The sequence below is a fragment of the Triticum urartu genome, chromosome 5 (genome assembly GCF_003073215.2).
Source record: "Triticum urartu cultivar G1812 chromosome 5, Tu2.1, whole genome shotgun sequence".
Classification (NCBI taxonomy): Eukaryota; Viridiplantae; Streptophyta; class Magnoliopsida; order Poales; family Poaceae; genus Triticum; species Triticum urartu.
The window spans coordinates 59,684,778-59,756,866 of record NC_053026.1 but is presented as its reverse complement, the minus strand read 5'-3'; the positions used below and the strand labels follow the sequence as shown (position 1 = coordinate 59,756,866).

The window sequence follows — 72,089 nt, the reverse complement described above, 5'->3', positions numbered from 1 at the left end:
AGTTTGTCTTCACATTACAAGTCAGTATCAATCATCTAAACTACCATCACATAGAAGAGAGCTGCGGTCATCACGATGAGCATCATCGCGATCAAACTGGTCTTCATCCGGTTCCTCCAACGCTCCCTCCTCTCTCCCGCTAGATAGCGTGCGTATCTAGATTCGGCCTCCGCCCTAGTGGTGTACCCTTTGTAACTGTTACCGCTGAAACGGTGAACCTGTCTCCGACACTCCTCCCAGTCGTCGTAGACTCCGGGAACCTTACCCTTGTACACGACATACGACGGCATCTCTATGCACAAGCCAAACAACAGACAATACATACATAAGCAATGTATAAGTATGCAACAAAAGGATCGGAAGAGAAAAGCAAGACATTAATAGCACGATTCATGGTCCTACTAATAAATAGCATCGATTACATCTAAGTTGAACGACTGTCCAAACCAAAGAGACATACAATTCATTAAAGTTTAATTACAACATGAGCCAATCAATGTTTCAGAACTACACATCACTACTTTCGACTCGACTCATGGACATGAGCGTGGATGAGGCCGCCGTCTGTCGTGATGGTCATGAAATCACGGGCGTTGTCAGCCTGCATTTGTAGCATTCCGTCTATCTCAATGTTGGACGGTTGATATCTGAGGAAGAACTGCCCCGAGGTATGAAGGACATCTTGATGGATGATGTTCGCAAACTCTGACTGGATGCGAAAGAATTCTTGTCTGATGTCCGCGTCCTGGATTGCCGACAAGCTCGCGGCCCAATCTTTGAGATTATTTGGTAGCAGAAGGTGATGATGGTCCCTTACAATCGCCCGCATGTGATGGAGGGCGTAGTAGGCATCCTTCTGACCGCCAGGCGGCTGCTTGACGCAGCAGAACGTCGTATTGTGGGTGAACACGTGCTTGCCGTACTTATGAACTGCCCTGATGAAGGTGCCTCCAGATTTGGCATAGCCAGGGAGAACATCATCAAGAAATTTCTTGATATTTGTGTAGTCTATCTTGGAGTTACGGTTCGGGTCGAAATACGTGGCCATGGAATATTTTGGGCTTAAGAGGATGAGTGTGCAATGTGTGTCACTGCACAGAACACGGAATGTTAGAAAAAAAAGAACGATCAAAATCTAAGAAATCATATGTTATGGGGCGGTTAAGGGATGACTTACTCGGGAAAGTAAGGCACAAGGAAGTTATCCTTATCTGGGTTTGCCAGAATGACATCTTCGAGGTGTGAACTCGCGACTTGGTGGTCCCCAGCTCTGCTCAAGAGCTTGGCACGCATGTAGAAGGGGTCGACGATCACGATGTCCGGGGCCTTGTCTCTAATGATCCGCATCTCCATACTTAGCGAAAACAGCCGAACGAAGGTGTAGTGCAGCGGATGAAGGTTGAACATAGCAAAGATGTCACCAAACCGCAGGACGATCGTACCCTCGATGGCGCCATCCACAAAGCCCTTGCCCTCTGGCACCTTGGCCACGAAAACCGGGTATGCCACATCATTCTCTCTGAGACGCCGTTTCTCCAAAGAAAGAACACTGTCGTGCAGGCTCCGCATAGCACCGGTTGCAGCACTGAGCATATTTGTCGGTAGCATCGCCCTACCCGCCACATGCACCCTCCTCGAGATATCCTTAGGTGAAGGTGGCCCGTCCTGAGCACGGATCGTACTCGGTGCCGGCTGGCTCGCACCGGCGGCCTTTTTAGCCGGCCGTTTCCGGCCCTTCTTCTTGATCTGCTGTAATGGGACCGAGTTCTGCTCACAGACCGCCTTCTTGAGTGTGTTGGGGCTGATAATATTTGGCACCTCCGCTATCTGAGGCTCGGTGAAGGCGGCAGCTGGAGGCGTCTCCTGAGAACTGAACGCCAGACGACGCCTGTTGCAATTGGGTTTCTCCGCCGTACCAGCTAGATCGCGGTTGTCTTGTTTGGGTTCTTGAGAAGGAGGCCTGCAGAACTCGTCACCGTACCCATGTTTGGCAAAGTACTTATCGACGTTGGTAAATGTACCATCGTCGTTGTCGTCGTCCGGATCCTGTGCCATAGGGATGTCCGACATGTCCGGTAGCGTTGCCGCGTTCTTGCCATGGCTTGGCACCGGTACGACTGGCGGTCTTGTCTGTGGGGTGGTGTCCCCCGCCCCCAAACGAATCTGGCTCTTCGGCCAAAGCAGGGGCCAGCTTACGCATGCACTGAGGGTCATCTCATCTTCTTCGTCGGCCCCAGCGGGTCGAATCGGAGGTAACAGCTCGTTCTCCAAAATGACTGATGTTTCCATAATTATTTCTTAGAGTGAATACATTATGTTCTCCAAAACTCAGCAAACAATATGCAGATCGTTCTTAGTGTCTCTTGCTTTTCTGATAGCCAAATAGCCACTAATAATATGCCATTGGGATCATCATCGCTTCAAATCATTTGTCTGGAAACAAAGGAATGTATATACTGAATTTGCAGAATAATAAAGACAGATATGAGTTGCTAGCTGTTATGAGGCACCAGATATGTCTTTGCTTGTTGCAGTTGTGGTTCTGTGTCATTGATGTCCTAGGAGTTTTCTCAAATTTTACTAGCTCAAATGTGATGCTATTCCTGTTTACCTATGTGTGCCACAATTACTTTGTTACATAATTACCCTTTCATAAACTAAGCAATTAACATGAGCACATAGTTACATACTAGTATGTTTCACACAAAAGCAAACAAATCTCCTGGAATGTGTCATGAAATTGAGTTTTAACCAACTGCCATATATAATTTTGCTATTAAGCACAGATCATTTTTGTTCAGGTTTCTTTTCCAGAAGAAGTATAAATCTACTCCTAAACAAACAAGGCCGGCCCTGTGGCGACTTGGATAACAGCTAGCTACACTGACAGAGAGGAAGACGAAATCAAAGGGGGGGGGGAGGGGAACCGGTGCAGCTCACCGATAGGAAGATGATGGCGAGCTCGTGCGCGGCCGGGGTTGACGAGGTGACACGGATCGACGGTGAGGCCGCGGTGGCCGGAGGTGGAAGAAGACCTCGATCCGCACGATGCAGAGTCGTCGAGCTCGAACGGCTGGCCGTAGATGACGTAGAATAACACTGCAGAGCTCCTGGACTCCTTGGTGGGGTGCGGGGACGATGGTGGTCGCGGGGACGATGCGGTGATGGGGACGACCTAGTCGGGTGAAGCAGTGCGAGGGGAGGGGAAGTGGCGAGGTGCTAGGGTGTGGAGTGGGCGCGGGGGTCGTCGGAACAGGCGCGGGGGAGCCGGAGCGGGTTTGGAGCGGGCGCGGGGTCGTCGGAGCGGGCCGGGGGTCGTCGGAGCGGGTGTGGCGGGGGAGGGAAGGGGGATCTGGCGAGGGAGAGGGAAAGGGGGATCGGGCGAAGGGGTATCCAGCTAGAGGGGGGAATGTTAGTAATGGCGCCCCCTTCTCTCGCGCGCCATTAGTAGTTTTTTTTCTGATAGCAATGGCGCACCCCCCTCTGGTGCGCCAGTAGTAACTTTTTTTTCTGATAGAAATGGCGCACCCTCCTCTGGTGCGCCATTAGTAACTTCTTTTTTTCATTATTTCTTGTTGCATCTAATAATTTGTTTTTTTATCAAATTTGTTATTTTCATGAGGACTAGAACAGAAGATATCATCAAATATCATCAATTTTTTTAAATATCATCAAATTTGTTATTTGAAAATATCATCAAATTTGTTATTTAAAAATATCATCAAAAAGTGGGGGAGGGTGCGGGGTGTCGGCGGCGGCGGTGGAGCGGGCCGGGGGAGTGGTGGGTCGTCGGCGGCGGTGGAGCGGGGGAGGGTGCGGGGGGCCGGGTGCTCGTCGGCGGCGGTGGAGGGGGATCGAGATCGAGTGTCCTCATGAATTCAAAAAGTGCTCGTGAAATTTAGAAATATTCATGATATCAAAAAGTGCCCATGAAATACAATCGAGAAATGAAGACTACGATTTAAATACGATCGATCTTAGCTAGCTATCTGTTCACAATCTTCTTGCCCTTCTTTTTCGCAAATGGACTTCTTCTGTGGAACGGACGTCATTTAGGTAGGGTGGTCCTGCTTCTTCTTGTGGTGTGTGCTGCTACTTCACCATCGTCGTCATGTTCGATCTTCGGGTCGCCGTACTTGTCGAAGTCTTGCTCATTGGCTACTCCATCCATTCCGATGATCTTCCTTTTGCCTCTCCTCACGACAACACGACTGGGCTTTGATGGGTCGGTAATGAAGAAGCATTGGTCCACTTGGGAAGCCAGTACCCATGGCTCATTTTTGGCGGTGACATTTGCGCCCGCGGTCTTGGATTTGGCTTCGGGTATAACCATGGTGGTGAAATACCGGTCTTCTTTTAGGACGCTCTTGGCCCATCTGACACGAAACATCGGGACCTTCTCTCCAGCGTAGCTCAGCTCCCAGATCTCCTCGATCCTTCCGTAGTATCTGTCCTTGTCGTTACCGGTGTAGGATTCCATCGTTACCCCGGAGTTCTGATAACCATCGCTCTTCATGTCCTTGTCCTCGGTGTAGAATGTGTAGCCGTTGATATCGTACACCTCATAGGTCATCAGGTTGTGCTCGGTGCCCTGTGACAAGGCGAATATGAGTTGTTCTTCCGCGGAAGAATCCTCATGTAAAGGGTACGACAGAAGCTTCTGCTTGAACCAACACGTGAAACATGAGTTGTGCTCTTTGATTATATCTCCGTCCGTCCTCTGTTGGCCTCGGTCATTGTACGTCTTCTCAATAAAGTTTTTGTCTATACCACCCAAGGATCGACCACGTCTATGTGTTGTAGCGCGACTAGGTTTGCTCTTTCAAAGTCTGCGAGTCGACCCTCGAAGTCGACATGCATTTCGCGGCGACCCTCATGGTGACCCCATCCAGCGAGCCTGCTGAGGTGCCTGTTGACGGGCAGACCAACGGGGTTCTCGATGCCTAGATAATTCGTGCAGTAGGAGATGCACTCTTCGGTCAGAAAGCCCCTCGCTATACTTCCCTCTGGACGTGACATGTTGCGAACGTATCCTTTGATGACACCATTCATCCTTTCGAACGGCATTATGCTGTGCAGGAACGTCGGCCCGAGTTGGATGATATCCTCCACGATATGGACCAGCAGATGCACCATAACGTCGAAGAATGCGGGCGGGAAGTACATCTCAAGCTCGCATAGTATCACCACAATCTCTTCCTGTAGCCTTCTGAGTTGCCTCACGCCAATCGACTTCCGAGAGATGACGTCGAAAAAGTTGCATAGGCCAAATAGCGTTTCACGGACGTGCGCGTCCATGATCCCACGGATTGCAACTGGAAGTATCTGCGTCATCAGCACGTGACAGTCGTGAGACTTCAACCCGCTGAACTTCTGCTTCACTGGGTCTAGGTATCTGCTTATCTTCCCCGCGTAACCGTAAGGAAGTTTTACTCCTACGAGGCAGGTGAAAAACTGCTCGATCTCCTCCTGACTTAGAGTGAAGCACGCGGGAGGGTAGTCACTTCCTGTCTTCTTGGCCTTTTTGCCTTTGCGACGAGTTTCTGTGTCCTGCTTCGCCTCATCATCATCATCATCATCATCATCATCATCATCATCATCATCATCATCATTAGCGTGAAGCTCCTGCCTGATGCCCATTGATTTCAAGTCTGCCCTTGCTTTCGGCCCATCTTTGGTCCTCTCTGGCATGTTGAGCAGGGTACCAAGCAGACTCTCGCACACGTTCTTCGTGATATGCATGGCATCAAGGCTATGAGGCACACGGTGGATCTTCCAGTACGGCAAGTCCCAGAAAACAGACCTCGTTTTCCATACCTTCAGCAGTGGCTCTGGCGCCTTTCGCTTCTTTCCCGGCTCTGGCGCCTTTTGCTTCTTTCCCGGCAGTGGGAAATCTTTCCAATTTTTCAACAGCTCGTCTATTTCCTCGCCGCTCCTCGTACGCGGGCGTTTTCGGGGTTCGGTTTCACCATCGAACATATCCTTGCGTTTCCTCCACGGGTCATCATCGCGAAGCCACCTTCGATGTCCCATGAACACGGTTTTCGAAGATCCGGGATCTCTATCTAGCTAGCTATACGTTGTGTCATCCATGCACCTTATGCATCCAGAAAATCCGTGGACTACCTGCCCCGCGAGATATCCGTAACCGAGATAGTCGTGCACCGTCGTGAGCAGTGCAGCTCTCATAGGGAAATATTCTTTCTCTGCGGCGTCCCACGTATTGGCTGGCGTTTTCCACAGCGTGTCTAGCTCCTCTTTCAGCAGCCCCAGATACAGATTGATGTCGTTCCCTGGTTGTTTCGGCCCTTCAATTAGCATACTCATGTGAATGTACTTCCTCTTCATGCACAACCAGGGGAAGGTTGTACATCCACATAAACACAGGCCACGTGCTATGTGTGCTTCTCTGGCTGCCAAACGGATTGACTCCATCGGTGCTCGCGCCCAGCACGATGTTCCTTGGATCCTTCCCAAATTCTGGGTATTCGAAGTTCAACGCTTGCCACTGGCTTGCATCCTTAGGGTGACTCAGCATCTTGTCTTTTTTATTTATCTCCGGATCATTTCTGTCATCTTCCTGCTTCTTCTCCTCCCTATCCGTGTGCCAACGCAGGAGCTTTGCTACCTTAGGGTCCGCGAAATACCGCTGCAGACGAGGAGTGATCGGAAAGTACCACACTGATTTTCGAGGAGCTTTCTTCCTCTTCTTGTATCGAGTGACGCCGCACACCGGACATATGGTAGACTCCGCGTGCTCGTCCCGATAAATGATGCAATTGTTCATGCACACATGGTATTTCACGTGCGGTAAATCCAGAGGACACACGATTTTCTTCGCCTCCTCGAAACTGGTCGGGCACTTGTTCCCCTTGGGAAGACGTTCGTGCCAGAATGACATGTTCTCGTCGAAGCATGCGTCGGTCATTTTGTGTTTTACCTTCATCTCCGGAGCCATGAGCGTTACTTTCAGGCAGGTATTCTCGGGCCTGCATCCTTCGTACAATGGAGTAACCGCGTCTATCTCCAGTTGATCCAGCTTGGCTTTCTCTCGGGCGGCAGCTCTTGCGTTATCCGTCTGCTTGAGAAGCAGCTCTTGAATATGAGGGTCCTGCACCCAGCCTCCATCGTCGTCTACTCCGGCATCTTCATCTTCATGATCATGCCCTTCGTATTGATCTTCCTCATCATCATGTACGACATCTTCTACATGATGACTATGTACAACATCACCGTCGTGATCATGTCCTGGAGATTCTTCGTCTTCTCGCCCGCCCTCGCCGCGGTGGTACTTGTCTTGTTGCCCTTCCTCATTTCTTGCCCGCCCCCCATGGACGACTTCATAGTCATCTTCATCACCTTGCCACCGATAGGCCATCCATGAAACCACGCAAGAGCAGGTGGTCCCGCACCTGCCCGGAATCCGGGTCCGCAATAAGGCTCTTCAGCTTGCATCTTCGACACGGACATCTTATCTCCGTCTCGTTCTTTTGAAGCATCTCGGCCTTCGCGGAGCTCAAAAACCTATTCACGATGCCTTCGGTCATCGTGCGGACCATGGTCGCCTGCGGGGTAGAGCAAAACGATATTTTAGAACCAAGAAAAAATTTGGCATGACTTTCCCTAAAAATAGGACCAAAAAGAATGCATAGTGCCAAAATTCTCGCCGAAACGGAAATGAATCAACATTCCGGCAAAATATTGGCAACTATCGCATTTCAAATACCGGTACCTGCAAACACAAACATATATGCAACACCACAAACATACATAGATCTAGCTAGGCCACAAAAAGTGCATGTGCACGTTGTTGGAGCGAGCTAGGGAGAAAAAAAGTAGATCTACAACATGAAGATAGCTTTCCCCTTACTTACCTATCAAAAAAAGGTAATTTCAACACTTAATTTTGATGAATCTATGGTGCAAATGAGGTGAGGAGGAGGAGGCAGCCGACAAGCTTACAGAAGGAGGTGGGGGGAATGAAGGGGCGAAAGTGAGTGTGTAGGTGTGGCTGTCCAAAAATATCTAGCTGGTCCCAGGTTACTAATGGCGCCACCACACAGACATGCGCCATTAGTAACCCAACATACTAATGGCGCACCACACAGGCATGCGCCATTAGTAATTTTGCAAAAAAGTAAAAAAAATAAGTTTTATACTAATGGCGCACCGTGGCACAGTGCGCCATTACTAGTTTAAACTAGTAATGGTGCAGTATGCAACGGTGCGCCATTAGTAGTTTTGCAAAAAAGTAAAAAAAAAAATACAGTAGTGGCGCACTCTATGGCTGGTGCGCCATTAGTAGTTCTAACTACTAATGGCGCACTTTGCCCGGATGCGCCATTAGTATGTTTGAAAAAATGAAAAAAACATTTTGTTACTAGTGGCGCACCGTGTGCCTGGTGCGCCATTAGTGTCTTCCACACTAATGGCGCACCAACAGATGGTGCGCCATTAGTATATAGTAATGGCGCACCACATGTCTGGTGCGCCATTAGTGTCAATTCCATCTATAGCCCTTTTCTAGTAGTGTTGGTGCGAATATAAAAAAATAAACACAAAAATCAAGAAAAAAGCAAAAATAAAAGGAAGGCACAAGAAGGGAAGAGGAAAGGAAAAAAAAAAAGAAATTAGAGGGTCAGAGTGGGATAATCCAAAAAAAAACATCGCCTATCTCAGGCAACGGTATATGCGTAGTATTGATTGGCTAGATTTTTGAAGAAGAGAGAACAGAGAGATAAGAGGGATTTATGGATGACATCATTAGAGAGAGATACTAAGGAGGCCAGCGCAGGCGAAGAGCTAGCAGGGATTCAGGCTCTGAGAGCGTGCGTTTGTCAGTACTCTCCGGAGTTCGCACACTGAGACATGTGGCCAGTAGGAACGGCAATTAGATGGAGGTGCGATGATCAGATGGAGTCCAGATTGGCACTCACTGATGTAGCAGCTGTGTCCGGCGCAGCATAAGACGCCATTCTGTCAGGATACCGCTTTTACCAAGCTGCCTTCCAATTGCCGCGTTGTTGGCGGTCTTCCCGCTCGATATTTGGGAAGAGAGACCAGGGCCTATATAAGTAGAGCTAGCCACCATAGTAGCAGGGGGATCATGATCGACTCACATCATCCATCTAGCTTGATCCACCCGAGAGAGCCTACTCACAAGAACACCTCAACCTCAGGAGGCGTTCTTCCCTTGTACTGTTCATCATCAGCCCTAGAGGCAATCCACCACCACCACACTGGAGTAGGGTATTACACCACAACGGTGGCCCGAACCAGTATAAATCTTGTGTCTTTCTGTGTTGCGAGTTCGTCGAGTTCGTCCGCGAGATCTTAGCGAGCTAGGGCGTAGATTGGTGGAGGAAAGACTTCGCGCGCACCCCAGTGTTCGAACCTTAAGGGTTTGCCGGAACCCCACATCCGCACGTACAGCCACCTGGTAGCTCTCGCCAGTTCATGAACATGTACTCATCCGACTATACAGCCGGCCCATGCGACAGACCTGGACAACGGTGATGAGGAAGGAACCGGCGAAGGACGCGGATCGCATCGAGGCGGAGGCAGGCGCTCATCGCGCCGCTCCAGAAGGACCGCTGCGGCAGCGCAGCCCATCGGCGCCGGTGCCCCCGACAAGGAGACGCAACCAAGAAGAAGCAGTTGTTCACCCAAGACAAGGCAGAAACCAAGCAGGTGCCGGTCGAAGGGGGCTCCTCAGGAGCCACCTTCACCATAGGTGCCGGCCTCAACCCCAGCCAAGAGGAAGCATTGGTGAAGTTCTTGCGCGCGAACAAGGATATATTCGCATGGGAGCCCAATCAGCTGGTGGGGGTCCCGAGAGAGGTGATTCAGCACCACTTAAGGGTATGCCCCAATGTGCGCCCTGTGAAGCAGCGAGCGAGCGGCAGTCCACGAGAAGCAGGCCTTCATCGTCCAAGAGACCCGCAAGTTGGAGGCGGCAGGCCCATTCATGAGGTTAGGTACACCCGAATGGCTGGCGACCGTCGTAGTGCCGAAGAAAGGCGGGAAGGAGCAATGTGCGTCGACAATTTCAAAAAACTTACAAGACAACGCTGCCCGTCAAGATTCGCGGTCACTACCGCTCCTGCTCATGCGATCAATCGACTCCACACGATCCACTGCCTGTATTGATGCGTTCTCACGATATCACCAGACAAGTTTGGGGAACGTAGCAATAAATTCAAAATTTTCCTATGTGTCACCAAGATCTATCTATGGAGAGACTAGCAACGAGGGGAAGGAGAGTGCATCTACATACCCTTGTAGATCGCTATCGGAAGCGTTCAAGTGAACGGGGTTGATGAAGTCGTACTCGTCGTGATTCAAATCACCGATGATCCTAGTGCCGAACGGACGGCACCTCCGCGTTTAACACACGTACAGCCCGGTGACGTCTCCCATGCCTTGATCCAGCAAGGAGAGAGGGAGAGGTTGAGGAAGACTCCATCCAGCAGCAGCACAACGGCGTGGTGGTGGTGGAGGAGCGTGGCAATCCTGCAGGGCTTCGCCAAGCACCACGGGAGAGGAGAAGAACTTGGGAGAGAGGGAGGGGCTGCACCAAAGGCAAAGGTATGTCTTAGAGGCCCTCCTACCCCCACTATATATAGGGATCCCAAGGGGGGGGTGCGCCAGCCCTAGGAGATCCAATCTCCTAGGGCGACGCCAGGGGAGGAGTCCCCTCCCCCCCCAAGGCACCTAGGAGGTGCCTTCCCTTGCAGTGGGACTCTTCCTTTAGGGTTTCCCCAGGCGCATGGGCCTCTTGGGGCTGGTGCCCTTGGCCCATGGGCCAAGGCGCACCCCCTACAGCCCATGTGGCCCCCGGGGCAGGTGGCCCCACCCGGTGGGCCCCCGGGACCCTTCCGGTGGTCCCGGTACAATACCGATGACCCCGAAACTTGTCCCGATGGCCGAAACAGGACTTCCTATATATAAATCTTTACCTCCGGACCATTCCGGAACTCCTCGTGACGTCCGGGATCTCATCCGGGACTCCGAACAACATTCGGTTAACACATACAAACTTCCTTTATAACCCTTAGCGTCATCGAACTTAAGTGTGTAGGACCCTTCGGGTTCGGGAGACATGCAAACATGACCGAGACGTTCTCCGGTCAATAACCAACAGCGGGATCTGGATACCCATGATGGCTCCCACATGTTCCACGATGATCTCATCGGATGAACCACGATGTCAAGGACTTAATCAATCCCGTATACAATTCCCTTTGTCTAGTGGTATGTTACTTGCCCGAGATTCGATCGTCGGTATCCTTATGCCTTGTTCAATCTCGTTACCGGCAAGTCTCTTTACTCGTTCCGTAACACATCATCCCGTGATCAACTCCTTGGTCACATTGCGCATATGATGATGTCCTACCGAGTGGGCCCAGAGATACCTCTCCGTTTACACGGAGTGACAAATCCCAGTCTCGATTCGTGCCAACCCAACAGACACTTTCGGAGATACCTGTAATGCACCTTTATAGTCACCCAGTTACGTTGTGACGTTTGATACACCCAAAGCATTCCTACGGTATCCGGGAGTTGCACAATCTCATGGTCTAAGGAAATGATACTTGACATTAGAAAAGCTTTAGCATACGAACTACACGATCTAGTGCTATGCTTAGGATTGGGTCTTGTCCATCACATCATTCTCCTAATGATGTGATCCCGTTATCAACGACATCCAATGTCCATGGTCAGGAAACCGTAACCATCTATTGATCAACGAGCTAGTCAACTAGAGGCTTACTAGGGACATGGTGTTGTCTATGTATCCACACATGTATCTGAGTTTCCTATCAATACAATTATAGCATGGATAATAAACGATTATCATGAACAAGGAAATATAATAATAATCAATTTATTATTGCCTCTAGGGCATATTTCCAACAGTCTCCCACTTGCACTAGAGTCAATAATCTAGTTCACATCGCCATGTGATTAACATTCACAGGTCACATCGCCATGTGACTAACACCCAAGAGTTTACTAGAGTCAGTAGTCTAGTTCACATCACTATGTGATTAACACTCAATGAGTTCTAGATTTGATCATGTTGCTTGTGAGAGAGGTTTTAGTCAATGGGTCTGAACCTTTCAGATCCGTGTGTGCTTTACAAATCTCTATGTCATCTCCTAGATGCAGCTACCACGTTCTATTTGGAGCTTATTCGAAATAACTGTTCTACTATACGAATCCAGTTTACTACTCAGAATAATCTGGATTAGTGTCAAAGTTTGCATCGGTGTAACCCTTTACGACGAACTCTTTTACCACCTCCATAACCGAGAAAATTCCTTAGTCCACTAGTTACTAAGGATAACTTTGACCGCTGTCCTGTGATCCATTTTGGATCACTCTTGTACCCCTTGACTGACTCATGGCAAGGCACACTTCAGGTGCGGTACACAGCACAACATACTGTAGAGCCTACGTCTTAAGCATAGGGGACGACCTTCGTCCTTTCTCTCTATTCTGCCGTGGTCGAGCTTTAAGTCTTAACTTCATACCTTACAACTCAGGCAAGAACTCCTTCTTTGACTGATCCATCTTGAACACCTTCAAGATCATGTCAAGGTATGTGCTCATTTGAAAGTACTATTAAGCGTTTTGATCTATCCTTATAGATCTTGATGCTCAATGTTCAAGTAGCTTAATCCAGGTTTTCCATTGAAAACACTTTCCAATAACCCTATATGCTTTCCAGAAATCCTACGTCATTTCTGATCAATAATATATATTCATCAGAAAATCTATAGTGCTCCCACTCACTTCTTTGGAAATACCAGTTTCTCATAAACTTTGTATACACCCAAAATCTTTGATCATCTCATCAAAGCATACATTCCAACTCCGAGATGCTTACTCCAGTCCTCAGAAGGATTGCTGGAGCTTTGCATACTTATTAGCATCTTTCAGGATTGACAAAACCTTCCGGTTGTATCACATACAACCTTTCCTCAAGAAAATCGTCGAGGAAACAATGTTTTGACATCCTATCTGCAAGATTTCATAAATAATGCAGTAATCGCTAATATAATTCCAACAGACTCTTAGCATCGCTACGAGTGAGAAAGTCTCACCGTAGTCAACTCCTTGAACTTGTCGGAAAACATCTTAACGACAAGTCGAGCTTTCTTAACGGTGATACTTACCATCATTGTCCATCTTCCTTTTAAAATCCATATGTACCTAACAGCCTTACGACCATCAAGTAGTTCTTCCAAAGTCTACACTTTGTTTTCATACATGGATCCTCTCTCGGATTTTATGGCCTCGAGCCGTTTATCGGAATCTGGGCCCACCATCTCTTCTCCATAGCTCGTAGGTTCATTGTTGTCTAGCAACATGACTTTCAAGACAGGATTACGTACCACTCTGAAGTAGTACGCATCCTTGTCATCCTACGAGGTTTGGTAGTGACTTGATCTGAAGTTTCATGATCACTATCATAAGCTTCCACTTCAATTGGTGTAGGTGCCACAGGAACAACTCTTTGTGCCCTGCTATACACTGGTTGAAGTGACGGTTCAATAACCTGATCAAGTCTCCACCATCCTCCCACCCAATTCTTTCGAGAGAAACTTTTCCTCGAGAAAGGACCCGATTCTAGAAACAATCCCTTATTGCTTTCGGATCTGAGACAGGAGGTATACCCAACTGTTTTGGGTGTCCTATGAAGATGCATTTATCCGCTTTGGGTTCGAGCTTATCAGCCTGAAACTTTTTCACATAAGCGTCGCAGCCCCAAACTTTTAAGAAATGACAGCTTAGGTTTCTCTAAACCATAGTTCATACGGTGTCATCTCATCGGAATTACGTGGTGCCCTATTTAAAGTGAATGTGGTTGTCTTTAATGCCTAACCCATAAACTATCGTGGTAATTCGATAAGAGACATCATGGTATGCATCATATCCAATAGGGTGCAGTTATGATGTTCGAACACACCATCACACTATGGTGTTCCAGGCTGTATTAGTTGTGAGACAATTTCCACAATGTCTTAATTCTGTGCCAAACTCGTAATTCAGATATTCATCTCTATGATCATATCATAGATATTTTATCCTCTTGTCACGACGATCTTTCAACTTCACCCTGAAATTACTTGAACCTTTCAATAATTCAGACTCGTGATTCATCAAGTAAATATACTCAACATCTACTCAAATCATCTGTGAAGTAAGAACATAACGATATCCACTACATGCCTCAGCACTCATTGGACTGCACACATCAAAAATGTATTACTTCCAACAAGTTGCTTTCTAGTTCCATTTTACTGAAAACGAGGCTTTCAGTCATCTTGCCCATGTGGTATGATTTGCATGTCTCAAGTGATTCAAAATCAAGTGAGTCCAAATGGTCCATTCGCATGGAGTTTCTTCATGCATATCTACCAAAAACATGGTTCGCATGTCTCAATCCTTTCAAAAACGAGTAAGCCCAAAGATCCATCAACATGGAGCTTCTTCATGCGTTTTATACCGATATGACTTACGTGGCAGTGCCACAAGTAGGTGGTAATATCATTACTATCTTTTGGCATGAGCATGTGTATCACTACGATCGAGATTCAACAAATCATTCATTTTAGGTGCAAGACCATTGAAGGTATTATTCAAATAAACAGAGTAACCGTTATTCTCCTTAAATGAATAACCGTATTGCGATAGACATAATCCAATCATGTCTATGCTCAACGCAAACACCAAATAACAATTATTTTGGTTTTAATACCAATCTCGATGGTAGAGGGAGCGTACGATATTTGATCAACCTTGGAAACACTTCCAACACATATCGTCAGCTCACCTTTAGCTAGTCTCCGTTTATTCCGTAGCTTTTATTTCGAGTTACTAACACTTAGCAACCGAACCAGTATCTAATACCCTGGTGCTACTAGGAGTACTAGTAAAGTACACATTGACATAATGTATATCCAATATACTTCTATCGACCTTGCCAGCCTTCTAATCTACCAAGTATCTAGGGTAATTCTGCTCCAGTGGCTGTTCCCTTTATTACAGAAGCACTTAGTCTCGGGTTTGGGTTCAACCTTGGGTTTCTTCACTAGAGCAGCAGCTGAATTGCCGTTTTATGAAGTATCCCTTCGTGCCCTTGCCCTTCTTGAAACTAGTGGTTTCACCAACCATCAACAATTGATGCTTCTTCTTGATTTCTACTTTTGTGGTGTCAAACATCACGAACATCTCAAGGATCATCATACATGTCCCCGATATATTATAGTTCATCACGAAGCTCTAGCAGCTTGGTGGTAATGACTTCGGTGAAACATCACTATCTTATCTGGAAGATCAACTCCCACTTGATTCAAATGATTGTTGTACTCAGACAATCCGAGCACAAGCTCAACAATTGAGCTTTTCTCCTTAGTTTGCAGGTTAAGAAAATCGTCGGAGGTCATATACCTCTTGACGTGGGCACGAGCCTGAAATTCCAATTTCAGCCCTCAAAACATCTCATATGTTTCGTGACGTTTCAAAAACGTCTTTGGTGCCTCAACTCTAAACCGTTTAACTGAACTATCATGTAGTTATCAAAACGTGTATGTCAGATGTTCGCAACATCCACACACAACGTTCGAGGTTTAGCACACTGAGCGGTGCATTAAGGACATAAGCCTTCTAAGAAGCAATGAGGACAATCCTCAGTTTACGGACCTAGTCCGCATAATTGCTACTATCAACTTTCAACTAATTTTTCTCTAGGAACATATCTAAACAGTAGAACTGAAACGCGAGCTACGACATAATTTGCAAAATCCTTTTTGACTATGTTCAGGATAATTAAGTTCATCTTTATGAACTCCCACTCAGATAGACATCCCTCTAGTCATCTAAGTGATTACATGATCCGAGTCAACTAGGCCGTGTCCGATCAACACGTGAGACGGACTAGTCAACGTCGGTGAACATCTTCATGTTGATCGTATCTTCTATACGACTCATGCTCGACCTTTCGGTCTTCTGTGTTCCGAGGCCATGTCTGTACATGCTAGGCTCGTCAAGTTAACCCTAAGTGTTTTTGCATGTGTAAAACTGTCTTACACCCGTTGTATGTGAACGTAAGGATCTATCACACCCGATTAACACGTGGTGCTTCAAAACGACGAACTGTAGCAACGGTGCACAGTTAGGGGAGAACACTTCTTGAAATTTTAATGAGGGATCATCTTATTTACTACCGTCGTTCTAAGAAAATAAGATGTATAAACATGATAAACATCATATGCAATCAAATAATAGTGACATGATATGGCCAATATCATATAGCTCCTTTGATCTCCATATTGGGGCTCCATGATCATCTTGTCACCGGTATGACACCATGATATCCATCATCATGATCTCCATCATCGTGTCTTCTTGAAGTTGTCTCGTCATCGACATGCAAGTCGTGATTCCCTTGACAAGAACATGATCAATCTCATACATCACATATATCATTCATCACATCCTTTTGGCCATATCACATCACATAGCATACCCTGCAAAAACAAGTTAGACGTCCTCTAATTGTTGTTTGCATGTTTTACGTGGCTGCTATGGGTTTCTAGCAAGAACGTTTCTTACCTACGCAAAGACCACAACGTGATATGCCAATTGCTATTTACCCTTCAAAAGGACCCTGTTCATCGAATCCGATCCGACTAAAGTGGGAGAGACAGACACCCGCCAGCCACCTTATGCAACTAGTGCATGTTTGTCGGTGGAACCGGTCTCATGTAAGAGTACGTGTAAGGTTGGTCCGGGCCGCTTCATCCCACGATGCCGCCGAATCAAGATAAGACTAGTAACGGCAAGCATATTGAACAAAATCAACGCCCACAACTACTTTGTGTTCTACTCGTGCATAGAATCTATGCAATAGACCTAGCTCATGATGCCACTGTTGGGGAACGTAGCAGAAATTCAAAATTTTCCTACGTGTCACCAAGATCTATCTATGGAGAGACTAGCAACGAGGGGAAGGAGAGTGCATCTACATACCCTTGTAGATCGCTAAGCGGAAGCGTTCAAGTGAACGGGGTTGATGGAGTCGTACTCGTCGTGATTCAAATCACCGATGATCCTAGTGCCGAACGGACGGCACCTCCGCGTTCAACACACGTACAGCCCGGTGACGTCTCCCATGCCTTGATCCAGCAAGGAGAGAGGGAGAGGTTGAGGAAGACTCCATCCAGCAGCAGCACAACGCCGTGGTGGTGGTGGAGGAGCGTGGCAATCCTGCAGGGCTTCGCCAAGCACCACGGGAGAGGAGAAGAACTTGGGAGAGAGGGAGGGGCTGCACCAAAGGCAAAGGTATGTCTTAGAGGCCCTCCTACCCCCACTATATATAGGGATCCCAAGGGGAGGTGCGCCAGCCCTAGGAGATCCAATCTCCTAGGGGGCGGCGGCCAGGGGAGGAGTCCTCCCCCCCAAGGCACCTAGGAGGTGCCTTCCCCTGCTGGGACTCTTCCTTTAGGGTTTCCCCAGGCGCATGGGCCTCTTGGGGCTGGTGACCTTGGCCCATGTAGGCCAAGGCGCACCCCCTACAGCCCATGTGGCCCCCGGGGCAGGTGGCCCCACCCGGTGGGCCCCCGGGACCCTTCCGGTGGTCCCGGTACAATACCGATGAACCCGAAACTTGTCCCGATGGCCGAAACAGGACTTCCTATATATAAATCTTTACCTCCGGACCATTCCAGAACTCCTCGTGACGTCCGGGATCTCATCCGGGACTCCGAACAACATTCGGTAACCACATACAAGCTTCCTTTATAACCCTAGCGTCATCGAACCTTAAGTGTGTAGACCCTACGGGTTCGGGAGACATGCAGACATGACCGAGACGTTCTCCGGTCAATAACCAACAGCGGGATCTGGATACCCATGTTGGCTCCCACATGTTCCACGATGATCTCATCGGATGAACCACGATGTCAAGGACTCAATCAATCCCGTATACAATTCCCTTTGTCTAGCGGTATTGTACTTGCCCGAGATTCGATCGTCGGTATCCCGATACCTTGTTCAATCTCGTTACCGGCAAGTCTCTTTACTCGTTCCGTAACACATCATCCCGTGATCAACTCCTAGGTCACATTGCGCATATGATGATGTCCTACCGAGTGGGCCCAGAGATACCTCTCCGTTTACACGGAGTGACAAATCCCAGTCTCGATTCGTGCCAACCCAACAGACACTTTCGGAGATACCTGTAATGTACCTTTATAGCCACCCAGTTACGTTGTGACGTTTGGCACACCCAAAGCACTCCTACGGTATCCGGGAGTTGCACAATCTCATGGTCTAAGGAAATGATACTTGACATTAGAAAAGCTTTAGCATACGAACTACACGATCTAGTGCTATGCTTAGGATTGGGTCTTGTCCATCACATCATTCTCCTAATGATGTGATCCCGTTATCAACGACATCCAATGTCCATGGTCAGGAAACCGTAACCATCTATTGATCAACGAGCTAGTCAACTAGAGGCTTACTAGGGACATGGTGTTGTCTATGTATCCACACATGTATCTGAGTTTCCTATCAATACAATTATAGCATGGATAATAAACGATTATCATGAACAAGGAAATATAATAATAATCAATTTATTATTGCCTCTAGGGCATATTTCCAACATTACCAGCGGCACTCCTCGTCCATCTCTCATGTTCGTTGGCGAGCATTCATCTTCCCCTTCGCCACCAGACTCACCCCTGTCGTTAGATTGAATCAGTTGTCGGGCATGGCCTTTGCAGAAATGAACGCTGAGATGACACATGCTTCAAAGCCGTCTCCTCGAGCCACATGGAGGATGCCCAAAAGTTTGCAGACCGCATGACGGCGGAAGTGGAAGCCGCCCAAGCAGCCTCCGCCTGCGAGGCCACCTCCAAACAGAGGAAGACTCTGAACTAGATGGTGAAGGAAGACTCTGAACTAGGTGGCGAGCAGGTGGCCCGGCCTTCGTTCGCCGAGTCTTCACTTGCTTCGGGGGGCTCATGGCTGGCTCGGTGGCTTTGGGCATCTTGGAGGCTCGGGCGGACCTTATAGAGGCATGTGGGCAGGTGGTTCCGTCTATGGTGGAGGTGGCTGCGACGGTGGTCTCGGTTGGAGGTGACGGGCAGCAGGCCCGGCGCTCCGAGTTGCCGTCGCCGTCAGCGCCGAGGGCGAACTCGGCGTTACTTCCCTTGAGGCCAGATGCTTGCGGAGGGGTAGGCGTGCAGGAGGCCGCCGTATCCCCTCTTGCCAGGTCGTGTTCGGCCTCAGAGGGCGGGTCGGGAGGTGTGGCCGTTTTATCGCCAAACTCCCCGGATCACCCTAGGCTGGTCTCGCCGGTCTCAGCTTTCGGTGGGACTTCCGTGGACAGGCCGCGGGAGTTGTCGTCGTCTTGTGGTGCTGCGTCGGTGTTCCCGGCCCAGGTCACCGCTATTGGGGGACGGGCAGGAGGCCTTTCCCCTACCAGAGCTTCGCGTGAGGAGGTTATCGCCTTTGGTGGGATCTCGGATCCTGTCTCTAAGGGGAGGCGGATCAGCGGGAGGCTGCAGGAGCAGCCGGACGTTGATGACATGCAGCTGAGGTATGCTATGAGGGCGGCCAAGCTGCGTGACGTCGAGATCTCCACTGGTATGTATGTTAATAAATCTAATTTAATTATGCATTTTACCAATGATGAGATTGTTCACAATGCAAACCAACTAGGAGTATCACTTGGTAATAATGATATAGAGATCTCTAGGTCTGTTAATGACATTCTTGATTTGGAAGCTGAACGAGCGTTAGAATTGATTCGTCGCATAGCTGCCGTTAAGCCTATGAATGAGTCGGAGATAGATGCGCTTGGGGTTAGGGCTCTTGATGGTTTGTGTGCCGATCTTGACCCTGCGCTACCGGAGACAGAGGAGGAGGACGGGTATGCCTATCCTGAGACCTCTATCTATGTAGATGAGTCTTTGGTGATTGCGGCAGAGCCCGAGTGTGGTGACCGATCTGATGATCGCATTAAGCCTAAACAGACTTGGAAAACGGAAGGTTTATCTAGCGTCGGCTGTGTGTAGAAGTGCTAGGATCCGTACCTCTAAAAAATTTCATGATGAAATATGAGAGTCATTTTCTGGAATAGCAGAGGTCTTAAAGACTTGGCTAAAAGAAGGTTTCTAGCGGATGCTTCTCTTGAACATCATTTGGATTTTATTGCTTTGTCTGAGACTGGAAGAGGCAGCTTCACTCCACAATTTCTTAGCACTTTATCTGGGGGGGGTAGATTTCGACTGGCATTGCCTCCCCCCTCGAGGAAGATCCGGTGGGGTTTTACTTGGGGTTAAGTGTGAAACCTTGGAAGTTCGGAGTGTAGTTTTGGGAGAGTTTGCGGTAAAGTTTCGGGTCAGAACTAAGGCCGATGGATTTGATTGGGCTTTGGTCGCGGTTTACGGAGCCGCGCAACCAGAACTCAAGCCAGATTTCTTGGCTGATCTCGTCCGTGTCTGCGGTAATGAGCAGCTCCCTGTCTTAGTGGGGGGTGATTTCAACATTATTCGAAGAAGGGAGGAAAAGAATAATGAGAATTTTGACGACAGATGGTCGTTTATGTTCAATACTATCATTGAAAGCTTGGATCTCTTGGGCTAACTCGTTACCGGTACCGACTTTTGAGAAGCTTGACCGTGTTTTAGCTAGTGTCGAATGGGAGCAGAAGTTTCCCCTGGTAACAGTGCAGGCGTTGACACGAGGTATCTCAGATCACACGCCGCTACTTGTTGACCCGGGGGCTCAATCTCATGTGGGTAACAAGAATATTTTCTCGTTTGAACTTGCATGGTTTAAAAGAGAAGGTTTCGTCAAGTTGTTAGCTAGAGAGTGGGCTAAAGACTCAGGAGGAAGGTCACCCATTGAGCGTTGGCAATGCAAGATTCGTCATCTTCGAAGGTTCCTTCGTGGATGGGCTAAGCATACGCATGGGATATATAAGGCGGAGAAGGAGCGACTCCTTCTACTTATTCAGACCCTTGAAGTAAAAGTTGAAACTTCCATCTTAGACACCAGTGAGCTGGAAACTAAGATGGAGGCTGAGTTGCGGCTGAAAGAGCTTCTCCGCGAGGAGGAATTGAAGTGGGCGTTGCGAGCTAAGGTTCGCAAAATTGTCCAAGGCGAGGATAACACTCAATTCTTTCATATGATTGCTAATGGGAAGCATCGTAAGAAGAGAGTTTTCCAATTAGAACAAGACGAAGGAATGATAGTTGGTCAAGAAAACCTGAAATTTTACATTACAACTATTATAAGCAGTTGTTTGGACCTCCGGAATATAATTTCGTGTCTTTAGATGAGTCAAGGGTTGAGGATGTTCCTCAACTTGAAACTGGCGAGATTTTGACTGCTCCCTTCACGGAGAAAGAGGTGTTTGAGGCCATCGCACAAATGAAAAATAATAAGGCTCCAGGACCGGATGGGTTTCCGGCGGAGTTTTATAAAAAGTGTTGGCACTTCATTAAGGGAGACCTGTTGCCGATGTTTCATGAGTTTTTTAATGGACAGCTTCATTTGTTTAAGCTGAATTTTGGAACGATAACTCTTCTTCCTAAGAAGACAGAGGCCGTTCGCATTGAGCAGTTCATGCCTATATGTCTGCGTAATGTTAGTTTCAAAATCTTCACCAAGGTTGGGACAAACAGACTTACGCAGATTGCGCGTTCAGTTGTGCAACCGTCCCAGACTGCTTTTATGCCAGATAGAAATATCCTTGAAGGGGTTGTTGTCTTGCATGAAACGCTCCATGAGATTCACTCAAAAAAACTAGATGGCGTTGTTTTAAAGTGGATTTTGGAAAAGCATATGATAAAGTTAAATGGCCTTTCCTTCAACAGACTTTGCGTATGAAAGGATTTGACACAGCCTGGAGAAAACAAATTGAATCCTTTACGCAAAAAGGGAGTGTAGGGATTAAAGTGAATGACGATATAGGTCACTATTTCCAGACACACAAAGGGTTAAGGCAAGGAGATCCCATGTCACCGATCCTATTCAACATAGTGGTTGATATGCTGACTATGTTAATAGGACGGGCTAAGGATGTGGGGCAGGTACGTCGCCTTGTTCCACATCTAGTTGATGGCGGTATCTCCATCCTTCAGTATACTGATGATACTATCATCTTTATGGAGCACGACTTGGCGAAAACGAGAAACATGAAGCTTGTGTTATGCTTATTTGAACAATTGTTCGGGCTCAAAATTAACTTCCACAAGAGCGAATTGTTCTATTTTGGGAGAGCTAATGATGACCAGGAGGCATATAAACAATTGTTCGGATGTGAATTGGGCACGTTATCGTTCACGTATTTAGGTATACCCATTCATCATCGTAAGCTGACTAACAAAGAGTGGAAATGCATCGAGGATCGTTTTGAGAAGAAACTGAGCTGTTGAAAAGGGAAGCTTATGTCATATGGATGGCGATTAATTTTGATTAATTCGGTCCTCACCAGAATGCCTATGTTTCTCCTATCCTTTTTTGAGGTCCTGATGGGTGTCAGGAAGAGGCTAGACTTCTATCGATCTCGTTTCTTTTGGCAGAGTGATGAGCTTAAACGAAAGTATCGGCTTGCTAAATGGGATATAATCTATAGGCCGAAGGACCAAGGGGGTCTAGGTATTGAAAATCTGGAAGTCAAAAACAGATGTCTCCTTAGCAAGTGGCTGTTTAAACTTTCGTCCAAGACGTAGGATACTTGGGCTCAGATTTTGTGAAATAAGTATCTTCAATCTAAAACCTTGGCCCAGGTGATAGTGAGGCCGACTGACTCACCATTTTGGAAAGGCTTGATGAGAGTCAAGCCACTCTTTTTCAACAGGACAAGGTTCTTAGTCGGCAATGGAGCAAATACGAGGTTCTGAGAGGATTCGTGGCTTGGGGAGGCTCCCCTTGCACTTCAATATCCTACTCTGTACAACGTTGTTCAACGTAGAGAAGCTTACGTTGCAACAGTTCTACAATCCACTCCCCTCAATATTAATTTTCGGAGGACGCTAGTTGGAAATCGTTGGGAGGCCTGGCTTCATCTTGTAAGACGTTTGATGGATGTCCAGCTGTCTCAGCAGTCAGATCAGTTGTATTGGAAACTAACTAAGAACGGTGTGTTCTCGGTCAAATCCATGTATTTGGACGTCATAAATTCTAGCGTCATTCCTTCCTCGAAGCACGTTTGGAAAGTAAAGGTATCTTTGCGAATCAAAGTGTTTATGTGGTTCGTGCATAAACAAGTTATTTTGACTAAGGATAATCTGACAAAACGCAATTGGGTGGTTCTGCTAGATGTAGTTTTTGTGACCATACCGTAACTATCAAACACCTCTTTCTTGATTGTCCGCTGGCTAAGATTCTATGGCAGTCGGTTCATATTGCTTTTAATATTAATCCGCCTACTTCCATCAACATGTTATTTGGAACGTGGCTTGATGGGGTTGCCTCCGATACAGCGAAGCACATTCGTGTTGGCGTTTGTGCTTTATTATGGGCAGTCTGGAACTGCAGAAATGATTTGGTTTTTAACAGATCAACGAACATTCACTTTTTGCAGGTTATCTTCAGGGCCACAGCGTTGATCCGTATGTGGTCGCTACTCACTCCGACGGAGGCCAGGGAGCGTTTGGTTACTGTGTCTACCCGATAGGTGATGGTAACTCGGGATATTTTCAACCGGTTTGGATGACGGTCATGTAATAGGATAGGCATGTAATGCTCCTATTTTTATTTGCCAGCCGGTTGTGACTTTCTGTTTAGCTCTTATGAGCATTTGTTTTATTTTTTACTTCGAGACTTGGAGACTTGGTGCTGGATATCTTTTTAATAATATGAGCCGTATGCATCTTTCTGATGCAGAGGCTAGGGTAAAACCCCTTTTCGAAAAGAAAAAAAATATGTTTCCGTCCAAATCATTCTAGAGATTACTGTTATGTTGTTGAAATCGTACTACATATTGCATTTGAGCTCATACTAGAAATCAATGTTGAAATCAAGTTTGAAGCCTCTGTTATAGTTATTTTAAGTACTATTACGATGATTCAAAGTTTACGCTTTGCTTCGGCAGCCTTCAAAACATCATGAGTATGCATTATGGAGGCTGTGACTCTTATAGCGTTGTTCTTTATACGGGTGTGTTGGTCAGCTCGTGTGAACTGTAAAAGTTTTAGCACTAGCTACTCTCGTGGTTGGGTGATGAAGGTGTTGCTTCTTGCGTGGTGCGTGGCCGACCAAAGATCCCAATAAACGTCGAATCTGATGCAATCCTCAGGTCCTGACAATTATCTCTGATATTTAGACTAAAGAAAGAAAAAACGCGGAAATCCAATTTGGTTCTCGGGTGCATGTGCTCCTACGCTCAAAAGCAATTTTTGACATGTCAAAAAAAAAATCCAACAGAAATTCTATGTGTTCATAGTCAGATCCAAATGCTAACTACAAATATTTAGGCAAAAAGGTTAAACATTTGGCCTGCACAAAAAATAACAAATTGAACATCAAATGTTACCCCATCATAATTTTTTTTTTCACCGCTGAAATATTGCTACTCCGTTTCGCATGAAAATTCTCAAGGGTACTTGCGACACTAACACGAACATCCACAGAAAATCAGAATATTTTGAAAATATTTACTCTTTTTTAGTTACTGTTCACATGGGAGCAAATGCACCCGGGAACCAAAACGCCTCCCACAAAACACCAAAAGAAAGAAACATAAACGCCTTGGCGCATGAAACAGACAGAATTGTAATTTAGGACAATAGCTGAATTTAGAACACATCTGTATCAAGAGATTCAGAACTGAGACAAGAATTCCGTAGTTGAGAAGATTAGTGTGAGATGAACAGAGTGGATACGGTTAATACTGTTCACCGTTGGTGGGCTAGTCCCGGTACTTTCATCTTTCGGTTGCTGGATACTACTCCCTCAATTTGAAAAAGTTTGTCCCAAGTTTGATGCTAGATATATTCATTTGAATGACACATTTTTTCGGACGGAGAGAGTAACTTTGTATCCTGGATATCTCCACATACCCCTGTAATAACTCTTTCTTAATTTTAATGAAATGCTGCATCATGCAGTCTTTTCATTAAAAAAAGGAGAATAAGATACGGTTAGTTGCTGCTTCTTTCGGCAAACTCGACTTGGTCGCCGATGCCGAATCCTGCAAGCGCGCACCATAGTTACTCTCTCCGTCTTTACGAGCTAGGCCATCGAACCATAGTTACTGTGGAAGTGAACTGATGTTACCGCTCATTAAAAAAAATGCAAAACGGAGACCGGGCTCCATGAAGGCTTTTATTTAAAAACTTCAAAATTCAAACTTTTCAGTTTCAAAAAATTCTAAAAATAAATACACATATACCTAGATACATAATGTATATGTGTGCAAATTTTTAGGTCGAAATACAATAAAATATGAGCTACACAAAAAAGACAAATCGGGGGCTTTTTAGCATATATATTGTTCTTCTTTAAAGTCCATGATTTTGTTTTTGGTGTGCAGCTCGCAATTTAAGGTATTTCATTCTGAAATTTTTCACACATACACTTTACATCCTTGCATACATGTATAATTTTTTCAGAATTTTTTAAAACTCAAATTTATGAATTTTGAATTTTTCAATATAAAGGGCCTCATGAAGCTCGTTCTCCAAAATGCCCTACTCCTCATTTTTCAGTTATTAGTACAGTACTACCACTCAGCTTCTTCCTTCCGTCCTGTCATGCAAAAAACAAATACATACAATACGTTGAGACTTGGGAGTTTTTTTTTATATTAATACGTGTCTCATTCATATCATAAAGAACAAAGTAACGCTCGAGAGACACACCGTCATCGCCGTCATAGCCGTCTCTTGAGGGCAACCAAGCTCAAGTTTCAAGATATTACACTCCATATGGTTCCAACATCTAAGATCAGTGTCACACACACACACACACACACACACACACGCACACGCACACACACGCGCGCGCGCACACACACACACACACACTTGAATGACCAGAACACTGTCAAGATAAGATCTCTGCATTACTGTGGTCATTTTTGCCGCCCGTTGGACCGCTCAACGACGGCTCCTTCCAACCGAACCGGTTTTTCCTATGGGCTCCGTTGGAATACGGCCCAATCAACGCCTACGGTTCCCTTCCCGCAAGAAGGAAAACGCCGACGTGGTACCCAGGCCGAGTCGCGTTTAGTACCACACGGCTTGCGTGCACAACTGGGAAGACATTTATAAGGTGCGCTCGGAGACATAAGGGCATCCCGCGGCAGGCGGGATAAGCAATCTACAAATCCTCTTATATATGATTGATGATGATGATTGATGATTTAACTAGTGTAGTTAGTACTTTACTTTCCGTACTTGCATGCATGCATTAGCAGCACACCGACACGGTGTGTTCAGCTTTTTTTTTCTTTGTTTGTGCAGGACCACTTCATTTTGTTTGAGTCATAAGCATTAACAGTCCAGGACCTGGGCTTTGACACAGGTTGCTGTCCTGGTTGATGAATGGATTTTTGCGACGATTACATTTGTGGTTACAGAGACCATAATGCACGCTGGAATGACAATGTGGACCTTAAAGATGCGGGAATAGTAGGCGAACTAAGTTTGGCCATCTTCGTCATTTGGTTGGACTTAGAGCAACTCTATCACAGCCGCCATATTGCCCCAATCACCATGATCACTAACTTCATGATTAGGGCTCGAAAAAACTGTATATCAGAGTCACCATACCGGTCTTGGCCTGTACATTTTTTGTAGCGTGCTCCAAACACAATTGCCTGTGTGGGAGAAAAGTTTTTGTCTATTTCCTTCCTCCTGTGTCCCGTCATGTCAATGGTGTAGCCGTCCGTACGTTTGCCTTTGCCGCCTCCACTTCTTTCAATGGTGCTACCATTTTTCACTCGCGCCTACCAATTCTATCCCGGTTTCTCGCTAGAGCGCACTTGTTCAAGGGTATAGAAACCGGGGCACCCCACTTACTAGCGGCACTCCTCATCCATCTTTCACATTCATCGACGAGCACTCATCTTCCCCTTTACCGCCTGTAACACCCCGAGTATCATGCTACAGTAACCCCCTTGGATTTAATCTAATCTTTTTGCTAAACAATGCATGATCATCTTTGAGCCTATCTCCTTTCAAATTCCCCCTTGAATTCAAATTCAATTGCTAAGAAAAATTCAAATTTTCACAAACATGAGATCTAAAATGTCCATCATGGGGAAAATAATCATTTGTTACTATTGGTGGTGAACCAACTTTGTTATTTTTTGCAAAGTGGTTTGAGTGTCCTAATCTAAAGAAAATAGAAAAGATTAAAGAGAAGCAAAGCAAAAGAAAAAGGGCCACAACCCCCCTGCCCACCTGGGCCTCAGCCTACAGGCCCACCCAGCTGGTCTGCCCGGCGCTACCCCGCCGACGGCGCCTCGCCTCCTCGTCCTCCTCCCCGAACCCCCCTCCCACGACTGGTTCTGGGTCGAGGAGGAGCTTGATCCCGTCCCACCCGTCGCTCGCCGTCGTCCGCCTCCTCCTCGCGCCCGCTGCCATACCCCTGCATCGGACGGTGAGGCCGCGGTCTCCCCCTTCGCTCCCATGCTCGCGGTTCCTCGCGCTTCGACCGCGCCCTGGCCGCTCTGCTCCGCGCCGCCCGCCGCATCCCCGCGACGCGGTCACTGTGCCCCTCCCCGCGCCCGCGCACGCTAACCACACCCGAGCGCGTCCGCCATGGCCTGCTGCGCTGCTGTCGTTCGCTGCTGCTACTGCGCCCCGCTACCACCGCCGCACATGCCTGCACCGGCCGCGCTCGCCGCGCCTACGCGCTCCGCCTGCCGTGCTCGCTGGCTGTTCGTCGTGCCCCGCGCCAGCACCCCGCACGTGGCCACCCGTGGCCACGCCCCCTCGGCAGTCGCCCGCCTCCGACGCGCCCCCCAGGCGCCTTGCACCGCCCCTGGCCGCGCCTCCCCTCCGGCCGCAGCCGCGCATCGCCGACGCGCCCGTTCGGGCGACGCTGCGCCCGTCAGGCTCAAGGGTGCATATGTTTGCAACCGCAAAGGCGTAGTGCCCCACTTGCCTGTTCTGGAAGAGAAGACGTGGAGCTTGTAGTCTGACGGGGACACTAGTGTCTTGCAGAGATCTACGACGACAAATCCCCCATCATAGTCGTCGAATGGCAGGACGCACAGGCTTAACGAGTTTGTGGTGCCCGGAGGAGTACGCGGGATCAGTGTGAGCGACGGCTTGCCGTGGTCGGCCTTGTAGACGAAGTACTCCTCGAGCCGAGATCCAGAACGGGTTCTCCCGGAAATAAAGCGGAGGAGCACCAAGTACTTGGAAGAGAAGACGACCAGGGGCTCGGGCGTTAAGTCGTCGCGCTGGAACTCGGGGCCATGGACGCAGAAGTGGGAGATGGCCGGCGGGTAGGCCAGGCAGAAGGTGACCTTGAATGCCTTCCCGGTGCTGGTCACAGCTTCGGCGGTCGTGGCGTTCTCACGGACGGCGAAGTAGGCCTTCGTGTCGAGGAGAACCCAGGGGGCGTAGCAGGCGCTGGCGCGAGTGACGACGGCGGTCTGGAAGGGGGAGGCGACGAAGTATCTCTCCATGGTTGCTAATCGGCAGGCTGGAAGGAGGATAACCCTGATCTTTCGGTTTTGTTCCGCTGCAAGGCGGCCGGGGATTTTAAACCTGCCCCGCAGGGATCGGACCCCAATCCTGCGCCAGAGTCCCCGTGCGTGGGTTTGACACTTTGACCTCGCTCGGATACGATCCGTGATCTACGCTAGGTAATCGTGTGCCAATAATTAGGATAGGCCGATTAGTAGTACGTGTTCTAGCAGTGCAAGGTTAGATCAGGAGATATATTACTGTTCTAGGCAGGTGTGCTTTACAAGGTTGGCTTGCATGCCATGCGTGGTGTTTGAGTTAAACTAGGAAAGCAAACATGTTGTGTCCATATAGGCTAGGCAGCTTGGGTAGGCTTTTTTTATGGTAATATGTGCCTCATTTTTATACGCCGTGCCAGGTCTCGTGAATCCCCCTAATTTCTGGGGATTTAAACGGCATCAAACCGCACGCTGGCAGCCTCTCTGTGGCCCCCAGTGCCGGGCCCTCCCTCCTGGTTGGGCGCGCACGGCCTGGGCATGGACCGAGGGCCACATGCAGGCATCGGCGGTGCCATGTGTATTCATGTGAATACCCAAGATTTGACCTAAAAATAATAATATATGTCTTATTTAGCAGCCCGCAAGCCACAAGCCCACAGCGGCACAGCCCATCGGGCGGAAGCTACCGCCCGTGCGCAGTCGTTCCCCAGCCCCCGACACGTTCAACCCGACTCGGCCGTTCCCCAAGCCCTCACTCGTCCGTTCCCCAAGCACCCAACCTAACCTAGCGCCTGCTGCTGCGGCGGCGGCGGCGGCGAGTAGCGGCCAGCGGCGGCGGCCAGTACCAACCGCAGGCAGCAGCGCGGCAAGCGGAGCCGCTGAACGGGCGACTTGCGGACCAGGTTATATTCTCCTCTTTTCCTAGTCAGTGTTGCTCCTAGTTCTAGTGTTTCAGAATTCAGATTCAGTCAGCTCATGAGTAGGTTTTGCTTTTCTTTTTTCCTCGAATCGAATAGTTTCTGCTCTTGAACTGAACTAATGAGTCGAGGATGGGAGCAGCTGGATGGGAGATGTTTTCTAGTGCATACATGTTCCCAGTTACTGTTTCGTTGCTACACAACTATTCTGAATCATATTTCACATGGCGTATCATTAACACAGTCAGCGTGACTGCCGGTTTAAAATGCAAATAACTTTACTAAGCTACTAAGCTGGCTCTGGGATAAATTTTGTCTAAAGTGGCTTTGTTATATTTCCATAGCATGAATTTAATGTTTTTATAGCCTACAACTATTCTTTAGCAGCTATCATTTAACACTCGAGTTACAGAAAAAACAAATATACAGGTAAATCGAGCAGTTATTCCTATACGGAAAATAAGACTGACAACAGAAATAAACAATACATAGTTCTTACTTGCATATTTGTAGTTTGGTGGAACAACCAGGTTGCTATTTGCTAGTACATGTATGCACTAGAACGACCCGGTTGCTATTCGCTAGTACATGTATGCACCTGAACCAATTTGCTAGAACGACCAACTTAGTAGATTACTAGATTGCTGATCTATTTTTTCTGATCTTGTATCACAGATGAAGAAGAAGGGTGTTAGCATTGTTGCATTGTGGGAAAGAGCTTCCAAGGCAAATAAAAGAACTTCGACATCTACACCAAATCCTCCTGATGTTGAAGTTGAGAGCAGTATCGTTCCTCCTACTATTGAGAGCAATCTGCAACTGGCACTTGTGCAAGCACATGAACCTGATGATGGACACACAGAACCTGAGAGTGCAGCTGGCTCCCCAACCCCAATTGTAGAAGATGATGAAGCAAATGATGAAGTTCAGTTTGAAGTAGATTTGGAAGCACTTGAGTCTGATCCTGGGAAACGGATCCCCATCTCTAGGTACAATGTCAATGACCAGGATAAAGTTAGAAGGAGATACATCGAGTTGGGGGCATGTCAACCAAAGAAACATAATTTTGAGTATAGAGATATAAGTGGATTACAGCGTCGCTTTTCTCCTTCTTGGTTTAAGGATTACAAGTGGCTTGAGTATAGTGTGGACAAACAAGCCGCTTTCTGCTTCGTTTGCTATTTGTTCAAGGATAAAACAAGATGTCCCGGTGGAGATGCTTTTGTGAAGAAGGGATTTAATAACTGGAACATGAAGTCGAGATTGAAGAAACATGAAGGTGAGGTTTGTAGTGCTCATGCTGAAGCTCAAGAGAAGTATGATAGGTTCAGTACACCACAAACATCAATTCGGGAGTCTATTGCTTCAAACACCTCACAATACAAGGCTTTGTATAAACAGCGTTTGACATGGACACTCAAGTGTGTGAGATTTCTGTTGTGCCAAGGCTTGGCATTTAGAGGACATGATGAAAGTGAAGACTCACTAAATAAAGGGAATTTCCTTGAGCTTCTAAATTGGCTAGCATGAAATTTTGAAGAGGTTGACAGGGTTGTTCTCAAGAATGCTCCACAGAACTGCAGGATGACTCACCATGATATACAGCAAGAGGTGATAAAATGTTGTGCACAAGAGACTACTAAACTAGTCATTGAGGAACTTGATGGTGATCATTTTGCAATACTTGCAGATGAATCTAGTGATGTTTATCAGAATGAACAGTTGGCTGTTTGCTTGCGTTATGTTGATAAGAAAGGAAGGGCGGTTGTAAGATTTCTTGGTCTTGCTCATGTTGAAGATACTACCTCTTTGACACTAAAAGCTGCAATTCATAAAATGCTTATGGACTACAATTTGACCTTTGCAATGGTTCATGGGCAAGGATATGATGGAGCTAGTAACATGAGAGGTAATGCTAATGGCCTGAAAAAACTGATTATGGATGAGTCCCCTTCTGCCTACTATCTTCATTGTTTTGCCCATCAACTACAGTTAACTCTTGTTGCTGTTGCTAAGGAGAGTGGTGATTGTACTTGGTTCTTTCAGCAGCTTGCACACTTGTTAAATGCTCTTGGCATGTCTTGTAAAAAGATGAGAATGCTTCGAATAGCTCAGGCTGAAGAACTCATTGATGCATTGGAATTGGAAGAAGTAGAAACAGGGAGTGGGCTGAATCAGGAAATGGGTTTGGGAAGGCCATGTGATACACGTTGGACCTCTCACTTCAAAACTGTGAACCGTGTCATCTCTATGTATGGTACACTACGACGAGTCCTTCGCAAGATTGGAGATGAGTACCATGGTGTGGAGGCACAAGCAGCTCTATCCATAGAGAAAATATTTCGATCATTTGAGTTTGTTTTCATGGCACACTTGATGCAAGAAATATTTGGATACACAGATGAGTTGTGTAGAGCTTTGCAAAATCAAGACAAAGATATTGTTCATGCTATTGAGCTTGTTGGTGACACAAAGTATTACTTGGAGGCTTTGAGGACCGATGCTGGATGGGATGATTTTCTCACAAAGGTCACATCTTTTTGTACAAAGCATAAGATCAAAGTTGTTGATATGGAGGGTCCTTACTTTCCCGTTGGTCGGCCTAGAAGAGGTTTATGTAATGGTGTGAACAATTACCACCGCTTCAAGGTTGATATGTTTGTGGGTGTCATTGATAGGCAAATCAGTCAGCTGAATGGCAGATTCGATGAGGTAAACACGGAACTACTTTCTTGCATGGCAGCTTTCTGTCCACTTCATCTATTTGCTGCTTATGACCAAGAGAAGTTGGTTAGGCTTGCTACAAAGTTTTATGCTTCTGATTTTACAAGTGATGAACTGGCAAGACTTCCATGGCAACTAAACATGTATGTTACTAATGTGCGTAGAGATGAAAGGTTTCAAAATCTGAAAAATCTGTGTCAGCTTTCAGTTATACTTGTTGAGACAAACAAGAATGAATAATATCATATTGTTTACAAGCTTCTTAAGTTGGTATTGATTTTGCCAGTAGCTACTGCTAGTGTTGAAAGGGTATTCTCTTCAATGAGCTATGTGAAGAATAAGTTAAGGAACAAAATGGGTGATGAATATTTGAACAATTGCTTGGTTACATTTGTTGAGAGAGAATTTTTCGATCAAGTGAAGGATGAAGATGTCATCAATCTCTTCCAAAAAGGCGACCGCAAAGTTATATTGTAAGAAGGATATCATCACTTTATCAATCAAAAGGTACTTATGTATTCATGTTGTTATGGTCTGATACATTGAAATATTGCTATTGCAGTTATGCTAGTGTTGTTTTGTTCATATATTGCTAGTGTTGTGTTGTTTGGTTCATATACTACATTTAGAGCCAAAAAAAATTTGGATGAATACCCAGCCTTCATTTCCTGGCGCCGCCACTGCATGCAGGGACATCCAGCTCTATATGTCCATGGTTTTACGTGGCGACGACACGGATTGAAATTTCTGGCATTAAACCCTAAAATGCACTATAGAAGCACTAAATTTATATCATCAATTTCGTGCGGCCAAGGAGACACAAAAGATCAAGCTTGGGATGACAGCCCAAGGCATTCCAAAATAATATTTCAAGAAGTCTCAAGCATCTAAGCTTGGGGATGCCCCGGTAGGCATCCCATCTTTCTTCTTCAATAATTATCGATTAGTATCGGTTGAGCCTAAGTTTTTGCTTCTTCACATGAGTTGTGCTATTGTTGGAATGTCATTTTATTTTGTTTTGCTTGTTGTTTTAATAAAATACTTAGATCTGAAAGTTTTTAAATAAAATAGAATCCTCAAATAATTGCCAGGGAGGCTATGTAAGCGGCATTCACATCCCGTCAACGAAGCTCTTTTCTATGTCATTTACTCTTATGCTTCACTTATATCCTATGAGTAAATTGTTGAATAAATTGAATGTCATGAAGTTGAAATCATATCATGCCTAGTGGTAGCTTCACATTGGGTTTAGAAAGTGAAATCTTTTGAGGCTTGACAATCACAATATTGGTCATACAAGCAATTCACGAATAATTAGTATAAGGAAGAGAACTTTCACATATAAATACACTATCTTAGAAATTTTTTGTGATTGTGAGCCCCCATCAAAATATTATATGCCAAAATTATTGACGTTGGACAAGGAAGACAACATAATGATTTATGTTTGTTCATATTCACATAGAAGTTATATTGTTATAGATCCTTCAACATGTGGTGCTTGCCCTCATCTTTGCTAGCCAAAAATTCCGCACCAAGTAGAGATACTACTTATGCATCCAAAAACCCTTAAACCCAAATCTTATTTTCAAGAGTCCACTATACCTACCTATATGCAGTAATCTTTTGCCGTTCTAAGCAAATTTGTATGTGTCATCTCTAATTTTCAAAATAAATTTCTCTTTTGTGTGCTCGTACCGCTCGCGAGGCAGTGAGGGGTGGCCAATATTTTCCATGCTAGATGTGTTATTCTCACGATGAGTGTTTATTCACTTGTCATTACACGAGAGTAAGGCAAAGGTATTAGGGATGCCCAGTCCCGAAATGAAAAATGAATTTACTTTATGTTGTCAAATAATAAATTCCTTGGAAAGTGTTGGTATGGAGGGCACCCGTGGATACGGTTAGCCATGGAAAGTGAAAGTATGGTGAAAAAGGAATAAACTTTATTTTCTGTTTGGGAACCGCCTATGTTATATCTAGCATGGAAAGTGTTGGGAGCTCTAAGTCATTTTCGTTAGTGGGAAAAGTATGCCTCTCAAAATGTTTTTATCTCTCAATTTTTGCTTTGAGCTCTGGCACCTCTACAAATCCCTACTTCCCTCTGTGAAGGGCCTATCTTTTACTTTCAGTATCTACTTTTATGCAAGAGTCAAAGTTTTTCTCTCTATTCCTTTTTATTTTTCTCTTTTGGCAAGTATCATGTGGTGAGGAAAGATCTAGGCACATATGTCAAGTTGAATATGGGTAGCATGAGTTATTATTGTTGACATCACCCTTGAGGTGAACACGTTGGGAGGCAAAACAATAAGCCTCTATCTTTCTATGTGTCTGTTGAAATGTTTTGCTCATGTGTACTGGGTGAGTGTTAGCAATCATAATAGACTATATGATGGTTGAGTATGTGGAGCTCTTACTTAAACTCCGTTGAATAAGTTGAATTGCAATTGCTTGGTGACTAAGAACAAAGGTTGTTGAATTTCAAGAGAATTCATTGTTTGGACCTCAACATGTGAATTGGTTGCCACTATAACATGAGAAGTTTTATAAGAAAGAATTGTTGTTATGATGCTAGGAAAAGTGATTGAAATTATTATTGATCAAATTTGTGCACTTTGCTAGCATTCACACTTCATAAATTATTTCTTTTATCATTTATCTACTTGAGGATAGTAGGAATTAAGCTTGGGGATGCTGATACGTCTCCAACGTATCTATAATTCATGAAGTATTCATGCCAATATATTATCATTCTTGGATGTTTTACAATCATTTCATAGCAACTTTATATCATTTTTGGGACTAACCTATTGACCCAGTGCCTAGTGCCAGTTACTGTTTTTTGCTTGTTTTTTACATCGCAGAAAATCAATATCAAACGGAGTCCAAACACCGTGAAACTTTTTGTGGACTTTTTATGGACCGGAAGGAACCCAATGGGCCAGAGCTGCACCTGGGGGGGGCTAGGGGGCACAACCCACCAGGGCGCGCCAGGGCCCCCTGTTGCGCCCAGCTGGGTTGTGCCCACCTCGGTGGCCTCCCGCGCCCCCTATTTGCTCTATAAATTCCCAAATATTCCGAAACCCCATGGGGTTAACCTAGATTAGAAGTTCCGCCGCCGCAGGGCTCCATAGGCACCGAAAACCAATCTAGACTCGTCCCGGCACCCTACCGGAGGGAGGAATCATCTTCGATGGCCATCATCATCATCTTGGCGGCCACCACGATGAGGAGGGAGTAGTCCACCCTCGGGGCCGAGGGTTTGTACCAGTAGCTATGTGTTTAATCTATCTATCTCTCTCTCTCTCTCTCGTGTTCTTGAGATTTCACGATCTTGATGTATCGCGGGCTTTGTTAATATAGTCGAATCATATGGTGTTTTCCCCTCTCTATCTTGTTGAGATGAATTGAGTTTTTCCCTTTGAGATCTTGTTGTCATCGGATTGAATACTTTCATCGATTTGAGAACACTTGATATATGTATTGCAATTGAATACTCGTGGTGACAATAGGGTATCGTATTGATTCACTTGATATATGTTTTGGCACTCAACTTGCGGATTCCTGCGGTGACTTTGGGGTAATCTATGCATTGGGGTTGATGCACGTTTTTGTCTTTGTTTCTCCGGTAGAAATCTTGGGGCACTCTTTGTAGTTCTTTGTGTGGATTGAGTATTATGAATATGAATACGCTTTGGTGTTATTCTAGTATGAACTCTAGGATAGATTGAACGGAAACAATAGCTTTGTGTTATTTTAGTACGAACTCTTGAATAGATCGATTGGAAAGAATAGCTTTGAGGTGGCTTCGTACCCTACAAACAATTCCTATCTTTTGTTCTTCGCTAATAGGAACTCGGGAGTGATTCTTTGTTACACTTTGAGGGATAATCATATGACCCAACTATGTTAGCATTGTTGAGAGATTGCACTAGCAAAAGTACGGACCCTAGGCCTCATTTTTAAACATTGCAATATCGTTTTTGTGCCTGTTTACTATTTGATACCTTGCTGTTTTTATTTATTCAGATTATAAAAATATATTTCTACCATCCATATTACACTTTTATCACCATCTCTTCACCGAACTAGTGCACCTATACAATTTGCCATTGTATTGGGTGTGTTGAGGATACAAGAAATTTCTTGTATTTGGTTGCAGGGTCGTTTGAGAGAGACCATCTTCATCCTACACCTCTCACGGATTGATAAACCTTAGGTCATCCACTTGAGAGAAAATTGCTACGGTCCTACAAAACTCTGCGCTTGGAGGCCCAACACATGTCTACAAGAATAACGTTGCATAGTATACATCAGTGGCCCAGGCGTGTTTTCCCTTTGCGCCGGAGCCCCGAGCACCCCCCAGTGCGTTGGTTCGGCCTGCGATCGCCGGGCCAAATAACGGGTCGAGCCGGCGGATTTCGACATCTTGGGGGCGCGAGTGGGGGTTTTTTTCGGCGCTGGCACGTAAAAAGGCGCCTGGGGGGCCTGTTGGGGGCGCGGTTCGAGATGCTCTAACTGCAGTTCAAATTCGAGGTAGTAATCACATCTCCACCCTCTTGTGCATGCTCTATGTAATCTAGTATGGAATTTTTTTACCCTAGTATTCTAATTGTTTTTCCTATGGATTTTGATTGATCTAGGCTATGGAACAATAATTTCATGCGGGCTCGTCAGGTCATCCATTAGACGTAAAATGTATCAACTGTAGCTGCAAAGTAGTCTCCCAAGGTCTTCCATTCAGAGAGAAATTAATTTAGATAAATTGCCTTATGATTCAACTTATAAAAGAGAAATTGCGAGTCTAAAGTTATTTGTGGAGACAAATGAGCACGTTTTTTTTACTTTGGTGTCTATCAAATCTAAAGCTAGTGTTCATATTGCCAGTTGTCACAACATCTGTGGAGAGATGCTTTTAAGCTACAAATGTTGTCAACAAAAAGTTGGGTAATGAAATGAGTGGCCAGTTCATGAGTAATTGTCTAATTTGCTATGTGGAGAAAGACATATCTTCTACCATTAGTAATGATGATGTGTTCGAATGAAAGATCAAAAGGGATGCCAATGGAGTGACTTTACATGATTCTTTCACATGATTGTACTTCTATTTTAAGCTTTTCAACCTAACTTGTTATTTTCTTCAATGATTTTAGGAAGACAGAAGTTGTACCTGAAGCTAAGAGGTTATTTTGGAATTACTCAAGTGATTTTATAATTTCATCAAATCGGTATGTCTTTCATCTTTGAATTTTAATATAACACCTACTTGTGATAAGTAATATCATATTCCTATTCATTATGATTTTTTTGAGTGCTATAATCTTGTTGTGATATGGCATAAATTTGGACCTGGTTCAAACCAAATTTGCACAACTAGTCAACGAGTGAACCCAATGGCTAAATTTTCTGGCTCCACCCCTGAGCGAGATGCAAGTCATGTAATAGCATAGGTGGATGAGGAGAGTAGCTTGTACGCTCTTTATATTCAAACTTGTTGTTCTTCTCCTACCAATGTTAATGAATCAACACACAAAGCTCTTGCGTATTCTGAAAAAAATACTACTACTAACCCTTTTCTCTCAATAGGTTGAAATAGTTCTCTTTGATGCCCAACTTTGGATGTCCATTTCACTAGATCTTTCTACAAGCAGCCAAGGTTACTTATCATGATATTGAATCCATTGATCATTCTTACTACAGAAACCTTAAGTGGATGCATGAGCTGTGTATTTCTGTGCGTGTTTATGTCTACCGTTGACAGTCCACATGTGACATATTATGATATAACTGATGTCCTGGACCTCAGTTAGTCATAAGTTTTTTGTAACCTCCTTACACATACAACATTCTTTCGCTGCAAAAATTATTTAATGTTCCAGCGAACAACTTCTTTATTTGCCATATTTTCTTCTACTAATTCGTTATGTGCATTTTTTCTCTTACGAGTTTGTTATGTAATTTCAAGCCGGTGTATTACCATACACCCGATACTTTGCTTGGCTTCTTCCACAATTCACAAACCTCACCATTCCCACGAATGGCTCGCCCATTAAATTTCCCTCCACCCAACATGGACAACCTAGTATGGAAGATTTGCACGTTGTTGGGGTTCTCCCACATTTGGGTTCATTTTTTACACCGCGAGCAGCGAAGGCAAGGAACCCTAATCCCAATCCAAACCCTCAAAAACATTTTATACATTTTCTATACATGTTAAACATATTTAAAGTACGCAATTAACAATTTTCAAAGTAAATGTTTTGATGTCTATATTTTTCGTATACATCAAGAACATTTTTTATACACATTTTTATTGCATGTCTATATTTTTCCTATACACATTTATACACTGCAAGAGCATGCAAATTTGAAGAAAAAATACGAATTTCAAAAGAAGTTTGCGGAATGGAAAAGAAGTTTGTGGATTTGGATATTTTTGCGTGTTTAAAAAAACACATTTGAAAAGTGGGTTCCTCAGATTTGCAAAAAGCTTGCGGATTTAAAAAAAATCATGGATTTAGAAAAAGCTCATGAATTTGAATAACTATTTGTATTTGGAAAATGTTTGTGAATCTAAAAGACGTTCGAGAATTTGATTGTTTTTCCTACTTTTAAAAAGTCCGTGAATTTGAAAAAAGGAAAACAGAAAAGTGGAAAAGAAAAACCGCCCCGAAAAAAACCTGTGGAAACCTTCTACCCGTGAGATGAGAAAAACAAAAACCGGTGCGGACGTGTATAATGCAAACAAAAAGTATTTCTTGTACACGGGCCGGGCCGGGCCATTCCAAGCTTGTACCGGCGCTTATAAGGCGGAACAACCGGCACCCTTAGGGCATCTTCAGCCGTTGGCCCCTCAGGGGCGTCTAAAAGCGTCGCCTGGGGGTGAGCCGGCACAAAAAATGGCCCTAGAGACGAGTCGGTCTCCAGCCGTCGGCCCTCAGGGCCATCCCCAGGCGCGTATTAAAATAAAAAAAGAAGAACCGTTCGGCGAAGTTATGATAAAAACTAGTTAAATTTCGGCCAAACATGGCAAATTTCGGTGAAATTCGCGCATTTTCATTACATTAACCTAATCTAAAAAAGAAAGGGGCTGAAGTCGTCGCCGCCGTCGCCGCCATCGTCGTCGTCGGCCTTCTCCTCCTTGATGCGAGCGCCCCTGCTGGACCCCTGCCCGGCGTCGCCATGGCGGACTGGCGGCGGCGCGTCGTCGTCGTCGTCACTGTCGCATAAGACGACGACCCCGTCTTCATCGCGGCCGCGTCGGCGCTCCTCGAAGCGGCGCAGGGCGGCGCCCTGGCGCTCCTTCTCCTTCTCCCGGCGCGCCTTCTCCATCGCAATGGAGTCCTGGCGCGCCCATTCTAGGGCCGCGTCGTCGTCGTCGAACTCTGTCTTCACACGCGCCAGCCCCGGCTCCATCTTTGGCTTGACGAAGCGCGGAGGAGCCGACGAGGAGGAGGCGCGCCGGCCGCCCTCGTTGATGACGATGCTGACGCTGCGAGTGCGTCGACCGATTGGCGTCTCTGCCGCGGGCTCGGCCTTGACGCCGAGAAGCGCCGGAGAACCGGAGGAGTGGGAAGATGAGCGAGAGGAGGAAGACGAGGAGGAGGCGAACCTCCTTGCCGCCCATGCGCGTCGGTGTTGCGACGGGGCGGCTCCCGTCGCAGGATAGGTCAACGGCGGGTTGTTGCCGCCGTCGAGGTACGCCAGCACGCCATCGAGCGTGCGGCCGGGGACGCCCCACCACAGGTGGCGCCCCTCGCTGTTCTTCACGCCGCCAACCACCGATGCGCCGTTGGTGGAGGCCAGGCGCTGCTGCTGGCGGCGCTGGAAGTACGCCGCCCAAGCCGTGTGATTGCCGGCGGCGTACTGGAGGAGGGAGTGCTCGTCGTCGGTCAGGGAGGCGCGCGCGACCTCGACCTCCTCGGCGAAGTACCTGGGCTTCGTCACGGCGTCGGGTAACGGGGGAACGGGCACTCCCCCGTCGCTGAGCCGCCACCCCGTCGGCCCGGCGCGCATGTCCGGCAGCGCCGGGATGTTCGCCTGGAACAGGAGCTAGGACTCCTGTTCGCGGAGCGAACGGCGGCCGAAGCCGTTCGCCGCCGCCTCGTCTCCGAGGAAGCGCTCTGCCATGGCGACGGGCTCGGCGGTGGTAGAGAGGGAGAGAGAGGGGCTGCCGGTGGCGCTCGGGAGAGGAAGATGGAGACGGAGAGAGAGGGGCTGGGCGGCGGTGAGGAGCGAGTCTGGTGTGGGCACAGGCGACTGAGAGACCGCCGGCCGGCTTTTATAGCCGCTCCGTGCCCGTGTGTACGCGTGCGAGGGAGGGGAGGCGTCGGCGCGCCGTCCCGTGACGCGCCGTCCGTGAGGAATCAATGGCAAGGCTGGCCGGCGGCAGCCTTGCCATTGATTCCCCGCGGGAACCGAGGCAGTTGGGGGAAGACGAGCCGCCGTGTCCCTGACGCGGCTTGCCCATGGCTTTTTCGTGCCAAAACAGTTCACCCCGGCGCCCCCGGGCACCCCCCGACGCGCCGGGTTCGGCCTGGATCCGTCGACGCTGTTTTCGGCTCAGGCCAGCGAAAATCGGGTTTCTAGAAATGCGACTGGGCCGTTTTTTCAACGCCGGCGCAAAACAACACCTGGGAAGGCCTTCCTGGGCGCGGCTGGAGATGCCCTTAAACCCGACGAAAGAAACAAAAAAAGCGGCGGCGTCGGAAGGGGATCGAGCGAGCAGGAACCCTAAATCCCAATCGGAACCCTCAGGGGATCCGTCGGCGGCGGAAGGTACGTCGTCGTATAATTTGCTATGCACATCTCTCGATTGATTGATTGATTGATTGATTTCCCTTACGTCGTGTGTATCTATTGTATTGCTAGTGCTAGCTAGGATTAGGATTGGAGCCATGGCCACGGCGCTTCGCCACGCGGCGAGGAGGTTCGGAACCAGAGCGGCGGCGGAGGCGGAGGCGGAGGCTATCATTGAGCGTAGTCCGCTGCACACTAGCACACGGATCGTCGATTCCACCACAGGCCGTGGACGTACTGCAAAATCAACATCCTCCCCCGCCTCCCCTCCCAAGCTTTGCTAATACTACTAATACAGGAGTACAGCTTTGCTATCTAGAAAAATCATACAAGAGCCAATAGATGCATTATGATGATGATTCTGGCCGGCCAATGCCTTTGCTAATGTACGCTCTGCCTGCCGCAGGACCTCACGCCCAATCAGAGGAAAGATGCCATCTTCCGCTTGGCTCAAATCCATGCCCAGAAAGAGGACCTCTACAACACAATCGCTGCCTGGCAAGCTGACTACACTGCTAAGGGCAATGTAGTGACCCGGAAAAACAACCTTTTGCTCAAACAACTCTCTCAGCATGTCAAACCTAGACCCGATGACCCCCGCTGGTATCTCTCTCCCCCCTTCACCTCACCTAATAATGCATATATTAAAACAAAAACAATAACCTTTTTCTTTTTTATCTATTCAGGGCAAAATCCCCTGATTAAACCGTTACTAGCACCCTTATCAAGCATTTTAGAAAAAGACATCCACTACATGATTTAAAAGGATCTATTAAAACTTGGAGCTGCAATTCAATAAACTGATTGGCCTAAACTTTCTCATGGCCTTCCTTAGGAATTAGTGTCGGCATGGTAAAATCCACCCTACCAATCATTTATGTATCCCATGTTCTTGTTTTTATTGCTACCACCTACCAGTTAACTGCATCACCTGATCTGCAGGCACTCAAGTCAGCGGGCAGTATACTTTAATGATTTCCTCAAATTCACGGGGGCAGTTTTGATCGGCAAAATGGCAGGAGATGCCTTTAGTCATTACAAGGCAAAACAAGATCATGATGGCCACAAGGGATCAAGCTAGCTTGCTGCATACAAGTCAACTAGTTAGTACCTGGTCTTGCAGAGAACCAAATCATAAGTCATGTCTGCTAGCTAGCTTCTTATCACAATTGTTAGAATGTTGTGAATGTGCCTACGCTGTTGTCGTCTCTGTTTAATTATGTTGCCTCCCTCTATCAGTGTGTGTTATATCTGTTTTGCTGATGAGTCAGTCTCGTCGAATTAAGCTATTGGTCGCTGTATATATATGTGTTTCCTCTTTCTTGGAACTCAGTGAGCCTTCATGTCTGTTTGCTGTATGTATGTGTTTCTGGTGTCACCTCTGTTTTAATATTGTGTTTGCTTGAGGAGCTTATCTCCCTCTATCTGTGAGTGTGCCGTTTCTCCTGCTTATATTAAATAAGCAGCGCTTATCTTCCTCTATCTTTGAATGTCACTTCTCTTGCTGATTAGTTGGTATCGTCCTGATTAAATAAGTAGATGCCGGTTGCTGTATATATGTATTTCCTCTTGCTTGGAACTTGGCGGTCTTCAAGATATGCTTGGTTTTGCAGTGGTTCTCTTGGGTAGTCTTTGTTTCAGAATTTGTTCTTAGGTTGCCCGCAAAACCTGTCGACCTACTCAGCTTTGGTGTGAACTTGTTCAAGTCAATACTCATCTCAATATTGTGACTGATCCTAATATGCCCTTCTAGCCGGATTTTCCCTTGAGTCTTTACTGTCCACATTCATGTTTCTAGTCATTTGAACACCGTTAGCACCACAATCAACTCCAGCAGGACATGTTTCAGAGACAGAAACTCCAGATTGCTGAAGATTTCTATAACCAAGCATTTGCTTATACTGAATCACAGGAACACTGTGTTTCCGAAAATCCCTGCTGCAGAAATGACGTGCAGACAATGGGCCCTCCCGTCAATTTCCACTAAATAAACTTCCAAACAGTTTCCTAATAGGCAGAACATTTACGAAAACCAAAACTAAGCAGGCACATGCTTAAGAAGGAACAAAACGGTATTAGGGGGACACTCGACGGCTCACAAACATGACACAATACTTAAGTCTCCCAAGCACAAAGCACAGCATGATTCTTCATGTCGATGGCGCCCACCCATGCTTTTATAAACAAACTTTATCATGCACTCCACATACTATGAGTTACTCACATACTATCTACAAATACTAAGAAACTTGCAATACTTAACTAGAAGGGGCACTCAGTGTTGAAGGTGACTATAAGTTGCTGTCCAGAACCATACGAGGAGATCCTGGAAACGAAGAATTTGGATATGGAGTAGGAGTAAGAATCAATTAAAATTATGAACCTCCCTGGCTCCATTTTCTCATAGAAAAAACGAAACTAGTCAATACAGAGGCCTCGCCCCAAAGCTGCCAGAGCACCGAAAAACACAAAAAGAAAGTAACATGCTAGGTTCTAGGTCTGCAAGACCTTATAAATGCGTTGATTCCACGGTCAAAGGTATCATAATCTGCTTCTAAGGGTCTGTTTGGATGGTTAGTTTTTGGTCTAAATTACTCCCTCCGTAAACAAATATAAAAGCGTTTCTTATATTTCTTTACAGAGGGAGTACAATATAAGAAAAACATAACTGATTTTTTTCCTGGCTATAGATTTAGCGGGGCAAAATATGAGTGAACATCATATGCCATAGTTTGGCCTTTTCAGACTTCAGATGCTCCCTGTCGGTTTTTTTAACATTGCTTAAATTTAGTTATTCCCTGATTACAGGCTTGCAAAGTGGTGGACAAATGATGCCATGATAATACTGTTATGTATAAAGAAGTGGCAGCACATTGCCTTTAGTTCATAAGGTGTAGAAAAGATCCCTTTGAACAGAGAGGAAACACGTAAACCACTTGACATAGGCTGTTCTTCTTTTATTTTCTATTTGCTTACTTGAGAGGTGAGAACCTATAGTTGTATAGCTTAATCTGTTTTCGGACTTCACATGCCCCTCAATTGATAATATAAATCTGTCAGGGAGCATATGATAGGTGATGAATGCCTTATCATCTCGGATAAGAAACCTCAGTTGAATGCAAGTAAGCCTACCCTTACTTCCTTAAACAAACTCTTGCCTCCTTAAGTTTGTGCAATTTCAGTCTGCTTTTAAACTATGAGTAACAGTTCTTCCTTCATGTTCGGTTAAAAATAAATAAAAAACCATGCTGTACTACAAAGATAAATGCATGTGTATTGCTGATAACCTATTTTGAAAAGTTAATTAACTATATGTCAGCTGCATATGACACGCTCTGAAAACCAGGATGTAGTGTCATGGTGTTTAATTCATTGTAGAGTTGGACTACATGATTGTACAATCTATTATCCGCTCCTTAAAATTTCCATGTCCATCCTGTGAGATGGATTCAGGTTGGATTTTACATGTATCTTTCTAATTGATCAAGCTGCATATTTTAAATACATCAATATGTTTTTCCCACCAGTTGGCCACCTATGCCTCTTTTACATGTATCTTTCTAATTGATCAAGCTGTATCCACCTTTGCCTAGCATTAGATAAAGGATCCAGGTTTTTGCTGTCGAGGTTGTGCCTATTAGTGATGTACAATCAGCAATTACTCTGCTCTTGATACATACCCATTCTTGTGCAGTGTCAATGTTATCTCCTTTATGTGACTTTTGGTCCGCACTTTGGTATCCACTAACATGAGAATTAGGAATATGCTTGCTTGCACAATATGCAACTACTTTTTTGCTCTGAATTCAGGACATACGCATGTTGGTTACTACTTTCTGATTTTTTAGTGCTCATCCATGTCATATACGTATCAAATAGGCAGCAGGGAAAAGGTGGACATATTTTGCTTCAGTTTGCTCTACAAAATTCAATAAATGCAATTTAATAGCTTGTTGTTCTCTTCCATGGTCGGAGTTTTGTACTGTAGAAAGTAAAGTAACTTGTATTGACATGTTTATGTAGGACTTAAAATATTTTACTTCTTGAAGATATTCAGTTGCATTTTGCAAATCTCTGTTCACTTGCTCAAAGCTTACGTGGCAAACTATTTTGGTTAGTATGTGTTGGCATCCATAGTGGGAATCTTTTTAAGTGATAACACAAATTGACGTTGATTGATAGCATCCATAGTTACCGATGTTTGGTTTTAACTTTTTTTAGGGAGTGTTTGGTTTTAACTAGCATGCCTTCTCCTTGCTAGAGGCTGCTGTTTTTCCGTGTACACGACTGTAAATTGCTATCTTGTATATTTATCAATGTTTTAAATAGCGGGCTATGGAAAATAGCGGCGGGCCTCCAAATCAGCTACAGCGGAGCTATAGCGGGCTATTTGTGAAGGCGGTCATTTAGCGGCACTTTGCTAAAAAGGCTATAGCGGGAGTGAATTGCAAAAAACCATCACATTTGGGGCTTCATCTGCGAAAAACCACCAGGTCGCTAATCATTTGCAAAAAACACCGCGCATTCAGTAAACATTTTGCAAAAAGCACTGAACAGGTGATTTAGCCCATTTAATCACTTTCTGACATGTGGGGCCGGAATGTAAGGAGCTGACTTGGCAAAATAATCACACACAGACCCCTAGTAGATTTTTAAAAAAAGCAATCAGCCCCCTGGACCATGGCCGGCAGAGCCCGGCTCCCGTCGCCGCCGCCAGAAGACGCCCGCCGACCGGGCGGTCACGGAGACGAGGAGGAGTCTGTGTAGCAGCGGGTGGGCACACCGGCCGACGGCCATCTCCGAACCACGAGGGCCAGCAGCGCATTGTCGTCATCGGGGAGCCGTAGCTCCTGTGCAGCGTCCGCGGCGTGGACTGCATGGAGGCGGCCGCCGGGAGCTCGGCCTTCAAGCCACCGCGGCGCCCGCCGGGATGCTGTGGCCGTGCCTCGGTCTTCTACGAGGGAAGCCCAGCGCCGCTCGACGCCGTGGATGCGGGCCAACCTCCATGCGCTTAAGCGCCTCCTCCTACCCCCCACTCTGCCCTTGCTTGCGCAGCCGCAGCGGAGCGTCCACGCTCGCAGGAGAGCCCCGCAGCCCCGTGCGCACGCGCCACCGAGCCTCGCGCCGCTCCGACCGGACTTCCCCGCAGCTCGTCGCCGCCAGTTCACCGGGCACCACCGTAGCCCCCTCTCCCTCTCCTTCATGCCCCGTCTCTCACGCAGCTCCCCCCTCTCTCTCTAGGACGCTGGCCGAAGCCGGATCCGCCGCCGGCCATTAGCCGCAACCGCCGGGAACAAGCTCCCCTGTACACGCGGGTTATGAGCTCGTATAGGCGCGCAGCGCCACGACCATTCCCGGCGAGGGTGGAGCGAGGAAGGAGAGGCTTGATTGCTTTTTTTTTAGATCCAGGGAGGTATATGTCAATTTGTTGCCAAATCAGCTTCTTACATTCCGGCCCCACTTGTCAGAAAGTGGTTAAACGGGCTATTTCACTTGATCGGTGCTTTTTGCAAAAGGTTTACTGAATGCGCGGTGATTTTTACAAATGATTAGCGGCCTGGTGATTTTTCGTAGATGAAACCCCAAATGTGATGGTTTTTTGCAATTCACTCCTATAGGCGGGCTATAGCGGCTATTTAAAACTATGATATTTATGGCCCTGATCGGTTTTGAATGGTCGAATGTTTGTGATTCCCAAGATGGGCTCTTGTGTCTTTATGAGTTTGTTAGCTCCATAGCAATCAGGACATGTTCCTCTCCTATTCCACTGTTTGGTTATGTCCTCTGAGTTGTCTGAATTATTTTGGCATACCCAATGTTTTCTGTGAAATCCCTAAAAACTCTATGCTCCTTGGAGGGCGTGGGGTGGAGCTCAGCTCACGGAGGTGCGGCATTGCTCGAGGCAGGAACGGTGCCCGGCCCCGGCGGGACATCCCCTTGATGGTGGTAACTTCCTGTTGGGAGGATTTACCAGTGAAGACGACGGTAGGCGTACTTCGATCTGGACCTTGGAAGAGGGAGGAGTTGCACGGACGCGGCAAGGCTACGGGCGAAGCTGGGTGGCGCGGCGCAGCGGTGCCATTGCACGCGGCTGTGTCCGGGGGAGAGGCCGGCCATGCCATGCAGCCTACCTGGGGTGGTGGCCTGGTGGGCTTGCAAGCGTGGGTGGGGCATGGCGGCGCACTTGCCAAAATCATCAAGTACTTTCTTATTGGTCCTCCAATTATTCTCTGTACTGAAGAATCATGCTCATCTGCTGCAGGTTCTTCCGTTACTTTCTCCAACAATTTCGCTTTACATTGATTGATGGTTTTTGAAAAGCCTTTACATTGATGGTTCATGTGTTCAAAGTTTGGATGTCTGAAGTTTGTTGCAATACTGTGTAATCACCAGTTAAAAGTGTGGTTTGGTCTTGATTGTAGAAAGGGAGTTGTTATCTATACAATATTCGTTGACAAGGCTAGCCTTCTTCCCCTGTTCAAGGATTCACAAATCACTTTTTACACTTCTAAAAAGCCCAAAAGGTGTACATGCATGAAACCTCAAAAGCTATTTACCAGTTCGGCAACTATACCATCCTGCTAATTTCACAGCTTCCTCAGTCGTCACATAAACATATACACTATTTTGCTTTGGCTAGATCTGGATTGTTAGTTGATCATTTAAGTATGCTTTTTGGATCTTGCTTATCACTCTTATGTCTCAAGGGTTGGTGTCACATTTGTTAGATGTGATCTTAATATGTTACTTTGTCTGTCCCATAATATAAGAGCATTTTCTACACTAGAGAGGGAGGGAGTACCTTCTAATCCTTTTTGTGACGGGTCACTTCAGTTTGATGAGTGTTTTATTTGTCTTAGAATTACAAGGAAAAAAGACTACTTTTATTTGGTAGATATTACTTCAGAATCTTGTTGGCTGAAGAATTCGGTTGAAAAGGTATGTTTGTTTCAGATTTCCCTCATCCATGACAACATGTCATTTAGCTCTTATTCTATTTCCCGCTGTTTGTATTTATTGTTTTTTTTGCCGATGCGAGCATGGATACAGGTGTCCAATTTATCATATGTTTAGCAAATAAGAGCATCTATAGTCTTGCGATAGGCAAATCTGGCCCCTCAAATATCTGCGGACGCGTCCGTGGACACTGACCGGTTGTGCCTCGAATAATGCGATCCACATCCGGACACCTCAATTATCATATCTCAAATTCATGCAACTACGTCGATGCACACACATTGTCCGGCTACTCCATCACTACTAACTAAACATGTCATCTGACTACCAAAATTTGGCATGTTTGGCTATGATGGAGATCATCCACAGCTGCCCTTGCCCTTCCGGCACCCTTGCCGTCCTTCTCGCGAAAGTACCGGTCGAAGACACAGTAGGGATTGAGCCGGATATGCTCCTCGCCGGAGCCGTCCTCACTGTCGATGTCCTCCTTCTCCTCCTTCGGTGGCAGTCCAGCCATGGCACGGACCGTCCGTTTCTGCTCTCGGGCGAGGGCGCGCATGTTCCTCCGCTGCCGTTTCTTCACAATGCTTGCGCGGATGGCTTCCTCCTCTGCGGCCGCCTGCGCCGCCGCATCAGCCGCCGCTATTTCCACCACGATACAGGCCTCGGCGGTCCTTATCCTCTCCTTCCCACGGCGGGCTGCCCGTTCCTGATGGGACTCATAGTTTGCCTGACCGATGATGGGGAAGGAGAGATTTTTTGGCTGCCGGGACCGCGATGATCTAGCCCCAGAGGACTCGAGCGCCCGTTGAGCCGACGCTATGGAGTCATGCCGGACAGATCAGTCAGTTGGCTGGGCTCTGTCCTCTCGGGAGCGGCGGAGTGCAATGTGGACCGCCATTGCCTCCTCCAACCCGCACGGGATGACACCCAAGTCGACGGATCCGGACTGGTCAGAGTCTGATTCGCTGTCCGCCATGCGGGAGACGACCGAAAATCGCCGGAGGTGAGCTCGGGTAGTAGAGGGGGTGGGGGAGAGGAGTGTGAAGTGGCTAGGGTTTGATCCGACGAGCAGATGGAGACGAATATACATGGGGTAGGGTGGGCCAGCGTGGGCCGGCTCTGACGTGGCGGACGTGCCCGGGCGCCCCCATATCCGCCCCATAGTTGGACTAGATATGAGGATACTGGACAGCCCGAACGTTTGAGGCGTACGTCTGGGTCGAAATTTTGTGACCGGACGGGCTGCCCGGGCGTTTGAGCAGGGTTTGAAGCGTCCGGCTGTAGATGGTCTAACAAAGCAGAAGAAAACTATTAGTCTTTGCAATTTGTAGTGCAAAGAAATCTTTGCACCTGGTCACATGGTTAGGATATGCTCCTTCTAGCGATAATTTAAATATACAAAACAGCCTAAATCTTTGCAACTGAGATTTTCGGTAGATGACCTCATCCATCTTTTTTTATAGCAGCGCCCTCCATCTTTGTAAGCAGCATGTTATCCACCTGTACGAGCTCGTTGCTTTCATTTCTTGTCTTGAGCTGGGCCCGTCTCTCTCTCTACCTTTTTCTTCTTTTATTTTTTCAATGGACTTGTCTCGCTGCATAGTTTTTTTAGGCTGTTTTGTCTATTTGTTGGGTTTTCTTGTATATTTATATGTGATTTTTCTTGTTTTGTTGACTAACCATCGGGAGGACCAAAACATATTCGCTCACTTGTACACATAAGCTGAAGAAAAAGGTAAACAATGGAAAAAAAAGCTGGAGGAAAAGGACGTACGAGTTGAATCATTTTGTATCATTGAAAAATCCTTTATCTAACAAACGAATAAAAAGCAAACAAAAAGTAGTAAAAAAAGAAAACTGTGTACACTAGTTTTTTAAATTAAGTTGTGCACTAACAACGGAAATGCAACCACATCGTAGTCGACGTGTCTGTGTGATGTGCGCGCGTGCGCAACCAGATGGTGATACTTAAAAAAAAAGAAAATGTATAAAAAATAAAAAGACATATTGCACCCATGGTGTGTGTGGTGTTTGTATGTACCGATTGGACAAAAAAAGTTAAGAAATGTTTATGAATTTGAAAAATTGCTCATGAATTCAAAAATTGGTCGTAAATTTGAAAAGAGTTCACAATTTTTAAATTTTTACAAAAATCACATGTTTTAAAAAAGATCACAATTTAAATAAATTTCATGTAAAATGAAAATAAAAAAAGAAAGAAAATGCAAGAATATTTAAAATTTTTGTGAAAATGTAACTGAAGACAATGCCCTCTCACCAAGAGTTGTAGATGTGTTGGGAGTTATACAATTGTTGTCGGGTTACAACACTTCCAGTTGCATGTCTAGGGATGGACATGCAATTGGCTGACAAACCACGTATCGACCTAGTTGTTGTCGCACTATGGGCCACACAGTTGCTGTTGCACTAGGGTCGTGCAGTTTAAGTTGAGTCCCAACACTGGCAGTTGCATGTCTCATGTTGGACATGCAACTGGCCAACAACCCCCTACTAGCTCAATTAGAGTCGCGTTGGGGGCCATCAAGTTGTAGCCGGGTTTCAACACTTGTTGTTGCATCGCCTAGTGATGGACATCAGCTGGTCGACAACCCCCTACTAGTCCAGTTGCAGTTGCGTTGGGGGCATGCGGTTGCAATTGGATTCCGACACTTGTAGTTGCATGTCTAGTGATGGACATGCAACTAGTCGACAATTCCCCTACTAGCCAAGTTGCAACCGTGTTGGGGTCCATGCAGTTGCATGTCTGGTGATGGACATGCAACTGGCTGACAGCCCCCTACTAACCCAGTTACAGTCGCGTTAGGGGGGCATGCAGTTGTAGTCCAGTTCCAACACTTGCAGTTGCGTGTATAGTGATGAACATGGACGACCAGATATATTTATCTTCCTTTCCAAATTTGTGTGTGTGTGTGTCATCCTTACACAGGGGCCATATTAAACTTCTCTATATCATTCCAATTTTATCAAATGTCCCCAAGGAGACAACAATATCCTTTTCAATTTGGCTAAAAAGATAATAAAAAAGAGGTAATAGTATAGACATGAACGACCATAAAAACAAACACACACGTCGATGACACACAAACTCAGTGTCAAGAATGCATGACTACCGAATCAACTGAGATATCACTAGTTCTCCATCTATCGATAAGATGACAGAATATATATTTTTTACATAAAATGGGGGAAAATATCACAAAAAAGAAATGTGAATAAAAAAGGAACATATAAATGAAATAAAAGTCAAAGTAAGAAAAAAAATGGAATATAAAAAGGGAACAAAATAAATGAAAATAGAAAACACGGGAGATGAATTGACAACAGTAACGAATAAGAAGGGACGAATAGTTCTGAAGTAGCCCCCCCCCCCCCCCCCCCCCCCCGCCGGGGACGGGGTTGCCGACACACGGCTTGGTGTTTCTTGATGTGTCTTTGGTGCTTGCCCTGCCCCTCTATTTATATGTTGAGCCCTGGGGTCGAAACTTGGAGCAAAAGCCTCCTCAAAGTTGGTTTTGCCCGAAAGCCAAGAGTCCCACTCAGACTCCAGGACCAAACGCCACAATTCTTGGCGTCTGGCCGAGACGCCATGGGCCTCGGTGTCTGGCCCAGGGCCAGACGCCAGGGTCTCCGGCGTTTGGCCCCCTGGCCTCCGCAAAACTCCTTTTGCACCGACTTATAGCCCCATGGGCCTGACCCCTTGGCCAAACCATATCATCCAATATATGAATCTTTACCTCCGGACCATTCTGGAGCTCCTCGTCATGTCTGTTATCTCATCCGGGACTCCGAACAACATTCGGTCACCAACATACATAACTCATATAATACTATATCGTCACCGAACTTTAAGCGTGCGGACCCTACGGGTTCGAGAACTATGTAGACATGACCGAGACACGTCTCTGGTCAATAATCAATAGCGGAACCTGGATGCTCATATTGGCTCCCACATATTCTACGAATATCTTTATCGGTCAAACCGCATAACAACATACGTTGTTCCCTTTGTCATCGGTATGTTACTTGCCCGAGATTCGATCGTCGGTATCTCAATACCTAGTTCAATCTCGTTACCGGCAAGTCTCTTTACTCGTTCCGTAATACATCATCCCGCAACTAACTCATTAGTTGCAATGCTAAAAACCCCCCCCCCCCCCCCCGTTTGAAAAAGTTAGTCTAAAAGGGAAAAAGTCCAACCAGCAAAAAAATTAAAATTTTAAAATTTGTTGCTTAATAAAAATTTAAATATTAAGAATCATGTCATTAGGAAGAAAATATTTAAAAGAGCAATAAAGAGAAAAATAAAATAAATAAAAAGAAAAACAAGAAAATGTTTAAAATATAACTGCAAAATAAAATCAACGACAAAATCACAAGGTGAAAAGCACTAACAAAAAAAGGTACATGAAAAACAAACAAAAATAAAGAAACAGGAAAAAAATGAAAACCAGAAAAAGCAACACACAAGCCATCCAGCCCGTCACGCATATCCCTGCCTGGCACCCAGAAAAAGCAACGACAGGCTGGCCGCAACATAAAATAGCATGATACAACACGCAAACACACATCGTTTCACTAATCTTCAAGCTTTATTGGTCCAATTTCGCACGATGACTGACACTTCGTTAAATCTTAGTCGACTGAGATTTAGGCGATCGATAAAATATTTGTGTGTTGGTGTCAGACATGCAACAAACCCTTCGTCGATAAAATAACACAAAGTTGTAGTGATGTTGAACACATGCAGTTGTAGTCGTGGCGAATCTTGCTGTTGCATGTTGTGGTAGACATGCGACTGCCCCTCCCCCGACAAAACAACACCAAGTTACAGTTGTGTTGACGACATGCAATTGCAGTCGGGCCGACATTTATAGTTGTGTGTTGGTGGGGGACATGCAACTGCCGCCTCCCCGGCAAAAGCACGCCAAGTTGTTGTCGTGTTGAAGACATTTGTTGGTGGGAGACATGCAACTGCCGCTTCCCCGACAAAAGTATTTAGATAAAATAGATAGCAAGAATATTACTGTTAGGAAGAAAAAGGTCTAAAAATATCATTAGAAAACAAGTGAAGGTGATAAGACATATGCAAAAACCAATATCTTGAAAAACATCATGGTAAACGATATGAACCAAACAAACTAAAAAAAGTGTATGGAGGAAGGATATGCCAAAATGGAAAATATATTTGCATATGTACATACTCCCTCCGTTCAAAAATACTTGTCCGAGGAATGGATATATCTAGATGTATTTTAGTTCTAGATACATATCCATTTCCACGACAAGTATTTTCGGACAGAGGGAGTACATGTGAAATAAACATGGTTATCCTGTATTTAAAATAAATGCACAAAAAATGTCCATTTAAAAAGTCTGTATACATTAAAACTACTGCACATTTTAAGAGAATCCATACATTCAACCCCCAGCTCCCTAACTTCTTGCGGTCAAACAACCCAGGTTTACTACAAAAGGCAGGAAAAAGGAAATATAAACAAAAAGGTATGTGTATACACAGAGTGAACTGCACCAGTGAGCTTCCTACTGTACACACAAGCCCAACAACAAAAAAGGAAAATACAAAATGTTCGCATGAGAGACCTGTGAGTGAGAAAAAAAGAGAATTTGGAAAGGACCTCAAGCCGCAGCCCATGGCCAGATACGCAAAGACACGCTCTGCCCAGTGGACAAAGCCCAATACGTTTTTGGACGAGCGGAATTACCTACCTCAGCCACAAATCAGAGATCAAATTGTAAAAAAATAACTTGTCGACTGAGACATAGTTAATTTAACAGCAAAATCAATCTTCCCACATTGCCGACCAGTTAATGTGATAGCAGAATTTCATCCACCAAAAAGTCACTCTACCTAAAATCCATGGCCAGCCCAGGCAGGCAATTTCACAACAAAATTTCATCCACCAATAGTCACTACCTAAATTCCATGCAATCTAAAGTTTACACCCGCATGACTCACTTGAAGCTGACGGAGAAGCCAACCTTGGGTCCCTCACTCATCTTGTAAAGATCAGCATGGGCAGAGGCCCTCAGCTTGGCACGCCCTTCCCCAGCAAGCTCAACAACTGCGGCAACAGAACCGTTGGAGCTGACCCTCCCCTTCACAAGCACTTTCTCGTCGATGCGCAGCACGATGCCACTAGTCGCCAACACCGTGCCTTTCTCAGCATCAAATGCCACATCAGCAGCAAAACTGAAACTTGGATCCACTTCCTTGGAGTAGAGAGCCCGGATCTTTCTCAGCTTCTTCTTCTTCTCACCCTCAGGGTCCAAAACACTACACATGAAAAATGATAATCCATAAGATGGGCAGCATCCATGCATGCACACACAAGCAAGTTTAACAATTTTTGCAAACAAGTTTGAATCATATTCAAGTCTTGTATAAACAAGTTTTATGAGCCTACAATCTATGGGAGAAACTAAACATACTACTCCCTCCGATGCAATATTTAGCTTTGTACTAAACAAACACATCATAGATAAGAGGGGTAGGACATTTCAAACCACCAAAAACAGACTGATGATGATATAGAAAACTTACAAGCTCGCAGAAACAAATGCATTCCCCCATTCACTCCTGAGGCAGTTCACCCCAAGATCAAATCCTTTTACCTGGCCAGTCTTAGTGCTAAATGCCATCCCAAACCCACCATTGACGCCAAAGCCTGTTCCAACCATGGCAGACAAGTAAACCTCCGCGTTGGCATGGAGCCCAACCCTAACACCAAGAACGACCTTCTCATAAGCATAACACAGCTTTGCCTGCATATTCAAACATGGAGAAACATCATCATCATCATCATCATCATCATCATCATCACTGCAACAAAAACAATGATGCTAAACCACTGAACAACAAAGCAAAGAAAACCGCATGAACAACCTACCATGGAAGTGTCTGAGAAAGGATAAATGAACAACATCGACCCCTGCATGCCATTTCCAAGAAAGTCGACCGCCTTGATACTCGTTGTCACCTAAATATCAAATAGCAGTAGATGGTCAGCAATAGTGCTGCACTCAAGCATAAGCATAGTATTATCCTTGTATCAGAACCACAAATGTAAGTTTTCAAACTTACTGCCTCGGAGGAACTTATAGTGGTACGCATCGTAGGAAACGATCTTTCCGACGACTTCAAGCAGAATGTAGCACCAGCCGCCCAAGGCATCTCATTGTAACCACCATAGAGGATGTCTATGTCAAAGAAGAACAAGAAAGGGTCAGTAGGCACACAAGCAATATAACAAATAGAAGACGACATAAAACTCCAACCCAGACAGCGTCTTACCTATTGCAGTCTTCCCAAGCTTTTCAAAAGATGGGACCTTTGGCAGAGGCTTCACTTGCCATTGTTCCGGCAGCTCAGTTGGATTAGGTGTAGCCGGTTCCTCCGCATGTGTTGGAATCTTTGTCTCTTGCTCTGGAGCAGGGGTGTTGCCCATCACAGAGGCCAAATAGGCAGCCACTGTGGCAGACACAGAACCGACGACAAACTCCATTTCCTTGTATTGTCCGTATACCTTCAATGGTATACTGGCAATATTACCAAGTTCTTCGATTTCCTTCAAAACCTTTGATAGCTCGCTGTTGTTGAGCTGCTTCAACTTCTCTGTAAACTCAGCTAAGAAGGAGAGAGGTGGAGGGGACTCGGCAGACGCGTTCTCTGCAGCTTTCAGCCAGTTGGTGAGCTCACTTACCATTTTAGAAATCACCTCATTCACCTCTTTCAAAACAGATTCTCCCTCAGGCGTGTTGACTTCAATCTTTGACAATGTCCTCATTTACTTTGCAAGCTGAGCCCTAAGCTGTTTGGAGTTCTTGAGTATGGCCTCTGCGGCTGGGCGGACAGCCTTTGGTGGCAGACCCTGGAATGCATAAGTATAAATGTTGACTACGGTTAGGTTTTGCATTAAAAAGCATATCTAATTTGAAGGGAAAATATATTAAAAGCACACAACATTATACTCAAGGGAGTAACATGTCTATAGAGTATTAACTAAACTGACGATAAGATTATACATATAGTAGAATAAACAGGTCAATGTTTCATTGCAGTTCAAAATATTTATTGGTTTAGAACATACTGGATAGCCCTCATCTCCAAAGTTATCATCATCATCACCAAAGCATAACTCAATAACTTCGTTGTCTGTAAAGAAATCCATCCCATGAGAAAAGTGGGAAAGATTATTGGCATAATACGCCAAAAACCCCATCATTGCCTTGGCAGGAATAGATCTGTGAAAGAAAATATTATGTTTAATAACCCGCTAATAGCAGAAAATGATAAACAGACAGAAGGTTTGACAATCAAAAGCATGAAAAACAGAAATGCATAGCACACAACAGTTATTCTTCAAAATACATAATGTCGCCAATTCCGTATAGGACACTAATTTGAAATAACAATTCATGCTGCTAATTCTTTGTAGGGCACTACTTCAATGGGCAAAGTACCTGCGATAAGGTGGATATCCAGCACGCTCATCAGCAGTACCTCTAGAGAAAAAAGTAGTAAAAAATCTGCACAGGAAGAGCATAGGCATGGGTTGGGGTTATTGGCAACATAGAAAAGGGTAGAAAGCAAAATGATAGAACAAAGTCAGGTGGTTACCTCTTGATGGGATTGGAGGTCTTTCCATTGTCAGAAGAGACGGGGCCATGATTAGTACTGCAAGATAGTGTTGAAGAGATTCTAAATTAGTGGAACGGTACAACATTAAAGCAGCTGAAGAACATGAAAAAGATAAATAACAACAACGCAAGTTGTCAAGCAGAATACTACTCCCTCCGTCTCATAATGTAAGACGTTTTTTGACACTACACTAATGTCAAAAAAGGTACTATATTATGGGACAGAGGGAGTAGGACTGAACAGAACACTAGAACTAATTAATCATAACAACAGGAACAACGCATGCTAAGACCTTACATACTTGGTAAGCAGGAAAAAAGCCTACTAAACAGGACACATGGAGGTTGAAGTGCTTCTCATGACAAACAGATATGAAATTATATCCTTTTTAAACATCAATAGACAGTCTGCACCTAGATGCACTTCCCTCCGACGGGTACATATTGGGGTGGAAGAACACCTATGTTTATTAACCGCATTACCCCTACCACATAACTTCATTGCCAAATTAAACAAATGGACATATCACGCATTCTGACTGGCACAGCAATTTACATGATTTTAGCTGAGTCCACTGTACTTGAAATTGACTATGAATAAAGAAAAAGAGCAGAGCATAAATTTAACATTCAGAAAGGTAAAACAGTCACACAATTTAACATAAAAAATAAACAAGCATCTGAGCATAGACTTTAAGTGATCACGTGATCCATTTCAACTAAACCATAACCGGTCATCACGTGAAATGTAGTAGTTTTCAATGGTGAACATCACTATGTTGATCATATCTACTATATGATTCATGCTCGACCTTTCGGTCTCAGTGTTCCGAGGCCATATCTGCATATGCTAGACTCGTCAAGTTTAACCTGAGTATTCTGCGTGTGCAAAACTGGCTTGCACCCGTTGTAGATGGACGTAGAGCTTATCACACCCGATCATCACGTGGTGTCTGGGCACGTCGAACTTTGGCAACGGTGCATACTCAGGGAGAACACTTTTATCTTGAAATTTAGTGAGAGATCATCTTATAATGCTACCGTCAAACAAAGCAAGATAAGATGCATAAAAGATAAACATCACATGCAATCAATATAAGTGATATGATATGGCCATCATCATCTTGTGCTTGTGATCTCCATCTCCGAAGCACCGTCATGATCACCATCGTCACCGGTGCGACACCTTGATCACCATCGTAGCATCGTTGTCATCTCGCCAATATTATGCTTCCACGACTATCGCTACCGATTAGTGATAAAGTAAAGCATTACAGTGCAATTGCATTGCATACAATAAATCGACAACCATATGGCTCCTGCCAGTTGCCGATAACTCGGTTACAAAACATGATCATCTCATACAATAAAATTTAGCATCATGTCTTGACCATATCATATCACAACATGCCCTGCAAAAACAAGTTAGACGTCCTCTACTTTGTTGTTGCAAGTTTTACGTGGCTGCTATGGGCTGAGCAAGAACAGTTCTTACCTACGCATCAAAACCACAATGATAGTTTGTCAAGTTGGTGCTGTTTTAACCTTCGCAAGGACCGGGCGTAGCCACACTCGGTTCAACTAAAGTTGGAGAAACTGATACCCGCCAGCCACCTGTGTGCAAAGCACGTCGGTAGAACCAGTCTCGCGTAAGCGTACGCGTAATGTCGGTCCGGGCCGCTTCATCCAACAATACCGCCGAACCAAAGTATGACATGCTGGTAAGCAGTATGACTTATATCGCCCACAACTCACTTGTGTTCTACTCGTGCACAACATCAACGCATAAAACCTAGGCTCGGATGCCACTGTTGGGGAACGTAGTAATTTCAAAAATTTCCTACGCACACGCAAGATCATGGTGATGCATAGCAACGAGAGGGGAGAGTGTTGTCTACGTACCCTCGTAGACCGTTCGCGGAAGCGTTATATCAACGCGGTTGATGTAGTCGTACGTCTTCACAATCCGACCGATCCAAGTACCGAAAGCACGACACCTCCGAGTTCTGCACACGTTCGGCTCGGTGACGTCCTCGCCTTGTCGATCCAGCAAGAGGGGCGAAGTAGTAGATGAGTTCCGGCAGCACGACGGCGTGGTGACGGTGTTGGTGAAGAACAATCTCCGCAGGGCTTCACCTAAGCACTACGAAAACTATGACGGAGGATAAACTAGAGGAGACGGGGTAGCCGGCACACGGCTTGGTGTTTCTTGATGTGTCTTTGGTGCTAGCCCTACCCCTCTATTTATATGTTGAGCCCTGGGGTCGAAACTTGGAGTAAAAGCCTCCTCAAAGTCGGTTTCACCCGAAAGGCAAGAGTCCTTCTCGGACTCCAGGGCTAGACGCCAGGGTTCCCGGCGTCTACCCCCTAGACGTCAGGGTTCCTGGCGTCTAGCCTCTGATCTCCGCAAAACTTCCTTTTGCACTTTCCAAAAACCTTGTGGGCTTTCCCCTTTGGCCCAAATAAAGTGTTCTCATGCCCAAACATTTCGGGAAACATCCGGAACCCCTTCCGGTGAATTCCGGAACCCTTCCAGAGATCAAACACTACTATCCACATATCAATCTTTACTTCCGGACCATTCCGGAGTTCCTCATCATATCTGTGATCTCATCCAAAACTCCGAACAATATTCGGTCACCAACATACATAACTCATAGTACTATATCGTCAGCGAACGTTAAGCGTGCGGACCCTACGGGTTCGAGAACTATGTAGACATGACCGAGACACCTCTCTTGTCAATAACCAATAGCGGGACCTGGATGCCCATATTGGCTCCTACATACTCTACGAAGATCTTTATCGGTCATACCGCATAACAACATACGTTGTTGAAAGTGCTAGTGATCGACTAGAGGGGGAGGGGTGAATAGGCAATTTTTATGAAAGTGTTCAAAACATGGAAGTTTCGAAGACAAACGATAGAAATAAACCTATTACCATACAACGGAAGATAGACTACACTAGGCAAACCATAGTCAAGTATTCAATGAAGTGAAAGCATAATGACTAATAGCAGCTAGGCAGTAAAGATCAGGTAGGAAGATATTGTGAAGCCAATCAGAACAAGTAGTCACTCAGTGAAGACAAAAGATAATGCAATCATACAATGACTTCACAAGAACCAACAGTAAGCAAAGGGAAGGGAAGGATGAAACCAGTGACTCGTTAAAGACAATGATTTGTTGGACCAGTTCCAGTTGCTGTGACAACTGTATGTCTGGTTAGGGAGGCTGAGATTCAACTCAGAAGACCTCGTCTTCACCTTATTTCCCTTGAGCTAAGGACACCCAGTCCTCGCCCAATCACTCTGGTAAGTCTTCAAGGTATACTTCCAAACCTTCACAGACTTCGTTCACCGGCGATCCACAATGACTCTTGAATGCTCAGAACGCAACGCCTAACCGGCTGGAGGATTCACAGTCCTCAAGTGTAATAAGTCTTCAGATCACACAGACAGGAAGACTTAAGTGATGCCTAACACTCTTTGGCTCTGGGTGTTTAGGGCTTTATCCTCGCAAGGAATTCTCTCTCAAAGGCTTCGAGGTGAGTTGCTCTCAAACGACAAAAGCCGTACTCTAACTCTGAGCAGCCAACCGTTTATGGTTGTAGGGGGTGGGCTATTTATAGCCACTAGGCAACCCAACCTGATTTATCAGAAATGACCCTGGGTCACTAAGGAACTTACACGTGTTCCAATGGTCAGATTTCAAACACACACGGCAACTTTACTTGGGCTACAAGCAAAGCTGACTTATCCAACTCTGGACAAGATTTGCTCTCATAGTCTTCACTCGAAGACATATGATTTTGGTTAAGCATCACTTCAGTCATTCTGACTGGTTCTCTTGGACCCCACTTAACAGTACGGTGGTTCCTATGAATCAACAAAGAAGAAAAAGAACGACAAAAGAACTAGGTCTTCGCGCTCCATAGTCTTCATGTGATGTCTTCTCTTGTCATAGTCTTCAATGTGAATGTCTTCACATGCCACCTTTGTCTTCAATGTCTTCTTACATTTTTAGGGGTCATCTCTGGTAGGAAAACCGAATCAATGAGGGACTTCTACCTGTGTTATCCTGCAATTCTCACAAACACATTAGTCCCTCAACTAGGTTTGTCGTCAATACTCCAAAACCAACTAGGGGTAGCACTAGATGCACTTACAATCTCCCCCTTTTTGGTGATTGATGACAAACTAGTTGAAGTTTTCAACGGGGAATATAATATGTGAAATTGTAAAGGATAGGGGATTGTCTTCATAAGTTGCAAGGGCTCCCCCTGAAGATGTGCATATAAGTAATTTTCTTTTGGAATGCAAATGCACATGGCAGGTTGTACTTGTGGAGATCCTCTTCAACTTATGATGACAATTCATCATGCATGAAAAGTATGTGAAGATAATGACATGCATAATGAAAAATGGACGTCTGCAAAATGATCTAAGTGCGAAATTTATCGTCGCACATGCGGAATTTATCATCGCATCACAGAATAGCAAATAAGTAGCAGACGGCCATCGAGTTTAAGTGTTACAACTCAAAGAACCAAATGTATCAAAACGGGAGTTGTAAACACTAGGCAAAATATAAAGCAACCGCCCATATGGACCCGCTTGAAGACTATCAAACTCATATGCTTCTCCCTCTTTTGTCAGTAAGGACCAAAAAGGTTTGAAGACATAGAGCATCTACTCGTTCCCATGAGGAGTAGGTGAAGCAGCAAGGTCGTCGGTGTTGTTAGGCGGTGCAGACGAACTCGGGGCAGTGTCGATGCATGCAGAAGTAGGGGTGGTGAAGTAGCATCGTCTTTGTCATCGATCACTCTAGCATTCACAGTTGCCGCGGAGGAAGAGAACTCAGAGTCTTCAAGAGACGGAGCTCGTCGCAGCACAGTCCTTCTTGGAGGTGTTGAGTCAAACTTGAAGCGTTCAGAGAAGTCATCCTCTTGAAGATCATCCTCAAAGCGCATAAGCGTCAGCCCTTTCCATGTACGCCGACAGGTTTCATGGGCAACAAAGGCATTCTTGGTGGTAAGATTGTGAATCCTGTTTACGTCCACCAAGAGGCTTTGCATTTGGCGCTTCAGCCAGTCATGATGCCTATCCTGTTTCTGATGAAGGGCAACCAGAAGCTCTCGATCATTGAGAACACGGGATCGCTTCTTGGGCCGTTGGGCAATGGTGCTGTAAGTGGCTTCAGTGAGGGCACGGTGAGGTGCACGTGTAGTGCCAGCCAAAGGATAAACACGAGAGACTGCTTGAACTCCTTCAACATTTTGAGAGAAGCTTTGATTCTCAGCATTCTGAAGACTAAGAGGCTCCTTGGCAGGCTCTGGATAGATGGCTTCAACTGACATATCGACGTCAGGCAGAAAGATCCGTTGATTGCGAGCAGAGGGCTGATAGGTGACAGCTGAGTGTAGTTTGATCAGCCGCATTATCCATGGAGCGTAAAACTTCAAGCCAAAAATGTCAGATCCTGATGTAGCAAGCTGGCGAATAAAGAAGTCTTGTGCATTGAAGCTTTTGCCATGAAGAATGTGAAAGACCAACGTCTTCATTGCGCCTTCTAGCTTGGCATGTGGAGAATGTCCTTTGATGGGCCAGAGAGTTCGCCTTATGATGTGATAGATGGTACGTGGCAGATACTCAAGGTTTTCAACACAGAACTCCTTAGGATATTCAGCATCTGGAGGCAAAGGCTTCATCATGCTAAGCATCTGACTCATATTGGGCTCAGGCTTGTGGAAGATGCTTTTCATAGCAGCACTGTGAAGTTGACAACCAGGTTCATACAGATCTCCTGGAGTGGGCAGGCCAGTAAGCTCAATGATATCAAAGGCTTTGGCTTCATGATGAACATTGCATGTCATCCACTCAAGGACCCAAGTCTTCGGATCCCTGTTGTAGCCACGGATATGAAGAGTGGCATAGAATTGGAGCAGCAATTCTTTATTCCAGTGCTCCTTATCAGTGACGAACTGCAGCAAGCCTGACTCTCTGAAGTAATCCAGAGCTTCTTCCAAACAGGGCAGTCCAGTTATGGCTTCAGTGTCAAGACGCATATGTGGGAAAATGCGACCTTGATTGTACAGAATGCATGAGTAATAACTGCGCTGCTGATAACTCCAGAACCGATCAGAAGATATTCTTGCCTTCGTGTAGGGGTTCTTGGTGCTATCAAAGAAGGTGTTGTGTGCCTTGAAGCCATTGATATTGAACGATCCGGGTGCAGATGCAGTGCCTGGAAACCTGGGCAACCTTGGTATTGGCTTCTGAACTTGAGGCCTGTGCTCAACGTGATAGTCAAACTGAGGACCAGCAGCAGGCGGAGGAGTCAGAAAAGGCCATTTGACAGTGACAAGTTGGCCATAGTTGAATGCTTGCTCGATAGTGTGTGGCCTTGGTGGTGGAACAGGAGCAGTGGCATCAACAGAGGCGTCAGGCTGCACATCTGTTGCGGTTGCATCATTGGCGTCTTTGGCTTCTGGCACATTGGTTGGTGCAGGATCCACATTTGCTTCAGCCATTACTACGTCATTGACTTCATTTGTGTTGGTGGTGGCAGCCTCAAGATTCTCAACCTCCACTTGATGAGCTGGAGGGTCGGGCACAGACATGTTCACTTCAGGAACAACTTCTTCAGAGTTTGGGGGTGTAGGGACACGATGTTCTTCTTGTTTGTCATCGGCTAATGCAGCCGGATTGTCTTCAGCACCTTTGGCTTCAGACTCAGAGACAGTCACAGTAGGAGTGGCATCTGGAAACACTTGACGTGCAACAGATTGGTGGTGCACTTCTCCTTCTGGAACGCTCGGAAGAGGGACTTGAGAACTTGGTCCTTTGCGAAGCCTGCGTAGCGCTGGCGACGCCTGTGGAGATGGAGTTGGCTGGGCCTCAAAGTCATCCTCTTCTTGCACTGATGGGGTTGCTTGAGGAGAGCTTGAAGTGTCTTGTCTCTGTGGGTGATCAGCCCACGATGCATCTTGAGCAGTTGGCGTCAGAGGACGACCAATGCTGATGAGTTCGCTGTGCGTAAGCACAGGCGATGATACCAGTTGGTGCTCGATCTGAGGAAGGACTTCATCATCTTCAACATTATCATGGTGACCAATGTCTTCAGCAGCGATGGGGTAAACTGCTGGAATGTCTTCAGCATCAGGAGCCTCTGTGGAAGCAGGCTCATGAACAATCAGTTGGTGCTCGTGGTGTTCAGATGCAGGGCGAACCATTGAGATAGGTTCAACAACTAAGAGCTCTGTTGGAGCAGCCCGATCCTTCTTGGTTTTGCACTTCTTCTTAGAGGGAGCGACATCAGAAGCTTCATGATTTTTCCTTTTTCTGGCTTCAGCCTCGGCAGTCCTCGTCTTCTTCAGTTCTGAAGCGGTTGACCTGACCTTTGGCTTCGAGCCAGTCATGCTGCTTGGGAAGACTATGCGAGGTTCTTCCTGCCTTGAAGGTGCAGATTGGTCAGTTGAGGGCTTCTTCTTCTTTGCAGCCATTCTTGGGTCGATGCCAGGATGACCAAGAGCCTTGCGCTTCTCAGCCTCATTGTAGGCTTGCACACACTTGTCAGCCAAGCTCTTCATGCGTTCACGAGAACCTTGAGCTTCTTCACGCTTTTTGAGAAAGGCTTCCTTGAGCTCGTGCAACATAATCTTAAAGTTTTTCACATCTTGCACGCTGAGCTTGGCCATGTGCTTCTTGAACTGAGCTTTCTCATAGTCGATCTTTAGCTTCAGTTTAATGATGCGCTGAGCTAGAGATAGCTCAGAAGCAATGGCGCCATGGAAGGCGACACTGAGGCCAATTGGAAGTTGCAGATCTTTAAAGCTGAGGTTGGGCGTGTCAAACCACTCATCAATGAAGTTATGGAGGATTGCCACATCAAAGAGAGGCAAATCATTAAAGATCTCTGCTTCTTCCTTGATCTTGATCAGTTGCTCAAGAGCGTCATCTGCAAGATCTTCATCGCTGGAAAGATCAATGGCGTCATTGCGCAGAATAGCAGTAGCAGTCAGTGCCTGATCAGTACTCTTTCTCATCTCAGTCTTCTTGGAGATACGTGATAGATCTTTAGACTGCACACTGTCTTCAGGAGGTGTAGTAGCCAGTGGCTTCGCATGTAAGACCTTTGGTGCAGGAGCAGGCTTTGAAGCTTTAGGCTTCTTCAGTTTCTTTGGCTTCGGCGGTGCAGGCGCTTCATCAGATTCAGCGTCATCTGCAGGCTCATCCACGGCTGTCCCTTGAACCATGATATGAGTGATGAGACCTTCCAGGTTGTAGAAGGGCCCAACAAGATTGGGTTCAGCTTCGCGGGTGCCATCGGCATGGGGAGTAGAAGGACCAGGGTTGAAGTCTAGTCCCAATGTTTTCTTGTTTTGCTTAGCCGAGTTCTTGGTAAACTAGAAGTTGCGCTTGAACAGATTGTCGTCACGACACCATAGCAATGACGATGGATCAGCATCTGCAGGCTGTGGTCCACGGACCATGCAGGGATAGAAGCCTTGTTCAATGGCTTCATCTCTGGACCTGGGTTGAAGATTTCTGTATAGGATGTCTCCCCATGGTCGCTTGATGGCATTCTTCTCTGCATATTCCTGGGTCACAAACCTGTACTTGAACCATTACTCAACCCAGTACCTTCGAATCCATTGGATTCGTGTCTTGCGCTAATTGTAATCCTCTTCTGGGTCTGTCTTGTACAGCTCTGAGAGGTCATCAGGCAGATCTCTTGATGTTCCCCCTCGACGCTGTCGGCCACCCTTCCTTGCTGATTTCTCTGTAGCCATGATCTTCAAACTGAATGGCTTCAACACGTTCAAAGGTTTGAAAGGCTTCCGCTTGCTGGTCAAACAGGAACTGGCTTCGGGAGAATTTATGTGATGCTATAAGAATTCTGCAAATGAATGCAGACTATGAGAACCAAGGGATTCTCCCACGGACACGTACTTGTGACAGCATTAAGGTGCGAAGGAAGGGGAAGAGGTCATATGCATTCTCAGAAGATTTTGAAGATAAATCAGTTTAGAAGACATTGACCTCATAGTGCGAAGACATTCACTCATAGATAGAGAGTTGGTTCCAGATTTGTACGAATCCACGAATAAGTACAAGTGAGGAATCTAACTACTTTGTGAAGCATAAGTGAACATACTAGGCATATTATGAGATGCAGTGTGAAATAGATCCAACTTGTGTGAACAGAAACTGCTTGTGGTAGAAAGTGATGGATCTGTAGAATCAAAGGGGCCGTAAAAAAGAAGTTTTATTTACCCCATGAAGGACTGCTAGACGAAGTGGGAGAGGAGGCCGAGCAGATCGATCGTCCGTGCCCTAACTTGGCGACGGAGGACTCCTATGGCGACGACGGAGAAGACGATGTCCGCGGCCGGCGTGAAGACGACGTCGGTGAGGTCGCGGCAACTAAGCGCTTCGTCGCCGGCGTCGTCGAGGGTGAGCGGTGGCGCTAGGGTTTGTGCGAGAGTGGAAGAAAGGATAATGACTGTGGTGAGGCATGTATTTATAGAGACAGGGACGACACAGTGTTATTACACAGGTGTCCCTGGCGATTCACATCTGAAGGACACGTGACCATCATGCAACATATCGGAGGTTGTTCCACGTTCCCACGCACGCCTGGATTGTCGGGTGGTCGTTCCCACTTCTCCGGGTTTCAGGTGAAGGAATTAGCATTGAAAACGGACTTAATGTTTGTCTCTGTATCTTCTGCTGACAAGGACGCAAAGAAGATATTCGACAGTTTCAATAGAATGCATATGATTTGGAGAGATAGAGTTTGAGATAGAAAGCATAGAGAGGTTAGGGTCCGATCACATTCACTTAGTTCAAAAGATTCAACAAGAAGACATAGCTATAAGTGAATGTTGTAGAGGACAGAACACTTGTATATATATATATATATAGATGAGAAAGACAATAAAATCAACATAGTGAAGATAATCATGAAGACAAGTTGAGATTGAAGCCAAACCAAATGTGAAGACATACCAAATGTAACGCCATGAGTGAAACACTTTTAACTGAAAAATTTGGTGGTGGCGTTACCCACCGTATAGGAAGTATTAGACTCAGACACGGCGCACAATTATCGTGGCGCTCCAAAGTCAAATTCTACATTAATGTATTCACACTTAGAATGTAAGTCTTCATTGATTGAAGATATACTTTACTTCGTGTGTTGAACATCTAAGTCATCAATATGCATAAGTGTTAGGATGTGTGCCTGATCACAGGACATTTGAGGATTCCAAGATATTTAGCTCACACCATAACTTGCAAAACCTCTTCTCATCCAAGGGCTTGGTGAAGATATCTTCCAATTGCTCTTCAGTGTTGATGTGTATGATATCAATATCTTCCTTCACAACATGATCTCTGAGAAAGTGATGACGAATTTCAATGTGCTTTGTCTTCGAGTGCTGAACTAGGTTGTTGGCAATCTTGATGGCGCTTTTGTTGTCGCAGTAGAGTGGCACTTGCTTCAGATGAATGCCATAATCTTTGAGTGTTTACTTCATCCATAGAAGCTGAGCGCAGCAAGATCCAGCAGCAATGTATTCAGATTCAGCAGTGGAGAGAGATACACAGTTCTGCTTCTTTGAAGACCAACATACAAGTGATCGTCCCAGAAAGTGACATGTGCCTGATGTAGACTTGCGATCCACCTTGTCACCAGCATAATCAGCATCCGAGAATCCAACCAGATCAAACTCTGAGCCCTTTGGATACCATAATCCTAATGTTGGGGTGTGAGCCAAATATCGAAGAATTCGCTTCACAGCTAAGTGATGCGATTCCTTTGGTGCCGCTTGGAATCGAGCACACATGCAAACACTAAGCATATTATCTGGCCTAGATGCACATAGATAAAGTAAAGAACCAATCATGGAGCGGTATACCTTTTGATCGAACTCTTTACCATTGTCGTCGGGACCCAGATGATGTTTGGCTGGCATTGGAGTCGTGAAGCCTTTGCAGTCTTGCATCCCAAATTTCTTCAGGCAATCTTTGAGGTACTTCTCTTGAGATATGAAGATGCCGTTGCGTTGCTGACGTATTTGAAGACCAAGGAAGAACTTCAGCTCACCCATCATGGACATCTGATATTGCTCTTGCATCATATATCCAAACTCGTCTGTGTATTTCTGATTGGTGCAGCCGAAGATAATGTCATCCACATATATTTGGCACACAAATAGTTCACCATCATATGTCTTCATGAAGAGAGTGGGGTCAAGGGAACCAGGTTTGAAGCCTTTGCTCTTCAGGAAGTATTTGAGTGTGTCATACCAAGCCCGAGGGGCTTGTTTGAGGCCATACAGCGCCTTGTTGAGCTTGTACACCATGTCAGGATGTTTTGGATCTTCAAAGCCAGGCAGTTGTGCAACATACACTTCTTCGTCAATCTTGCCATTGAGAAAAGCGCTCTTCACATCCATTTGATACAGAAGAATGTTATGATGATTTGCATAGGCCAGCAGTATGTGTATGAGAACCATTCAACTTTCTTGGGTTCAGATATTGAGACAAATGCGAAGTGCCCACAGAAATTTGCTAGCTGTGTTGCCCTTGAACGAGTGAGTGGACCTGGTGCATTGATGCTATCAATTATTCTCTCAATCTGTACTTCATTTGCGACACGAGGATGTACAGGACGAAGATTTTGCTCTTGCTGATCATTGTCATCATTAGAAGGATTGTCTTCAGGCTGAGCATTGTCTTCAGTTTGATCATTGTCTTCAGGTTGATCAGGTGCGGAGATGATAAGTTCCTCTTCCGGCTGAGCTTCAGAAGGTATGATTTCTCCAGTTCCCATAAGTTTGATTGATTCACTGGATGGAACTTCATCTAGCACATTTGGCAGGTGCTCTCTTTGTGAGCCGTTAGTCTCATCGAACCGCACATCCACTATTTCAACCACTTTATAATGAAAGAGGTTGAAGACTCTGTAGGAGTGTGAATCCTTTCCATATCCAAGCATAAAACCTTCATGTGCTTTTGGTGCAAATTTTGAAGTGTGATGTGGATCCTTGATCCAGCACCTGGCACCAAATACTCTGAAGTAATTGACATCTGGCTTCTTGCCAGTAAGGAGCTCATAGGATGTCTTGTTGAGAAGCTTGTGAAGATAAACACGGTTGATGATATGGCATGCAGTATCAATGGCTTCAGGCCAGAACTTTCTTGGAGTCTTGTATTCATCAAGCATCGTCCGGGCCATCTCAATAAGTGTTCTGTTCTTGCGTTCCACGACGCCATTCTGCTGTGGTGTGTACGGAGCTGAGAATTCATGTGTAATGCCCAAAGTATCAAGATAAGTGTCTAGACCAGTGTTCTTGAATTCAGTGCCGTTATCACTTCTGATGTGCTTGATCTTGACGCCATAGTTGTTCATGGCTCGATTGGCGAAGCGTCTGAAGACATCCTGCACTTCAGTCTTGTAAAGGATTATATGCACCCAAGTATGTCTTGAATAATCATCAACAATGACAAAGCCATAGAGACAAGCAGTAGTAGTAAGAGTTGAGTAATGAGTGGGACCGAAAAAGATCCATGTGGAGCAGTTCGAAGGGTTGAGTCGTTGTCATGATTGTCTTCGAGGGATGCTTGGCCCTCGTCATCTTTCCTGCTTCACAGGCACCGCATAAGTGATCCTTCTTGAACTTGACGCCCTCGATGCCTATGACATGCTTCTTCCTTGCAAGGGTGTGGAGGTTCCTCATGCCAGCATGCCCTAGCCTCCAATGCCAGAGCCAGCATTCAGAAGCTTTTGCTAGAAGACATACGGCAAGTTGTGGTCCTCTGAGAAATCTACCATGTACAAATCATCTTTCCGATACCCTTCAAACACTAGAGACTTGTCAGATTCCATTAGTACAAGGCAACGATATTTTCCAAACATCACAATCATGTTTAAATCGCAAAGCATTGAAACAGACATTAAGTTGAAACCAAGGGATTCAACAAGCATGACTTTATCCATGTGTTGATCCTTTGAGATTGCAACTCTACCTAGACCCAATACCTTGCTTTTACCAGTGTCAGCAAATGTGATGTGACTTTTGTCAGATGGACGTAGTGTTGAGTCCATAAGAAGGCTTCGCTTGCCAGTCATGTGATTGGTACACCCACTATCAATAATCCATTCTGAAGCAGCTGGTGTCGTACCCTACAGTGCAGTTAGGGGGATAGGCTTCACGAAAAGAATTGTGAAGCAAAAACATTTGACGAACCAGTGGATTATGAAAGCTTAGATCGAGATTTGGACTGATAGGGCGAGTAGCAAGCGATTCAGGAACAAAGTACATAATAAGACCATTTGGGCATTTGATCTTGCACCCTACAAGATTTTTAAGGTCCCCAGCAATAGCGGCAGACGATTTTGGTTTTCGGCTGGAGACCTTTCCCTGCAAAAGAGAGTTAAGCTTTCTTAGCCACCAACATCTTCAAGGGTGGCTTCGAAGCAATGAGTCTAAGTGCAGCATCTGAGAACTTTGGCTTTGGAGCCCTAGCAAAAAGTCTTGCAAGTGGACAATAGTACTCATAAGAATAAGTAGAATAGTTCTTGGTCTTATGAACATGGCGGTTTGATGAAACACGCTCATATTCACAGGCCCGAGTACGGTTTCCCTGCAAAACATTTGCGTTAGTGCGACTCAGGTGAGTCCTCTGTCTGTATGAAGCCTTTGGACCATATGAAGCCTGTGGTCTGTGGTTTGTCTTCTTCACCTGTGGTGTCATGATGACATTCACAGGAAGATTCTCCAAACACCTTTTCGGCACCCAGACCTTCTTCATAGGCAGTCCATTCCTGTAGTTAGTACCAATATACCTGGCAAACACTTCACCATTCTGATTCTTAAACAGTTTATAGTTTGCATCAAAGGATTCATCAATAACAATGGGATTAGCACAAGTGAAGCCAGATAGAGTGGATGGATCCGCTGAAGGTTCCTTTGCAGCAACCCATGTGGTTTTGAGGTACTGCTCAGGTTTCCAGTAAGAGGCATCAGCATTCATTTTCCTTTCGAACCCAACACCCTCTTTCCTAGGGTTTCGGTTCAGGATCTGCCTTTTGAGGACATCACATAGTGTCTGATGCCCTTTGAGACTTTTGTATATCCCTGTTTCAAGCAATGTCTTCAACCTAGCATTCTCATCAACAATAGCAGTGGTATCCTCAGCAGAGGGGTTAGTTACCACATCAAGAGTTGAAGATATTGCAACAGTAGCAGCAGTAGAACACTCAGCAACAGAAGTAGCATTGTCACGCTTGATGCATTTAAGACATGGTGGTTCAAATCCTTCCTGAGCGGAACTGATCTGTTCGGCGCGAAGTGACTTGTTTTCCTTTTGAAGATCTTCATGAGCCGCTCTCAATTTCTCAAGATCTTGCTTCCTTTGAAGATAATCATAGGAAAGCTTTTCATGAGTTGTTGAGAGCATTTCATGACGACTTTCAAGTTCCTCATACTTAACGTGAAGATTTTTTATGTCTTCAATTAAGGACTGAGATCGAGTCATTTCAGCGTCTAACAGATCATCGCTTTTGTCTAACAGTTTTTGAATATGTTCCATAGCTTTCTGTTGTTCAGTTGCAATTTTAGCAAGTGTTTTATAGCTGGGTTTTGAACCACAATCAGAGTCATCTTCACTAGATGTTTGATAGTGAGTAGTGCGTGTGTTTACCTTGGCACCGCGTGCCATGAAGCAGTAGGTAGGAGCGGAGTAGTCCTTGTCATTTGCATCGGTGTCGGTGATGAAGTCATTATCTTCAGTGTTGAAGATGGACTTGGCAACGTATGCTGTAGCCAGACTTGCAACGCCAGAATTGGGCTCCTCCTCAGACTCCACCTCCGCCTCCTCAGAAGCGGACTCCTCCTCTGAATCCATTTCCTTGCCAACAAACGCACGTGCCTTGCCAGATGAGCTCTTCTTGTGTGATGAAGACTTTGAGGAAGACTTGGAAGAAGACTTTGAGTATTTCTTCTTCTTCTTGTCATCAGAGTCATATTCCTTGCTCTTCTTCTTCTTCTTGTTCTCATTGTCCCACTGCGGACACTCAGAGATGTAGTGGCCAGGTTTCTTGCACTTGTGGCATGTTCTCTTCTTGTAGTCATGAGCAGAAACTTCATCATTCCTTGATCTTGACCGTGAAGACTTTCTGAAGCGTTTCTTCTTGGTGAATTTTTGGAACTTCTTCACAAGCATAGCAAGCTCCTTTCCAATGTCTTCAGGATCATCAGAACTGCTGTCAGATTCTTCTTCAGATGAGGAGACAACTTTTGCCTTCAAGGCATGAGTTCGCCCA

At 45.7% G+C, this 72,089-nt stretch overlaps 2 protein-coding genes and 1 pseudogene across 5 annotated transcripts; 2 read left to right on the top strand and 1 right to left on the bottom strand.

Annotated features, from left to right (window-relative positions):
• The first annotated feature begins 27,479 nt into the window (after positions 1-27,479).
• LOC125507895 (zinc finger MYM-type protein 1-like) lies at positions 27,480-32,576 on the top strand. The gene is made up of 2 exons (XM_048672417.1): positions 27,480-27,636; positions 30,265-32,576. Exon 2 carries the CDS (start codon positions 30,265-30,267, stop codon positions 31,117-31,119), a length of 855 nt encoding a protein of 284 aa, XP_048528374.1. The 5' UTR covers positions 27,480-27,636; the 3' UTR covers positions 31,120-32,576.
• An 8,300-nt stretch (positions 32,577-40,876) lies between these two features.
• LOC125555639 lies at positions 40,877-42,502 on the top strand. 4 transcript variants are annotated; one of them, XM_048718527.1, is made up of 4 exons: positions 40,877-41,091; positions 41,191-41,342; positions 41,519-41,715; positions 42,055-42,502. In XM_048718527.1, the coding sequence occupies exons 1-4, from the start codon at positions 40,905-40,907 to the stop codon at positions 42,191-42,193; spliced, it is 675 nt and encodes a 224-aa protein (XP_048574484.1). In that variant the 5' UTR covers positions 40,877-40,904; the 3' UTR covers positions 42,194-42,502. The 4 variants fall into 4 exon arrangements, 2 of the variants coding, with proteins under 2 accessions (XP_048574484.1, XP_048574483.1); XM_048718526.1 differs by having other exon boundaries at positions 41,185-41,342; XR_007304794.1 differs by having other exon boundaries at positions 40,931-41,091; positions 41,185-41,346.
• Positions 42,503-50,966: 8,464 nt separating this feature from the next.
• On the bottom strand, positions 50,967-51,076 carry LOC125511709 (annotated as a pseudogene).
• Positions 51,077-72,089: the final 21,013 nt, after the last annotated feature.

Coding starts and splice junctions, on each gene's coding strand:
- LOC125555639 (XM_048718526.1), top strand. CDS start 40,905: ATGCGACTGGGCCGTTTTTTCAACGCCGGCGCAAAACAACACCTGGGA. Junction 41,092..41,184: donor GGATCCGTCGGCGGCGGAAG/GTACGTCGTCGT, acceptor TTGTATTGCTAG/TGCTAGCTAGGATTAGGATT. Junction 41,716..42,054: donor AGACCCGATGACCCCCGCTG/GTATCTCTCTCC, acceptor CCTGATCTGCAG/GCACTCAAGTCAGCGGGCAG.
- LOC125507895 (XM_048672417.1), top strand. CDS start 30,265: ATGAAGAAGAAGGGTGTTAGCATTGTTGCATTGTGGGAAAGAGCTTCC.